Below are 67,488 nucleotides of genomic sequence, written 5' to 3' on the forward strand. Positions count from 1 at the left end.
TTTCACAAACAACAGTCTCAACAAGGGCCAATCCGTTTCAGGATTGTGTGCAAACTTCTGGTCCTGATTATTTAACTGACACAATCTCTAGCTTATCTGAGGTGTATGAGTACCAGCTGCAGACTGCAAGTGTAGCCAAATGATTTTACACTGCTCAAGTACAGGAGTTGTCAACAAATGGAAAAAAAAAACAAAGCAATTGGTCGGAACAAAAACAAGTACGCAGACTGGTATGATATGATATAAGGTATAGTATGAGTATGAGTAGTAGGATGAGTTGTGCACCCCTGCTCTAGTTTGCAGAGAATAGTGTGAAAAGCAAAAAACATCCAGTGAGCAGCAGTTCTGCAAGTAGAAACACGTTATTAATGAGAGGTCAGAGGAGAAGGGCTAGGCTGGTCGAACTTTTTTTTACGGTTCCAGAATTTGAATTGGCTAAATAAAAGATGACCTAGTCTAATTTTCCTGATCTAGTTTTCACCTTCATACAAATTAAGCATTTTTTCTTTGAATCTCGCAATAATATCCACGGCTGTGTAAATATTATGATCTATAAATAATACAAATGTCAGACACTGAAGACAATTGGCTCAAAGAAACGGGAGTAATTATTTTGCTGTGGTTCATATCCGTAATCTTAAAAAAAGACCTTCGGATATCTGCTTTTATAGAACGCATTAGCCTATATTTATTTTCGTTGTGGCTCTTTCTCTGTGTGATAAACGCAAATTCTGCATTAACGCAACATTGACACAACACAAACACACACCATTTATGACAAATTACATATTTATTGGTTTCCGTAGTGTGGAAAAGACACTATTGCATCTGTGTGTGAATGTTAGATTGAGAAAACCAGTTCATTAAACAAGCGGGATTTAAAAGGCGGTCTCCGCATTTTCATTGTTGTGCAGTATCAATTGAAAGGTACAAGACACAATAGCACAACATTTGAGAAACACTGGTCTAGAGTAGGGATACTCCGGTTGTGTGGAAATACTATTCGCATTTCGATGAAAATCAGCCTGAAATTTAGTATGAGTAGTAGGGTAGTATGTGGTTTCGAACACAGCCTATACCTTCCCCAGAAAGGGCTGGTGTGGTGTGTAGGTGTTTGTTCCAACCAAGCACTTACACACCTGATTAGTTGATGGAACAGCAAGTTCGGGAGCCAGAAATAGAGCTTCTCCAGCCTAACAGACATAAAGTTATTAATTTAACAAAGGAAACAGCTCTAAAGGCTCCCCAGAGCCAATCGCTGACTGCTCAATCAGGAATAGTAGGTAATAGGCAGGTATGTAGAAGAGTCAGGACTAGTTAAGGGTCTCCGTTGGATCCTGAAAAGTAGAACCAATGGCTCTGAACTCATGGCCAGGTCTGATCCTTGTCCTGGTCTACTTTCGCATGAAGGATGTGGGAGGAGTTTCAGCGCCTGAATGGGAGTTTTCCTGTATGCGGCCATGGCGCACTGAGAAGGCAATGAGACGCTGGTATGTAGCGGACAGAAGGATGAGGGCTGCAAGCACTGCACCACAAATCAGGCTGAAGGTCCAGCGCGGGCCCAGAAGGGTGTATACCTGAGAGACAAACACAGGACCTAGTGCCCTTGCCGCACTGCCTGATGCAGTCAGCCAGCCCATGTACATGCCCTGCAGGACCAGAGAACACACAAATATATACTCACACATATGCACAAATCCTACATGGAATATCACATGCATTACACAGAGAGAGAATAAGTCTACTTATTATACCTGAGGTTTGGGTCCCAGGATTTTGGAGTACAGAGTGTAAGACATGACATTGCAGGCTGGATATCCCACCCCTATCAGGACATCGGCAGTGATGTACTGGGCCAGCTGGACGGCAGGGGTGAACTGGCACCATGTCTGCACAGCAGGGCAGCCTGTGGGCTCCAGGGTGGAGTTGGCAGATGAGGAGATTCTCTGCAGCCCATGCGTGGAGCCGTTCTGGAGGTCTGTAAGCAGGGACAAAGTGGGAGTGTAAAATAGCCCAGGACTTTTCGGTCAGACTGGCCCACCAAAACCCACCCAGTAATAGGCATCACCACCACCCATATAGCCAAGGCCACACAATGACAAACTAATATAAGATTAGCATAGATGTTTCTTTTGATTAGCAATGGTTTCCACTTTGCTAATCTCCATGGATCCCATTTTTGCCCAGTTTTGTTATTATGTAGTCATGGACACGGATCTTAGCTGATGCTAGAGAGGCCTGCAGGACTTTTGATGTTCTTCAGGGATCTTTTGGGAGTTGTTGCTATGCCCTTGGAGAGGTTTAGCAGGATGGGAAGACTCACCACTGCTCCAAGTCTTCTCCATTTCAAGATAATGGCACTATAGTTCAGTGGAGCCCCAGAGACTTATACAGTGCCGTCCATAATATTTGGAACAAAGACCCATTATGTCTTGATTTGCCTTGATTAACATGTGGTTAAAGTGCACATTTTTTGATTTTATTGTATTTTTTATAGATTTTGGTTTCACCATTTAGAAATTACAGTGGTGATTATACAAAGATGTGCTGTCCATTTCAGGGCACCATAATGTTTGGGACACAAGGCTTCACGTGGTTGTAATTGTTTAGGTGTGTTTAATTGCCTCCTTAATGCAGGTAGAATTCTCAGCACCCAGTCTTTCAACCACCTTTGGAAATGCTTGCTGTGGTTTATCAGCACAAGCACCAACGTTGTGCCAATGAGTCGAAGGAGCCTTTCAGACTGTGAAACGAGAATAAACCGGTTAGAGACATCAGCCAATCTATAGGTTTCCCTATCAACTGTTTGGAACATAATTAAGAGAGCACTAATCGCAAAGGGACTGGCTGGCAAAGGAAGACCTCTGCTGCTGATGAGAGAAGACTTCATGAACAGAAATATAGAGGCTACACAGCAAGATGCAAACCACTGGTTAGCTGCAAAAACAGGACATCCAGGTTAGAATTTGCCATTAAGTACTTAAAAGTACTAAAAGAGCAACCACAGTTCAGGAAAAAGGTCTTATGGACAGATGAGACAAAGATTAAATTATACCAGAGTGATGGCAAGAGCAAAGTATGGAGGAGAGAAGGAACTGCCCAAGATCCAAAGGGGGGGGGGGTGTTATGGCCTGGTAATGTATGGCTGGCAAAGGTACTTATTTTCATTGAATTCTGAAGTATATAGACACATTCTATCTGCTCAAGTTCAAGGGGATGCCTCAAAACTCATTGGCCAGTACAGCAAGACAATGATCCCAAACATACTGGTAAAGCAACAAAGGAGTTTTTCAAAGCTAAAAAATGTGCAATTCAGCATGCCTTTCATATACTGAAGAGAAAACTTCAATAGGTAATAGGTACAATAGGTAATTTCAGACTCCTAGTGGTCAAGAGAGGAATTGCAAGAACAAACAACCTCAAACCACAGCCCACAGTCTATGAATATAACACATAATATTCAATTATAATTTAAAACAGAAACAGCTGTGTAGGAGGGTTAAAGCTGGGTGAGGAACAGCCAAACTCTGCTTCCAATGTGAGGTTGCTGAAGACAGTTTAATGTCAGAAGTCATACACCAAGGCAAGACTGAGCACAGCGACAAGACACAAGGTAGTTGTACTGCATCAGCAAGGTCTCACCCAGGCAGAAATTTCAAGGCAGACAGGGGTTTCCAGATGTGCTGTCCAAGCTCAGTTGAAGAAGCACAAAGAAATTGGCAACGTTGAGGACCGTAGACGCAGTGGTCAGCCAAGGAAACTTAGTGCAGCAGATGAAAGACACATCATGCTTGCCTCACTTCACAATTGGAAGAGCAGCAGTGCCATCAGCTCAGAATTGGCAGAAACCAGTGGGACCCAGGTACACCCATCTACTGTGCGGAGAAGTCTGGTCAGACGTGGCCTTCATCGAAGAATTGCAGCCAAAACCATACCTCCAAAGTGGAAACAAGGCCAAGCGACTCAACTATACACAAAAACACAGGAACTGGGGTGCAGAAAAATGGCAGCAGGTACTCTGGACTGATGAGTCAAAATTTTAATTGTAGCAGAAGGCAATTCGTTCGCCAAAAGGCTGGAGGGCAGTACAAGAATGAGTGTCTGCAAGCAACAGTAAAGCATAGTGGAGGTTCCTTGCATGTTTGGGGCTGCATTTCTGCAAATGGAGTAGGGGATTTGGTCAGAATTAATGGTCTCCTCAATGCTGAGAATGCTTATCCATCATGCAGTACCATCAGGGAGGCATCTGATTGGCCCCAACTGCATTCTGCAGCAGGTCAATGACCCCAAACATACATCCAATGTCATGAAGAACTATCTTCAGCGTAAAGGAGTAGTCCTGGAAGTGATGGCATGACCCCCACAGAGCCCTGATCTCAACATCATCGAGTCTGTCTGGGATTACATGAACAGACCAAAGCATTTGAGGCTGCCTAAATCCACAGAAGAACTGTGGCTAGTTCTCCAAGATGTTTGGAACAACCTACCTGCCGAGTTCCTTCAAAAACTGTGTGCAACTATACTATACAAGCTAGAAGAATTGATGCTGTTTTGAAGGCAAAGGTATTCTTATTTTACAGCATTTGTCCACACCTGCCTAAAACGTTTGTACAGTACTGTGTGTATGTATGTATGTATGTATGTTTATAAGTGTGTATGTGTTCGTGTGCATGTGTGCTTGTAGTCTTTATGAGTACAGTGGGGCAAAAAAGTATTTAGTCAGCCACCAATTGTGCAAGTTCTCCCACTTAAAAAGCTGAGAGAGGCCTGTAATTTTCATCATAGGTACACTTCAACTATGAGAGACAGAATGGGGGGAAAGAATCCAGGAAATCACATTGTAGGATTTTTAATGAATTAATTGGTAAATTCCTCGGTAAACTAAGTATTTGGTCACCTACAAACAAGCAAGATTTCTGGCTCTCACAGACCTGTAACTTCTTCTTGAAGAGGCTCCTCTGTCCTCCACTCGTTACCTGTATTAATGGCACCTGTTTGAACTCGGTATCAGTATAAAAGACACCTGTCCACAACCTCAAACAGTCACACTCCAAACTCCACTATGGCCAAGACCAAAGAGCTGTCAAAGGACACCAGAAACAAAATTGTAGACCTGCACCAGGCTGGGAAGCCTGAATCTGCAATAGGTAAGCAGCTTGGTGTGAAGAAATCAACTGTGGGAGCAATTATTAGAAAATGGAAGACATACAAGACCACTGATAATCTCCCTCGATCTGGGGCTCCACGCAAGATCTCACCCCGTGGGGTCAAAATGATCACAAGAACGGTGAGCAAAAATCCCAGAACCACACGGGGGGACCTAGTGAATGACCTGCAGAGAGCTGGGACCAAAGTAACAAAGGCTACCATCAGTAACACACTACGCCGCCAGGGACTCAAATCCTGCAGTGCCAGACGTGTCCCTCTGCTTAAGCCAGTACATGTCCAGGCCCGTCTGAAGTTTGCTAGAGAGCATTTGGATGATCCAGAAGAGGATTGGGAGAATGTCATATGGTCAGATGAAACCAAAATAGAACTTTTTGGTAAAAACTCAACTTGTCGTGTTTGGAGGAGAAAGAATGCTGAGTTGCATCCAAAGAACACCATACCTACTGTGAAGCATGGGGGTGGAAACATCATGCTTTGGGGCTGTTTTTCTGCAAAGGGACCAGGACGACTGATCCGTGTAAAGGAAAGAATGAATGGGGCCATGTATCGTGAGATTTTGAGTGAAAACCTCCTTCCATCAGCAAGGGCATTGAAGATGAAACGTGGCATGACAATGATCCCAAACACACTGCCCGGGCAACGAAGGAGTGGCTTCGTAAGAAGCATTTCAAGGTCCTGGAGTGGCCTAGCCAGTCTCCAGATCTCAACCGCATAGAAAATCTTTGGAGGGAGTTGAAAGTCCGTGTTGCCCAGCGACAGCCCCAAAACATCACTGCTCTAGAGGAGATGGAGGAATGGGCCAAAATACCAGCAACAGTGTGTGAAAACCTTGTGAAGACTTACAGAAAACGTTTGACCTCTGTCATTGCCAACAAAGGGTATATAACAAAGTATTGAGATGAACTTTTGTTATTGACCAAATACTTATTTTCCACCATAATTTGCAAATAAATTCTTTAAAAATCAGACAATGTGATTTTCTGGATTTTTTCTTTTTCTCATTTTGTCTCTCATAGTTGAGGTATACCTATGATGAAAATTACAGGCCTCTCATCTTTTTAAGTGGGAGAACTTGCACAATTGGTGGCTGACTAAATACTCTTTTGCCCCACTGTATGTTTATCAGTTTGTCTGTCTTTTCCTCTTTGATCGGTGATTGCATGTTTGGTTTTGTTTCAGCCAGTGTTTCACCTTTCCATTAAACATTTTCAGTTCAGTTTATGTTTTTATTTCAGTTGGTAGCGTGTTCTCTGTTTTGGAAAGCTGACAGTGACAAACACAACAGAGCCTGCCGTCTTTTCATAGTGTTCTCGTAAGAAAATGTTCGCGAACAGGTGATTTTATGAAATCTTGACTTTGGTGTGCCACACAACACTATTTATAGTTTTTGTCTTTTTTAAGTTTTCACTTTAGCTAACCAACTATATTGTGAGCAAGCAAGTTATTTGGCTACGTAACTAGCTGGCTATATAACTAGGATATGATAGTCTACCACAAACGATGCAACTGTAAGTTAGAGATAAAAGGAATTTGTAGCTGCCAGACAAGCGATCACTGAAATTCTATATACTATTGTTTATCTAGTAGGAAAACAATACCAGTTCGATATCAGTAACAAACAAATTAGCTATGACTACTTAGCTTCCCGAATTTACAAATATCCACCTGAAGCACAACACTTGTGCAATTGCTACTATGTTGGTATTGCCTAGATTGCATCGTAAGTGGATATTTGTAAATTCATCAAGCTAAATATAGCCAATTTGTTTGTTGCCACCGATAGCAAACTGGTATTGTTGTATAACTAGATATGTAGTCTTTGCTTGGATAATAAACAATAGTATACAGAGTTTCAGTGATCGCTTGTCTGGAGTGCAATTTCGGCACTCCAGACCACGCCATTGGCTGTGGCAGTTTGAACCAATTTTCAACCAATGAGCTTGAATTGTACAATGTTTTAATACAGAGTGACGGCCTGACAAATGTACACTTTGAAACCCGAATTTAAGGACTATAAACACAGGCAGAGGGTGAGTCAACGTGTCAGTGAGCCTTTTTCAATGATAGGAAGGGATTACAATGGTCTTGTAATAATGTTTTAACACAAAAAGCTTACCTATTGTGCCCTCAAGGGGACTAGCCCCCGAAATGAGCATGAGCTAAAGATGGCCACAATACAGGACTGGCAGAGCATCACCAGAGAAGACACACAGTAACTGGTGATGTCCATGAATCACAGACATGCAAAGGATCTGCAACAAAATACTAAACATGACTACTTTTGGGTGACTAGCTCAGGAGGCAAGAGCAGGCAAGATGGTTGCCTGTTAGATCCCGCCCTGGGTGTGTCAGTGTCCCTGAGCAAGACGCTTATCCCCCAATTTCTCCCGACGAGCTGGTTGATGGCTTGCCAATCGCCATTGGTATGTGAGTGTGTGTGTGAATGGGCGAATGAGAAGCATCAACTGTACAGCGCTGTGGATAAAGGCAGTATATAAATGCAGACATTTTCCATTTACTGTCATGTACATAACATTTCTGGGTCCCAAACATGATGGTGCCTTGAAATGGGGACTATGTATCAATTATAGCTAGAATTCCTCCACAGTGATGTGAAAGACGGATGTCAAATTATAGGTAGTGTTTGTTTGCAATTATTGCTGCTAAAGGAAATAATTTAAAAAAAGGTTCCATCCATCCATCCATCATCTTAACCCGCTTATCCTGAACAGGGTCGCAGGGGGGCTGGAGCCTATCCCAGCATACATTGGGCGAAAGGCAGGAATACACCCTGGACAGGTCGCCAGTCCATCGCAGGGCACACACACCATTCCATTAGTCTAATATTACATTTTGTCTAAAGATCTGAAACCATTCAGGGCCATATTTACTAAGGAAGTTACAGTATTCTGAGCCCTGTAAAAGAGCTGATGTTTTCAATAGATGTCTTGTGTCCTTACAAAGATCATTTCAATATTTTATCTGAAAATAGTAGAATTACTAGAAACGTGTGAAACAAAGTTTAAATCCTATCTCCTTTCCAGAATGTTATGCATCATAGGAAATAAAAATAAACTTTATTTGTTGATTAATAATCAGGTAATATACACACAAATACAACTAAGTGCTTTAGACCACAAATCCCTGAATGCCCATATTCCAGCTATGGTAAAGCTGGCTCATAATCATCTTGAAAAACTACTCATCACACCAATCAAAAGCACACACAATTAGAATATAAAAACTTACCTGGACTGAGACTTCAGTGAATAAAAATAATATAGTTCACTCATAAAGTAAATGCATGTCATGATCAACTTCCAATTCTAGGCTGTTTGGGATTAGTTTACCAATAAAACCAAAATTACCACTGGTAACCACAGTGACTGTATACTTAATGTAGCACAATACCTGACCACTGGATTTTGGGGTACTGGTTTCCCCAGGGAAAGAGGACAAAGAATCCACAGAAGATGATGGCAAAACCCCCCAGCAGGACTGGACGATCCCCCACCCTGAGAACAATGCAGACACTTAAACCTCATCACAGCGATCATGAACAATTTTTTTGACAATGTTTAATAATTTATAAGTAGGAGGTCTCCCAGGGGAATTTCTGACAACTGGTATTGGCAGGATACTGATATTTCCATCTTAAATCATCATTTATGACTGACTTTCTTTTAATTCACAAAATTATGCAGCTTTTTCATTATTTCTTCATTTGAATTCTGCAGGCTACTCATAATTCTCTTCACCTAAATCCATGAGCAGTATATTGACATTGTAAAGATCAAATATTTTTTCTGTGTTCCATGAAAATGTACTGTTTTTTTTTTGTGTTTTTTTGCAGAACATGATATGCAGAAATGAGAGGGATTTACTTCTAATTATCGCATATACTTCGAAATAAGGAAATTTAATTTACTGAAGTGAACATTTTGCTACATCCTGTAATTGGATAACAAAATTGTACTTTAAAATGAAAATAATTCGCAAATTAATTATTATTTTACTGGAATAACAAGTCAATGAACAAATTTTCAGTTGATGTTTCACACCCCTCATAGACCATACACTTGTCCACATGTGTAGGAGAATTGGTATGGAATGTGTGTGGAAATATTACCATGTGTCATTTGTAGCATTGAAATAAGCCTTTTGCATTTACTAGATCTTGTGAAAGGCAGACCTAAAAATCAGCTTTTTTTTCCAGCTGGAGAAATCAATGAATAGAACACCTCAGTCCCGATGCTTGTCTTCCCAGATCCCTTCATTCACAGTAGCAAAGCCTTCCCCATATCATTCAAATGGACCTGCTGTGACGTAGCCAAAACTTACATTTTTGATATGAGCTTCACCACTAGGAACACCAGGATGGACTCAAAACCGATGCAGGCCAGTATGATGCCATTGTAAAGCACCGCCTGCCTGCGGGTCCAGGCGAACATGTCCATAGAAAGGGGTGTGGATATCCTGAAAAAATTATACAGCTATAGGTGAAAATAGCAGTACAACATCAGTAACCTGATGAACCACTGTTATTAGTAGTAGTAATATTTCTGCATGGCAAATAATTTACTTGTAGATGTAGTAGTGTAATAGAAAAACAACAGACCCAACTGCCATGATGCATGCTGTTTGTTCTGAGTAATTGACTCATACATTGAAAGGAGCGTGTTCAAAATAAGTGTGGAGTTTAATTTGAGAATTAATTCATTCTGTGAAAAAACAGGTGTCATTAATTGTCCTTTATTAAGGAAGAAGGGAAGCAAATGTTTCACACATTGTTATAAAATATTTTTCCTTCTGAATTGCTAAGTAATTTGCTAATGCTTTGATTTGGAATTAAATGTGTAATGTTTCCTCTACATTCAAAATATTGAACTAAAAGCTATTAAAAAATATTTGCACGCAAATATTTTTAACGCACTGCTGTTTATTTTAACACAACTGTACATGTGTACTCCAGAATCCTATATGCCTCATACAGCCAGCTTTACATGGTGACGAACATAGCCCTGGCTGAAATATGAATCTCCAGACTGCCTATAAATTACTTGGGTGAGCAGTGCTTAAAGTATTATTACCAAATCATATTGAGAAAGACAAAAAGTATTTTTGGAGAAAAGGAAAACGGACTTACGTCTCAAAGACAGCAAAAATGAATAGGACAACAAAGAAAAGAATGTTGGATGTGACGACAGCGACTAGGTCGATGTTGCCCTCCATGCTTGGTGCCACGTCCACTTGTTCTACGTGACAGTACAGTTACAGTTTAGCTAGAAACTGGATGGAGAGAAGTTAACAAGCCAACCATATTTGTCTGCGTGAACAAACACACAAACATACAAGCCCGTGACAATATAACCCACAACAATGAACAATAGACAGTACTGAAAAAAATAAAACATTTCTCTCAATAAATGTTAAAAAAACAAAAAACAAAAACCGTGTGATCATGCTTTATGCATATTTGCAACTTTATTAGTTGACCTATTTATAGAAATAACACTGCTCTTTAATCAATTATCACCCTTGATTACCTTCTGAAGTGTAATTGATTGTGTTCATGTGTCTGCCATGGTCATCCACACGATGCTCCCTGGGAATTTAATTTTGAATTCAATTAAGGCACTAACTGAAGCAATGCACTGTATTTTAATGCAGAGATGGAGAGATTTGTCACAAGAATACTGGTATAAAGTAGTATAAATATGAAAAATTACACTATCTGCTTAATAATCACCATGAAAATATGCAAAACTCACATTGTGCCTCTATATATTCAGCACCTTATTCAAGCTTTCAGCACCTAAGATTTTACATTGTAACCTTCTTGTTACAGGTTCTGTTTACAGGCCCCATTCCTGGTTGCACGTGCCGTTTCTTGCTACACCAGGTGATGTGCTGGGAATGCCTCACCTCAACACTATGAGAACCAAGAGGATGTTAATGACCCCGAAGCAGGCAGCCAGCAATGCGGGGGCCGTGTACATGTTCAGCTTCAGGTCCAACACCTTAAGCCACAAGCCAGTCTCACCGATGAAGGACAAACCAGCTTGCAGAGCTGAGAAAAACAACACCAGCTAGATTTACATGCTTACTAAGTGCTTGATGTGTCTGATCTTCACTGTTCGCTCCCTTTACCTTACCAACTATTACTTCTGGCCAGGCATGCTCAATAAAAATACTACTACACAGGAAATGTATGCATATAAATATAACTTAGGTGTTGGTGGTTTGTTCTAAAAAAAAAAGTAGATTTTCTTTTCTGAAAATTGACAAATGCAATGGGGATTTTGCAGTATATAAATGCACAGGGAGTATGAGCACTGGGTATTTCGAGGCCTAAGAATGCATTTTCTGAACCTACGTTGTTTGATTAAGCGTTTTAGCAAGTTAGAAGTAGGCTACATATTCGAAGGTAAAGGAATGATTATTATCAGACAATCGGTAAGTCATTCTCAGGTACATTTTTGTAGCCATACAGGGAACAAGCATGTAAATCTCTGTTGAAACGTATATTTTCCAAACCATGTTCTGTTACCATAGAATCTGTGAGCATCATAACGTGAAACAGCAAGGGTAAAACCACAATCATATGACTAAATCACATGAATTAACTGAATGACCTGGAATGAATGAGAAGGTCTCATTCACACACTCAGTTCAGTTTTTCCTGTATGCCACAAATGTCTACTCACTGTCTGCACGCAAGTGATCCTAAAATTAACCGTTCACTTTAAGAATGATTCAGGGAACTAGGCATGTAAATCTAGTGCTGGCAGGCATGGGTAAATTACGCAACTGAGCTTGTAAATACAATACACTGAAAGTTATGCCTATACCGAGTTGGCAAGCCAACGCGCAGGCAAACTGCATTGCAGGCCTTTTGGAATGTTCTTTTCCTCAAACTACTGCTTGCACGGTTAGTTAGTTCTCACAGTAGAAGAAATAGTTTAAACGCAATTGAACTTTTCCTTTTTGAGCTGTTGATGTTCACAAGTAAGTGTTATATTTGGAAAGAGACATTGCTGTCAGCTTTTCGGAACGTACTTTTTCAAAGTCGTTTGTAATTTACGGTATGTTATTTGAGTGATTATTTTATGTCCTGGGCTACTGTCAGTTATATCAGACAATTAGTGTATTAGCTAATAGTTTTAGCTGATATACCACGGATCTGAAAATGCATATCCAGAACTCCTCTCATTGCTAAAAGTGCATCGAACTAAAGGAGAGGATTTCAGTCCTGGAGGGGAGGATTTCTGTTCTACACTCAATCAAGGAAGATTAGTTGTTTTTAGAATCACTTCTGGAGTCCCGAGGAGCCGATGCTGAATCGCTGCTCTGCACCGAGGCCGAGCTCCCTGTGTCGGGGGTGGTTTCGGAGGAATGGCCCCGGGTGAGGTTACCCGTCACAATCACCCGGCTCCTCTGTTAACTCTAATTATTGGTGACTCTATTATTAGAAACCTTTTGCTAGAGTGTTGGACCTTCTCGGACATACAGTACTGTGCAAAAGTCTTAGGCTACTGTATAACATTCTGTAAAAATAATTCAATGAAACGTCCTAAATAAACATATTCTACATTTTACATTATATTTCAGTAATTTGGCAGAATAGTTAAAAACGGAATCAAATCAATATTTTTTGTGACCACCCTTCGGCGTTAAAACATTGCATCACTGCAATCAGCAGGGAGGTTGTTCCAAGCATGTTGGAGAACTTGCCACAGTTCTTCTGCAGACTTGCTTCTGATCTCAGACAGCCTTGATCAAGTTTATGTAAAAAGTAGTCAATTGCTTACAGTAATATGTAACTTTTTAAAACTAAATACAAAAATTAAATATTTTGGAAAATGAATATTTGGAAAACTCAAATGTGTTCTTTTATACGAACACACACACACACAAAAAAAAACATATATATAATAAAGTCTAGGGTGCCTAAGACTTCTGCACAGTACTGAAATCAAATCCCCACCTGTAGGCAGTGAAGATTATTTCACATGTTGGAACAAATAACACTCTTAGCCAGCAGTCCAAAGTTCTAAAAAGGGATTTTGGTCAACTGTTCAACTTTCTGAACATCCTTAACATAAGGATTTTCTTGTCTGGCCCAATCCCCATGTTCGGTCATGGCATGGGTCGATTTAGCAGGTTGATTAGCCTGAACACTTGGCCCTCATCTGCCTGCGCTGCTCACTGTGTAACCCTCATTGATAATTTGAACCTTTTCTGGGAATGGGGTCACTTTTTCCATACAGATGGTGTTCACCCAAATAAAGCGGGTGCAGGGGGCTTTCTGCCAACTTATGCTATAGCATGCAGCATTCTTTACTTGCCACGGGTAAAGTATCCTGCAGCTCCTGCCCTAACAAATGCGCAGAACCGTCCATGAAACATTGACGTTCCCCTGGTCCTAGTCCTTATTACATTGGTTCCACCTTGCCCACTGTTACGTTGTCTACTGGGTTCGGACCATCTAATGGCATTTTAAACATCCCTGTCTGTAACAGTGCTATTTTTTGTGGTGCAGCTACATACCCAATCGAGGAAATCGCTTGGCAGAAATGTAGACCAATCAAAAGCAGATTTTATTTGGGCTTTGGTGCTACGAAACGCCGTCCTCTACAGGAGACATGTCTGACCTCAGCTCAAGGTCTTTCACAAATTCTCCAAAACCTAGAGTATTGTTTACAAATGGAATTTACAGTGAAAGAGGTCCTACTACAATTAAGATGCATAGATCCGCTAGAGAGGATCATTTAGTCCCAAATCTTTTGCATCTCGCCCCACTGATTGCACAATCGGTAACTAATATTTTTAATTTGTCATTATCGACTGTGACTATTCCCAGTGTATGGAAAGATGGAAAGCTGCTCATGTTCTCCCATTATCCAAGAGTGGTGATGCCAGTTCAGTAAACAGCTATCGGCCCATCTCAAAATTGTCTTGCCTGGCTAAGATCTTGGAATCACTTGTTAAGCAACAACTATGTAGTTTTTTAACTTTCAACAATATTTTCAATCCACAGCAGGCCTGGATTCAGGCCTGGTCATAGCACCATTACAGCAGCTTCATTGGTTATAAATGATATAGGAACAGCGTTCGATAATAAACAAAAATGTGCAACGCTTTTTATTGATCCAGCAAAAGCTTTTGAAACAGCAGACCATACAATCTTAATAAAAATGTTGTCCTCCATCGGACTTGATAGCTTAGCCTGTTCATGGTTCCAGGATTACCTTCCAAATACAACTGAAGCTATTATGGTTGGGGATGTGAAGGAAAAATACTTGGACCAATTTTATTCACAGTCTATATAAATGATATTGCTAGCAAGATAGCTAATTGTAAGGCTCATTTTTATGCTGATGACACAGTGCTTTACTCCTCAGCACCAACAGGCACCTAGGCCTTTTAATGTTATACAGCATGCTCTAGCTGGTCTTAAACTTGTTTTGAATACTGAAAAAACTAAGTACATGATCTTTTCTACACGGAATACAACTATGCCAAATATTTCCATATAAATGTTTTATTGTAATCAGGGTTCCGCTGAAAAAGAGACCTTGGTCTCAGTGGGACTTCCCTGCAATAAAGGTTTCTATCTATCTATCTAGACATTGTGAGAACAAAATCTGCTAGCTGAGTGAGCTAAACAGGAGCCAAAGTGCAAGTTGATACACCTGCAGAACAATGTAACATGAGAATGCCATTTGATAGCAGGGAGAGGGAGAGCCTACCTGGACCCATTATGAAGCCCAGGGCCTGACAGGCACTCATGTTGGCCATTGCTCCTGTCCTCTCACTTAGCGATGTTGCACCAGCAACATAGGATCTGACAACAGCCACATTTCCTGACAACACACAAACATACAGACATGAGAGCGCACAAGAGGCAAGCAGAGTGCAAGAATCAATTCGAAGCAGCAGCTGAAGCCACTGGGATAAGGAAAGAATCATTCAATAATAATGGAACTGTCGTACAAGGCTTTTGATAAATCTTTAAAAATAATTGATAAAATCTTATTTTACATGTTGGAACAAATAACATAGCTAGTGCTTCTCTTTTTTGAATGGTTGGCCATAAGAAGGCAATACAAGTATTTTAAGAGCATGAAATAATATTAATTACAAAAAACATTACACAATTTTATTTCTGAAATGGACAAAAATGATTTTGCTTTTATATTTACGTTATGTCACAATCAGTCCTCAGCAATTAATGACTCTATGCAACCAAATTCATAATTTCTTAAATTACAGAACCAAAGAAAACAAATATTATGATATAAAGTAAATTTAATGAATCAGTGAATCAATGAATTACATTTGATTTTTTATACTAAATGTGCTACAACCCCTTGATGGAATCAGCACACTTAGAGGATGTTCATCCAGCTTTTTTACTTCATAACAAATAACCAAATCACAGATCTGACGCAAAACTATTCTTGTTAAACAGCTGAACTTTCTGGCTTGGTGAAACATAACTCAAATAAACTAAATGCATTTTATTCTATTTATAAATAACCAATAGATTATTTTAATTTTTTTCAGATCAAGTAGAGGAAAAATTATGGAATCATCAACAAAAAAAGAAAAAAAATCACAATTAGTACATTGTTGCTCCTCCTCAGGCTTTTATGGTGGCCTGAATTCTTTGAGGCATGGACTGCACTAATGAAAAACAATATTCTCCATCAAGCTGGTTCCAACTTTCTCAAATAGCGGCTGACATTTTTTAAAATTTTCTCCATAAATTTTCAATCAGATTAAGATCAGGACTGTTTGCTGGCAATGTCATTGAGTTGAAAAGCATTTCCGGAGGAAAAGCTTTAACACTCTTTCAGCTGTGGCAAGATGCATTCCTCATCACCAAACCTATTTTCTATCGATGGAATGAGAAAAGTGTCCAAAATTTTAATGTACACCTGTGCAGTGACTGTTGAGGTAATGATTGCCATCTCCCCTGGTCCTTTACCTGACATGCAACCCCATATCATAAATGACCAGGGAAATTTGCTTGTTTTCTTCAGGCAGTTATCTTTGTATGTTTCATTTGAACAGCACCAGACAAAAGATCCAGCATCATCGCCTTGGCCAATGCAGATTTGTGATGCATCGCTGAATATCACTTTCATCCAATCATCCACACTCCATGATTTCTTCTCTCAAGGGCAACCTTGTTTTCTTCTGTTTTGGTGTTAGTGGTTTTCGTTTGGCTTTCCTGCATATAAATTCCATTTCATTCAGCCGATTTCTTACAGTTCTGTCACAAACATTGACTTCTGTTTCACTTGTTTTTAATTTGTTTTGTTGTATATTTTCTATTTTCAAGACATATTGCTTTGAATTTTCTATCCTGACACTTTGACTTTGTCTTCCGTGGTCTACCTGTACGTTTTTCTTTTATAACTCCCCATTTTGTTAATACTTGCACCAAATTTTAGAAACAGCTACCTGGTAACAACCAACATCTTTTGCCACACTTTGGATTTCCTTCTTGAAGGAGTTTCATAATCCTTTCCATTGTTTAAATTGACAGCTCTCTTCTTGGAGCCATGTTTTCCTTCAATTAGCAAAGTCCAACAAGTCGTTAAGGTCTGCAAACACTCCCTTTTAACTGCAGACCAATTTGCATATTCAGACTTGTGCATTACAAATTACAAAGTGATTCCAAAACATCACTTTTTCTCCTCAACATTGAGTGATTCCATAATCTACTTGACCTGGAAAAAAGGTAATTAATTAAAATATTTTAATCTAATTTCTTTGAAGCATGTTTCATGAATGTTGAGCTGTTAAACAAAATTCGTTTTGTCACATCTGTGATTTGTTTATTTGCTATGAAGTAAAAAAAATAAATAAAACAAAATAAATAAAAAAAGCTGGATGAACATCCTCCAAGTGTGCCGATTCCATAATTTTTGCCAGGGGTTGTATATAACCCGCTATAGGGATCGATAATTTAACTAGCTGGCAATCAGAACAGGAACTTGAAAAGAAAATCCAAGCACCAACTCTCCTGTCTAAAAAACATCATATACAGTGGTGTGAAAAAGTGTTTGCCCCCCCTTCCTGATTTCTCTTTTTATTTTATTATTATTATTATTTTTTTTTTGCATGTTTGTCACACTTAAATGTTTCCGATCATCAAACAAATTTAAATATTAGTCAAAGACAACACAAACACAAAATGCAGTTTTTAAATGAAGGTTTTTATTATAAAGGGAGGGAAAAAATCCAAACCTACATGGCCCTGTGTGAAAAAGTGATTGCCCCCCTGTTAAAACATAACTTAACTGTGGTTTATCAAACCTGAGTTCAATTTCTCTAGCCACACCCAGGCCTGATTACTGCCATACCTGTTCTCAATCAAGAAATCACTTAAATAGGACCTGCCTGACAAAGTGAAGTAGACCAAATGATCCTCAAAAGCTAGACATCATGCCAAGATCTAAAGAAATTCAGGAACAAATGAGAAAGAAAGTAATTGAGATCTATCAGTCTGGAAAAGGTTATAAAGCCATTTCTAAAGCTTTGGGACTCCAGTGGTGAACCTTCCCAGGAGTGGCCGGCCGACCAAAATTACCCCAAGAGCGCAGCGACGACTCATCCAAGAGGTCACAAAAGACCCCACAACAACATCCAAAGAACTGCAGGCCTCACTTGCCTCAGTTAAGGTCAGTGTTCATGACTCCACCATAAGAAAGAGACTGGGCAAAAATGGCCTGCATGGCAGAGTTCCAAGACGAAAACCACTGCTGAGCAAAAAGAACATTAAGGCTCGTCTCAATTTTGCCAGAAAACATCTTGATGATCCCCAAGACTTTTGGGAAAATACTCTGTGGTCTGACGAGACAAAAGTTGAACTTTTTGGAAGGTGTGTGTCCCATTACATCTGGCGTAAAAGTAATACCGCATTTCAGAAAAAGAACATCATACCAACAGTAAAATATGGTGGTGGTAGTGTGATGGTCTGGGGCTGTTTTGCTGCTTCAGGACCTGGAAGACTTGCTGTGATAAATGGAACCATGAATTCTGCTGTCTACCAAAAAATCCTGAAGGAGAACGTCCGGCCATCTGTTCGTGACCCCAAGCTGAAACGAACTTGGTTTCTGCAGCAGGACAATGAACACCAGCAAGTCCACCTCTGAATGGCTGAAGAAAAACAAAATGAAGACTTTGGAGTGGCCTAGTCAAAGTCCTGACCTGAATCCTATTGAGATGCTGTGGCATGACCTTAAAAAGGCGGTTCATGCTCGAAAACCCTCCAATGTGGCTGAATTACAACAATTCTGCAAAGACGAGTGGGCCAAAATTCCTCCACAGCGCTGTAAGAGACTCATTACAAGTTATCGCAAACGCTTGATTTCAGTTGTTGCTGCTAAGGGTGGCCCAACCAGTTTAGGTTTAGGGGGCAATCACTTTTTCACACAGAGCCATGTAGGTTTGGATTTTTTTTCTTCCTTAATAATAAAAACCTTCATTTAAAAAATGCATTTTGTGTTTACTTGTGTTGTCTTTGACTAATATTTCAATGTGTTTGATGATCTGAAACATGTAAAAAAATACATCCTTATCTAGTGGTACACTTAAAATTCAATTAAAAGAATTTAAAAATGATTGCATCTGAACATTTTTTAACAACTTAAAAATGGACAACGAATATCAAAAGCTTGCACAAAATTGACCACCTTCATGAAATCTAAATGACTATAATGAATTTTTTTCAGAAACAATTTAATCATACCTCATGCTTATAAAGCTTATTATGTGAAGCCATTAGTAATGACCTGGCACAGAGAAAACTACACACACGTTAAACAATTTAATATTTGCTATGAAAAATCTGATCCTGACAAGCCTACAGACATATTGGCAGACATATTAAAATGTGGAGAAAATTACCTGCACCAAATCCAACAAATGTTCGAGCCATTAGCATGTAGTACTTGTTGTGTGAGGGTGGCAGGGTCACGTAGGCATACAGAATGTTTGCTGCGACATTGATAAGGATGGAGCACATCAGCGGCTCCTTTCGAGGCCTGTGATTGGACCACAGACCGAAGAGTGGAGATGCCACCATCTGCCCGAGGCTGTAGGCAGCAACCACCCAACCCAGAAAGCTGGCGCTGGAACTTTTGTCTACCTGGACAATTAACAGAACTCAAAGGAGATGTAAGCCATGAAAACAATTCTCTTCACTTTGAAAGCATAATCAAAGTTCTATCTTGTCATGAGGCATTAAGTTGGAAGCATTCATTCTGAAAAATTAATGTACAGAGATGCACAGAGATAAAGACACAAGATTGCTCTTACAAAGAGGTCTGTTATCCATAAATAGGGGAAACAATTGACAGTTATTCATCCCATTGCAAACACAGAACAGTTTGAATTTGTTTAGAAACAAGGTTTTCCCTTATTATACACAAAGGGAGGGGACAGGAATAGACAGCAGAACATTGTGCTTACCTTTTGCAGAAAGGGCCATATTGATGTGATCACAATGGTGAAACCTGAGGGCAAAATAGCAATGCCTCAGAACTGGAGTTATTTACAGTGCTGCGATAGCCAGACATTAATGTGTACTAATCCATTGAAGTATACACAGCATTTAAATTGTGCATCACAGTGGAAAAAGCCTTAAATGGTAGAAAGATTTCTTCTCGGAGACCCTTTTGACCCGGAAGGAGAGACAGAATTACACCCTGTAACTACATAGTCTACATGTCTATACTGCCTGAGTGATTACCTGATGCACTTGACTCCTGTCGTGCAAATTCTGATTCTCTTAATAATCTCACAGACAACCTGAATAGTACCTTGCTTAAAATGCTTGATTCCGTTGCTCCTCTTACAACAAGAAAACGCACCCGGATGAAATTAGCACCATGGTTTTCAGACAACCCTCACGCGTATGGGAAAAAAATGTTTTCCCATACGCGCAGGTGGCGTATGGGAAAACAAGAGATTTCTCGTCTTGCCTGAGTCGACAATTTCAAGAAGTATAAACGTGCACTCTCAGCTGCTAGGACTGCATATTTCTCTAACTTGGTTAGCATTAATAAAAATAATCCAGTTTCTGTTTGATACTGTTATTAAACTCACACAGAATGCCCCTGCCAATAGCTCTTCATTCAAAGCTGATGATTTTCTGAATTATTCACAAATAAGGTTGATGCAATTCGAGATAAAAACCAATGGTCCACACTCGGCTCAGAATGATGGCTATGATCTATCGATTACTTTGATGGATGCAGGCACTGTGACACTGCACTCTGAAGCCTTTACCAGCTTGGTAAAGCCTTACCTGCTTCCAAACCTACAACCTGCATACTAGACCCTATACTGTCTAGTCTTTTTAAGGAATTGTTTCCTGTTTTAAATAGTCATATTCTTAATGTTGTCAATAAGTCGTTCTCCATGGGGTCTGTGCCCTCAGCTTTTAAAACTGCCATTATTAAACCGCTGCTTAAAAACCTAAAATGGATCCAAAAATTCTGAATAACTATGGACCAATTTCCAAAGTTCCTTTTATATCTAAATTACTTGAAAGGGCTGTTGCTGATCAACTTACGGCCTACCTATCCAACAGTAATGTTTTTGATAAATTTCAATCTGGCTTTCGGTCCCGTTATTCTACTGCAACCACCTTGACCAGAGTAATCAATGATCTGCTGCTTACTGTTGATTCTGACTTAACATCATTGTTGCTGCTTCTTGACCTAAGTGCAGCTTTTGACACCATGGACCATAGCATACTTCTCAGCCGTCTGGGGAAGCATACTGGCTTGCAGGGGACGGTGCTTTCTTGGTTTCATTCTTATGTATCAAATAGAACTGAATGTGTAATTTACAATAATAGAATCTCTGAATTTTCTGAAGTAAAGTTTGGTGTAAAAAATGGATCATCCTTGGCTTTGTTCTATTCATATGCTTCCCCTTGGTGACATCATTTGCAAATATGGTATTAAATTTAATTGCTACGTTGATGACACGTAGCTATATGTACCTGTAAAGCCAAATGACCTTTCCCAAATTTTGAATGACTTTGATAAATTTAGACGCATGTGTATCAGAAATAAAATAAATGGGTGGGTATGAACTTTCAGAGTTATTAGTTGTTAGACCAGCCAAACATGGATACTTGTTTGAGAATTTGAATGTTAACATTGATGGCTGTATTATCTCTGAAAGTCCGGCCATCAAAAACCTTGGAGTGATTTTTGATTCTTGTCTGACATTCCAGCCTCATATCAAGGCTATTACCAAAATTCTACCTATTCTTTCATTGCGTGATGCTGAAATACATGCATTTGTATCTTCTAGGCTTGATTATTGTAATGCCATTTTCTCTGGTCTTCCTTCAGCTTGTTCAGAATACTGCAGCTAGAATCCTGACAAAAACAAAAACAAATTGAACATATAGACCTAACACCCATTATGGCCTCTCTTCACTGGTTACCAGTACAAGCTAGAGCTGATTTTAAGGTCCTTCTTTTAGGCCTTGCATGATCTTGCACCACCTTCCATTACATGTTAAAGCATGTTCAGTTGAAACATTTAGGCTACATCAAGACTAAAAATATACTTTTACTCACTTCATTACAGCCTACCCTAGAACTGCATCCCTATAACACAGGTGGCAGGTAGGGCAAGTAGGGCTGTATTTTTCTGCATTATTTGTTTGATTGATTGATTGATGGCAAAGAGATTAATGAGTTCATGAAGTCATGTTCTGCCTGAAACGAGATGTTCAACTTTCATTTAATCAGAAGTGCTTATTTTTCGTGCATGTTCACACTGAGAATTGAATTGCTTGTAAAATCAATTTGTAAACTGAAATCAGTGTATACACCTGTTGCTGTTGTTGTGGTTAGCCAGAGATACTGTATTTTGTATTTAGTATTTATTAAGATACGCCAAGTTAATCTGGTTCACAGCCTTATACATTCAGAATATTACAAATATATGCAGCCTTTGTGAATCAATAGACATGGCAACTCAAAATTGAATACAATAGACCACATTTTCTAAATGCAGCACGTTTATATATTTTACACTATTTCTGCATGGAAAATGCTGAATATTGTGTTAATGTGACCGCTGATAATTACACATAGTCCCTGCCCTTTCGCACATATGACATATTGAAGGCTTAATAAGAGACATTTAAACAAGACCAGGCAAGCCTGGTGAAGTGGACCCTGAAATTATGGGGGCAATTGTGTGGCAGGAACTATATGGGCTGACGCATGTCTATCAACCCTCTCTCACTTTTTTATTACTAATAAAAATATATAACATTGCATCAGCGCTATCATTCCCCATAAGCTACATTCACTTCCTTCATTGAGATGTTTCCATCTCTGTAGGCTACTTGTATTACTACTGTAAAATGTGTTTTGTGGCTTTAAAGCATTTCTTCGTGGTCGGGCTCTGTCTAGTAGCTTTGAGAACCGATTGCCACAACATACTGTTTTGAATGTATTGATTTCATTAGCTAAATTGGCTATACTCTGGAAACAAGCCAGCAAATAAATACCATCTGCTTCAGAGAGTCAATGCCATTTGTCTCTTCACTCACTTAAAGTAGCGGAATGAATGGACATTTTATTAATTCAGTTTTTTTATTTAGTCATCTCATTTTGGCACCCCTAACAAATATTGTAAATAAAATCTAATTGGAAATAGAATTTTACTTAAAATAGTCAATCTAAGACACTATATTAGGTCATTCCATCACTTCCCGTTTAACTGGAGTATAAAAATAAGGTAACAAGCATTCAAAAACCCTTTGTCGTCCATCAGCATGGAAAAAGCCAACAAACTGTGAATTCAGAAGACACAGACGGTAATCGATCATCACAAGTCTGGGAATGGGTACAAAGAAGTGCATAAACGGTTAGATATACTACTAAGGCACCGTAAGGGAAATAATTAAAAGGTGTAAAACATATGGAATGGTAGCAAAGTGCATATTATTCCCACAAAAGTAAATGGCACTTCAATACCAACAAACTCTTTGGAAGGGTGGCACAAATACAGCACTTACTCTTACACTTACTGACAGCAGTACAATAAATAAAACCAAGCATCTGGAGTTTGCCAAGCCTCATTGGAATTATGACTGAAAGAGTGGTATGGTCAGATGAAACCAAAATTTTACACCATCAACATGTTTGGCGATAAAAGAGGAAGGCATACAAGGAGAAGCACCCATACCTGCACTCAAATATGGAAGTGGGTCATTGATGTTTTGGAGATGTTTTGCTGCCAGTGGTCCAGTGGCACCATTTAAGATTAATGGCACAATTAATTCAACAAAGTACCAGGAAATCTTAGCAGAAAATCTGGCTGCCTCGGCTAAGAAGCTGAGACTTGGTCTTGGTAGACAATGGCAGGACAATGACTCTGAGCACACATAAGTGGATGTGCAAGCTAGCTAGCTAGCTAAGGTTTGCAAGAAAACTCAATAACTTTTATTTGTTAACCGAGCTACCTGTGGGCTACCAGAAAAAAACTGCCAGCTTTTCATAAAGATAAGCATTGTATAGTGATTGTCATATTCAGATGAAAAGACCGCTATGTAATTTTAACTGAGACGTACTGCGTAAGCTATCTTGCACATGCACGTTTTAAGGAGATACTTCATGTCAGTCACACTTGCCCCAAAAATAGGGAAAACAATGACATTTTAATGCAACAGTCAGTAAACCTTAGACCCTGTTAACTCTGACTCACATTTCCAGAGAGGGATCATGCTTGACTGGACCAGAGAGCAAGCATTTATTCAGGGTAATTCAAGCCAGTCCATGTCAGGAAAATATCATTATAATATTATATGAGGATTTTGTCAATTAATTGCATTGAAATTAATTTCCTGAATTGGAACTTGGAAGTCATAGCCACTTGAAGCCAACTGAAGCTGCAACCAATTACACAAATGTTTTCTAAACATGCTCATTAAAACACTGCAGAATTTGAGGAAAAATATATGCGAATAGAATCCCGATACAAGTAGCTTCAAAAAAATATCGATCTGAAGAAAAGGCAAGGAGCTGTCATTTAGCACACTTAAAAAGAACAAGAGCACAACAGAGGCTGTCCTCCATGCCAGAGGATGAGGATTGTTTTTTATAGGATTGTCAGCTGGGCTAAAGCACACCTGGTGCTACCTTTTCTACCAGGAAATAAATTATATACATTATTATATAAATTATATGGAGACTGACAGGATAGGGTTGGATTCCAAGAGGGTGATCATGGACATTTCATTCAAATTTATCAGCCACCCTGCAATATGGTTTGTTCACTGTAGCGATAACAGTTACACAAGAAAACATTATTTTGAATTTACTTACCGACACTGCTGAGGAACATGGTGAAGTACATGACCCGAATGGACCTCCAGCGACTCCTACACTGGAGTGCTGTCTCAGGAGCTTCATCACTGAAGACAACAGAGACTGGAGTTGTACAGGTGTGCACCTATAAATACTTCTCATGACAAAGCCTGATTTTTTTTCAGTTGGTATTTTATGGTCACAAAATGTCTTCTTAACGTGAAGAATCCCGACTTGATTACATTCTGGACAGATATGCTTGAAAGCAAATGTTTATCCTCATTTGCGTTGCAGCACTTTCAACAGACATTGTCCTAAAGTTTCTTCTTACCAAAGAGTGCCTGACCCACAAGCGTAGACATGTACCATGGTGGCTAGGGATGTGTACCGAGAGCCAGTATTTTTTGGTACCGGTTCCTAATTGGTCGGTACCAGAGTACCGCTAAAGATTCTGGACAAATGATACTGTTTCCGGTATTTTTTAAGAGTCTACCTAACCGTCACGTAATTATGACAGGTCAACAGGTTATGACGCAGTGCCCCGTTGTTTTCTCTAGTAGTCAATATGTCGGCCATAAGAGCTAAGCGCTCCAAGGTATGGGCTCACTTCATCAAACTCAATGAATCCTCGGCTCAATGCAATATATGCAAGAAAGTAGTTGCGTCAAAGGGGGGTAACACCAGCAACATCATGAAACACTTGCAGTCTACCCATAGCATAAAGCTGAAGGAGTGCGGCGTGTTTGACTGCCTAAACAAAGCATCTAAAGTTAGCAACCCGGCAGACGCTGACAACACCGTGCCCTCGTCCGTGCAGGCAGACTCCGACAGTGCTTCTTCATCAAGTCACGGTGAGTGTATGAATCATTAAAGTGAAATACTAGATTAAGTTGTCATAATTTACAAGATTGATTCCCAATATATACATCCTTAAAGGTTTAAGAATGCCAGTAAAGCTGGATTAAAAATAATAAGTAATTAAATTACCCTTTTTTAAAACATGTGCAGCGCCATTTTATCCGAGTGTATAGCGTGACGTCACTCTGTCCAGAGCGATCTCGGCTGCTGCCAGAGAAAGTAAATATGTTGCTTTTCCTTAACAAAAACTGTTAGGGCTAAATGCGTCAGGAGAAGCGCCTCCCCTACACTGTTCCGTTTACATGTATGTGTCTGTTGGGTTGAACATGTAGGCAAGGGCTTTGGTCATCTCCCTAGGTTTTTTTAAAATTTCATCTATTCTGAGAAGCATTTGTAATTTTAAGTTAAGATTCTATTCTGTTGAAGCATTATCACATTGACAGCTACCTTTAAGGCTGTATGGAGCTGCCTGCTCGTTTTTTTTGGCATACCTCGCACTGCACATGCTGACTTGCTAAGGGCTTAAAAGGCATGTGCTGTAAGTTGTTTAATGATGTTGCTGGTGTTACCCCCCTTGTGGTAATAAAAAACGATTGAATCTTTTACCATCATGTAACGTCTTTATTTTATACACTAAATTACACGCCGTGGTATCGATAAGAGTATCAATAAATACCGGCACCGATAAGGAGTATCGGTATTGGTATCGGTATCAATAAAGTCCTAACGATACACATCCCTATTTGTGGTAATAAAAAACGATTGAATCTTTTACCATCTTGTAACCTCTTTATTTTATACACTAAATTACACGCCGTGGTATCGATAAGAGTATCGATAAATACCGGCACCGATAAGGAGTATCGGTATTGGTATCAGTATCAATAAAATCCAAACGATACACATCCCTAAAGGTGGCACAATTATATCAAGAAATTGGATTTTCCATCCTTGGAAAAACGACTACGCTGTCATGCATCAAACAAATAAGCACAAAAATACTGGTCAATCGCTGGCTCAGCCAGTTTATAATGCCATCCTAACATGGTGCATTAAAAAACATAATAGATCAAGAACCCCCCCAACAAAATGAAAAACTAGGCTGTAGTTTATCCCTAATCTGGGCCAATTTTCAGTTAGTAAAGGATGGCAGGGTAGCCCAGTGGTAGGGTGTGTGGCTGGCAAGTGTTGAATAATGGTTCAAGCCCCAGGTGGGTATATGCTGAACTGGTCTAATGAACTTCCATTTTCAATTATTTCTCAATAATAATATTGTTGCATGTGCACTAACAGATTCATTAACCCAAAAACATGGTTGAGGCTTGCTTCAGTTCTTATGTAGGCCTATAACATAATGTTATGATGGAGTGAGATGTCTGTTGTGATATCATATTTTATACAACAAAACCTAAAAAAAAAATTATAACCACATTAGTATAGCACACTCGCACAAAGTGTGGTCCACTTTAAGTATTATACACTTCAGCAAAGTATACGTAGGATTAATTTTTTTTAAAAAGGAAAGAAGATTAACATTGCCAACCATCACATCACATAAAAAATCACATAAAGGAGTGGATCCCAAACCTAAATACCTAGAGAGATTAATGGGATCCAGCACCTGCCAAAATCCATTTTTATGTATGATAGATGGACGCTTGATGAGGTAATTTAAATTCAGTCCTGTCACCCCTTGTGCTCTTTTGGGCTATTGGTAATTTATTAATGTATTATTTTAAGTCTCTGTGTGGGGAAGGGAAGATAATTGTGCTTTTTAAATGCGTTTTTAAATGCGTGCTTATGCAGCGTAGACTATTACGAGTTTAGAATATTTTCTTTATTATAATTTACAGCACCTTCCGCCGAACACCAAATACACAAACAAGTACTAAAATACAAATCTAATATTAGTTTTAAATAAAGCTTAAAACAAGCGAAAATGATGTTACAAAATGTGTGTAGTTAGTCTGTAAAGTAGTTAAGCCTACGGATCGTTCTTAATGCATGTCACAAACCATGCATGTCACAAACCATGGCTCAGGCAGTAAGAGCAGATTAGATTATTTTTTTCAGAAATAACATATGACCCTCAGCGGTCATAAACAGTATCGGTTACACGGTTAACGTAAACTTTCGAGCATAACACGAGGATGCGGCCGCTTCCACTAGAAGTCCGTTTAATGGTATTTTTTCTCCCGAGGACTGCGGTTTACGGTTATGGTTGCTTATTGACTATCTCAGCCACTAAAACACTTTGATTGATGTGAATTAGACCAATAATTATAGAGAAAATGACAAATAACTGCGCAACATCCCTGTGTTCAGAAGTCTTTGCTCATGATGGTCCAAACCAAGCCTGCCCGGTTCGTAGTCTCTCGTTAGTGGAGCACTATTACCATGTCACTGCATGCTGAAATGGATCCCGGTTATACATTTCTATGTTTGCAGGTCAGGCACGCGTCTCAGTAATTTTACAACACCGGCACTGCTTGTGTCGAAAGTGCCGCGGAGCATTTCGCTTCAGTTACCGCTGTCCAGACTAAACAAGTACGGGATTCTTCACAGTCTCGACTCGTTGAATCCGTGTTTATCAAATAAGAGCGCATTAAAGCTAGATTGATCGCCATATCATGCAACACTCGATTTACAGTAGAAATTTGTTTATAAGATAATTCAGCGTTATTCCAGTTAGCTAACTTCCATATCTTTGTCAATTTCACAAATAGCTAGCTAAGCGAGTAGAGGTACGGTAATTATCTAACATCATTACACTGGCGTAGGCTAGCTAGCTAGCTATAACGTTATAGAGGTCAGTAACAGCGAATTGCATTTCTGGCCAAGTTGTTTTGAAGCAGACAGGTTAGTTAATGTTATCCATCCACGAAACAGACAAGTTACCCAATTTTAGAGCAACTAATGTGGAGTTCCTTTTATCGAAACAGACATTCACTTGTTAATTACACCCACCTGCCAAGATCGCCTTTCAACAAAGGGGTACTTTCCTCTGACTCCTGTAGTTGCGGCATTCTTATCCAACGTATGCTTACTTACAGTGCTAACTAATTTAGGATTTTAACGAGTGGCTCTTGTTTGCAAGCTAATGTTAGCTTGCTGGTAACTTATGCCACTATGTTTGAGCTGCAAATGCATGCCTAACTTATGCTGACAAGCTATCAGGCGATTGGTAACCAGCTAACGGATTGCTGCGATGAGGAAACACTAAAAATTGACAATGGTCCCATCTATGCCAGTTGTTCCATCTGACAATGTCCTCTTTTAATGTTTGACGCTCAAAGGCTAAATCCGGCATGAGACCCAACATATAGTAAGTAGTACACATGCAATTGAGGGAATCGATGCTTGCGGAAGTTTTTTATTCGTCTACACACACTGGCTTGTTATTGGCTCGTGACCTCATGTGACGCATTTAGACAAATCATAACTAAGTGCGAAGAGACAATAAACTCAACGAAAACAACTCGTGACGTATTACATTGAACTATGGCACCGTCGACAATTGGCCCGTTGTTTTATTCAGCCGGGGTCAAACTGTCTTGGACGAATTACATGATAGGTAGTAGCCTTCCTTTAGAACGCGATATCCTAGTCAAAATTAAACATTCTGACGGCGAGTTCAGTGCGGTTATTTCAACAAATGTATGCAGAATAACTCGGTCGAACGAGGAGACTAGAACCGTTGTTGCCCTGAGTAAGTATTATATATATAGCTAGCTAATAATACTAGCAACCTTGCTAGTTTACCGACATGTCATTGATTGACTTTCAATTTAATTCTGCACGTAGTCGGTCTTCTACTTATAACGCGGTGTAGTAGTGGCTGAAGATGTGGTTCTCTGTTGTTTGATATCACCACTACCTCTGATTACTTAACGATAGAAAAGAAAATGAACTGTATTTACCAAAATGACAATCGGAATGTAGAGTAAGTCAACTTTGACGCCTGAGTCGATAACTATTGTACGTAAGGTCATGTCCGAAATGGCTTGCTTGCCGATTGTTGGACACGTAAATCGAGTAGGCTACACTGTATGAGAAAGTCGTTAATAGGCGAAACGTTTCTCTATCAAATGTCACGTGTGCGTGGCGTGCCTCAACGACTGTATCCTAACAACGGTTCTTACCCTCAGTGTACAGTAGGCATGAAGTAGCTTGGTTGTTTTGAGAGAGCGCGCTAGCTACACAATATAGAAAATAACTATGACGGTAAAATATTTTTTTACAGCTCTTTTACCGTTTCTACAGTTTATAATTTTGGCATCTGGTTTCCTTCCTTAACACTGCAGACAGACTCAAGTGGTTTTCTCAGTTGGGATCTGGGCTCCTCATAACTGCATTGAATAAAACCAGGAACGGAGTTTTTTATATTCCATGTTCCAGATTTTGTTCTGGGATGTTTACATTCCACGGTGAGCCAGCTACAGCCAAAAAAGGCCTGCACCAACAAAAATGGATAGATCTTTGAAAATTGTATTAATTCAACTGCAATTAAAACAAGCAGAAAGTGCTCAACATATAGAACCAAATAACATATTTATCTGAGATCATATTATCTCATATGACACTGGTTCATACAAAGAAGTACAAATAGGTAGCGAGGGGCTGGCTTGTTGGCTTTGAATCTGATCCTGGCTGCAACTGTCAGCCTGTAGACTGACTTCAGCAGGAGTGTGACATGTGAGAACTTGGGAAGGTTGAAGACAAGTCGTAGCTAGACTGGGGCTTGAACCACAATCCTAGTGATGTTGTACCTTACTACAGGCTGCCCCACATGAGATGTTTATCAATCAAACAGCTTTTTTTTGCAAGTGTTATTTTTCTTTGTTGAATATAGAAAATAAATATGAATATTTTTGTATTTTTGCGTCAATGTATTACCATGTTTAGCTACAGCTAGAGAACCATAAGCATCACTTGTTTAATGTTGTCCCTTTTTTATTATTCAAAGTTATTACAAATTTCCTTTGTCAGCTAATGTATGTTTGTGTTAAAGAAAACTCATAGGAATGTAACTGGAGCTTGTCTATTTGGTTACGGATAATCTCTCTCTTGTATCCATTTTAGGCAATAAATAAATCATCAGAACTCTAACTTATTCATTTGAATCTCTAGACTAAAGACTATAATAATTGCTTTAACCCAGATTTATCCTCAAATCATGACTCTAATTTGCTTTTGTTTCAACAGTTTTCATTCATTTAAATCTGAAGCTCGCACACAACCTATCTGTTTTCCACAATCAATGTTTGATCACACTCTATGCTCGACAGTTGTCTGATTATCAAAACTACAGCTGTGCCAAATGTAGTGTGAAGTGCAATCCAATAAATATGTCTGCTAAACAAGAACAGTCTCTCTAGTAGTGTCGCTAAGCATTACATCCACTTATTTTCACGACAGATGGGTGCAAAGTACATTTTGTTTATTATGAGTGCAAAAAAATATTTTGGACAAATTAAACTGGCACATTTGAATTAATTAATGGGAAACATTGGGATTTGTTTGTTAAGATTTATCTATTTAATTTGAAATTTTTAAAAAGGATTAAAAAAAACGCTGGCTTATTATATAGAATCTATCAAATAATAACAATAATTAGAATGTTTAAACCACCTTTTGACCCCATACCTGGATGCAGGAATGTATAGCAAATTGAATTGTTGTCAGAATTCCATCAGATACTAAAAACAGCACCGTGCCTTGTCTTTAGTAATTTGTGTTTCTCAAGAACTATCAAAACATACAAATCTCCACGCTGTTGCTTATTATAGGTGTTGCAATTATGGGTGCCCACAACAATTGTCGTGCCCACCACCATTTCGGAACCCCTTTTTCCAAGCCTGCTCCAGCACCTATGAGTGCTCTTTGAAGTTATCATGTGAAGTTTCAAAACAGAGCGTGATTCCGCGCTGGTGTAATGGTGTAATTGTCACAATATGTACGATTCATTCAAAAGCAGATCGTGGACAACATAAAAAAAAAAATCGATCACAAGTTAAGATCATCGCCCACCCATAGTCTAGCCTTCGCTAAAGTTAGTCCATGTTTCTAACTGCAACAGTTCGAAAACTAATTTTAATCTTTCTGAATGGCAGTTCCTATATGGCTGACGCAATGTGGATGTAAATGCTTTTCAGGCTGTATGATCTACATCTGTTTAATTACACTGTACATCTGTTTAATTATGATTGAGGTTATCTTAAGAACACCATGCTCCAGGTCAGACATGCTGTTGACAGGCCATATGTTATAAGAAAGGCTTCAAGAAATCTATAATGTAATGGGTTAAGAAATAAACAAATACAATGTAGAAACTGTTGAAGGCAGAGTACCAAAACTGTATTTTAATGTTTGAATATGACTTATTGACTCATCACTAATTTGGAGAGACAGTGGTTTGTAAAAATGTAAGGGCAAATCATGTTTCAGTTTTCATATCAGCAGAAAAGTTATTTGCCTAAAAACAATGCCTAAGTTACCCAAAGCCGAAGAGCTGTGCAATGATATGTAGCCTTTGTGGTCATCTTCAAAGCAGCTGGTATGTCAGACTGAAGATGGTAGTGTCTCTCCTTGATGAAAGCATGAGAGTGGGTTATTTCAACAACATCCATTTATTTTCTAAGAGTTTTTCATTTCCAAAAGTTTTTGATGCTTGTATCATTATTCCTTACGGAGGAGTTCTGCCTGCTGGTGTGAGGGTCACCTGTGCTTGGCACTTGGATGGAAGGCGCTAAGCAGTACTGTTGAGCTAAATGTTTATCTCTGCAGGTGGAGCGCTCTCTGATGGGTGTGAGTCGGCTGGATGTTCTCTACAGACGGTTTCTCCTCACCAAACTCTTCATTCAGGGATGGGGAAAGCCAGAAGACCTCAAACGGTACCTTTTTGGGACAGAGCAGTCATGCTATTGCACTAGTTGCATGTACATGTCAATTAAGAAATCTTTTATCATGTGTGCACATGGTTTCAAAACTTTATGTGGTAAAGACTAGATTATTATTATTGTTATTTATTATTATTATTGTTATTATTATTATTATTGTTATAGTTTGTTAAGCAGGTGTCCTCTATCACTACAAATACTTTAATATTTTTTATTGTCCTGTGCACAAATGTGTCACTCAATCTGTGAGGTGCTGGAAGCAGCTAGAAAAGTGTTTATCCAGAAAAAAGGGTTCCCCACTGACTCCAGAACGAACCTGATAAAGGTGCTCATTGTCCTTTCTTGTTTCTATGATGCAATAATAAAAAACATATTGCACCTACAGTAAGGTTAGTCCCTTGTTGTTCTTTAGTGTGCAATTTTTTTAGTGTTATGGAGTCACCACTCCTAGCCCTTTTCTGTACTTTAATATATTTGTATTGTAGAAGACATTATTGTCCCAAACTTTCAGGATTGACTATTTCAGGTTTTTTGTCATGCCAGAGTTGACAACTGCTGTATGTTGTGCAGTCTGTTGACTGTTTTAATGATGTCACTTCCTTGTCAGTAACCTCATTGTTTTTAATTTTGTCAACTCAGAATATTTGAATTCCGGAAGATTATCGGGAACAGAGAGAAGTGTAAGGACCTGGTTCCGAAGGACTATCCAGTTTTCATAGAAAAGGTACAATACCCTCTAGAGCCCTATTTGGACGGGACTAGTTTCTCCAGGGCAGGTTAGGTAAATTTGTATATCCGAATGGACCATGTCTCTGTTTTTTCATGCACTCGGGTAATTTAATCCCATCCGAATTGAAACCTAAATTTGACTGGACCATCAGAATCGGTACCTAAAATGTCCCTATGTAGTACTTATCTCTCAGACGTTATTCAGAAAACCCGTCCAAATTATTATTATACCCGCCCATCTCACATTTTGAGTGAAACTTTGTGGAATTGTTTACTCAGGATTGTGCATTTGATGATGTCATTGAGGAGTTCCCCAATGTTGCTGTGACCATGTATGTCTTACCTGTACAGAAAAATGGTAACATAAAGACATATGATCTATACACTCATTGAGCACTTTATTAGGAACATCTATTTACACCTATTTATTCATGAGATTATCTATTCAGCCAATTGTGTGGCAGCAATGCATAAAATCATTCAAATACAGCTCAGGAGCTTCAGTTAACCCCTTAAATATCGCCAGTTTTGTTGACACAAGCTTAAAAATGACATACCCAAAATAAAATAGTTAGTATTCTTGACCCCTTTTGACTACAGGTATAGTCCTGGTGTCTATAACTGTGTTCACACTACCAACATCAGGTGTCAAGTAGGCTTATTTTCATCCCTCCAATGGAATCAGAGGTGGTGCAGTGCATGGGGTTAGGGGACAACATGTTTAGCGTTTTCTTAATCACGTCACTGTAGTTAAAGGCCCACACACATCCATGTTCTCTTCCTAGTTTTAGTATCTAAAACACTCACAAAACTTTCACAAAATTTTATTAATTTAATATCATATTTTCACATTAAATAAGTATTTGATCCATAGAACAATAGGACTTAATACTTGGTGGAGAAACCTCTGTTGGCAAGCACAGAGGTCAGATGTTTGTTGTAGTTTTTTCAGCAGGTTTGCACAGATCTTGGGAGGGATTTTGGTCCACTTCTCTTTGCACATCCTCTCCAAATCCTTAAGGTTCCGAGGCTGTCGCTTGGCAACTTGAAGCTTCAGCTCCCTCCACAGATTTTCGATGGGATTTAGGTCTGGAGACTGGCTAGGCCACTCCAGGACCTTAATATGCTTCTTTTTGAGCCACTCCTTTGTTGCCTTGGCCATATGTTTTGGGTCATTGTCATGTTGGAAGACCCATCCACGACCCATTTTCAGTGCTCTCACTCTCATTTTTGTCGCCCAAAATTACATGACCCCATTCATCCTCCCCTCGATACGGTGAAGTCATCCTGTCCCCTTAGCTGAGAAACACCCCCAAAGCATAAGGTTTCCACCTCCATGCTTCACAGTGGGGATAGTGTTCTTGGGGTTGTACTCAGAATTTCTCTTCCTCCAAACACGGCGAGTCGAGTTGATGCCAGATAGCTCTATTTTGGTCTCATCTGACCGCATCACCTTCTCCCAAGCCTCCTCTGGATCATCCAGGTGTTCTTTGGCAAACTTCAGACGGGCCTGTACATGTGCCTTCTTCAGCAGAGGAACCTTGTGCTCACAGCAGGATTTTAATCCTTCACGGTGTAGTGTGTTACTGATGGTTCTCTTCGTGACTGTGGTCCCAACTGCCTTCAGGTCATTAACAAGCTCCTCCTGTGTAGTACTGGGCTGATCCCTGACCTTTCTCATGATCATTGATATTACATTACATTACATTATTGGCATTTGGCAGACGCTCTTATCCAGAGCGACGTACAGTTGATTAGACTAAGCAGGAGACAATCCTCCGCTGGAGCAATGCGGGGTTAAGGGCCTTGCTCAAGGGCCCAACGGCTGTGCGGATCTTATTGTGGCTACACCGGGATTAGAACCACCGACCTTGCGTGTCCCAGTTGTTTACCTTAACCACTATGCTACAGGCCGCCCACGAGGCGAGATCTTGCGTGGAGCCCCAGACCAAGGGAGATTGGCGGTGACTTTGTGTTTCTTCCATTTTCTAATAATTGCTCAAACAGTTGTTAACTTCTCACCAAGCTGCTTGCTTATTTTCTTGTAGCCCATCCCAGCCTTGTGCAGGTCTACAATTTTGTCCCTGATGTCCTTAGAAAGCTCCTTTGTCTTGGCCATGGTAGAAATTTTGGAATCTGATTGATTGTGTAGACAGGTGTCTTTTATCCAGCTACATAACGATGTAACGAGTTGACACAGGTGTTTTGGGTAATGAGTTGAGATTAGGAGTGCTTCTTAATGGAAAACTAACTGGTCTGTGGGAGCCAGAATTATTGCTGATTGGTAGGGGATCAAATACTCATTTCATGCAAAAATATGATAATAAATTTATAAAATTTATATGATGTTGTTATTGTGGATTATTTTGTGATATTCTGTCTCTCAATGTTAAAATGTACCTATGATTAAAATTCTACACAGTTCCATTCTTTGTAAGTGGGCAAACCTACAAAATCAGCAAGGGATCAAATAATTATTGCTCCCACTGTATATTTAAAATGTTTTAAAAATGAAAGGCTCTCTATTGGCAGTGTTAGTAAATCAAAGTTTTACCAGGAACCAGTAAGATGACCGTTGTCACAGGAAGAAGCAGATCTGATGTTCGTAGTTTAGAAAACAGGAAAGTTTATTCGTAGCCGGCCGCAGGAACAACAACAACAAAGATGTTCAAGAATATTCGTACAGGTAATACTGAGTGAATCAGCTTTATACCTTTTTCCAGTACAGTACATATTTGCATATGATGGGACTCTATTGACAAAAGTGAACGCTACCTCTGATTGGTAGTTAGGGGCCAGCTTCCTTTCGATTGGACCATTTGAAGCCTAACGGTCATGGGGGACTCCCCTCGAAACCCCAGTGAATATTCAGAGGTGTGGAAGCCTTTGAAGCCGACAGGAAGGGAGGCCCATATGCTCATGGGGACGGGGGGTCCTCTCTCTATAGGGACTCACAATACACAAAACAGTCTGTCTCCCAACAGCAGTGTTCATTTCTCCTTTTGTCTTTTCACATATGTGTGTGTTTGGAGTGCTCAAGTAAGCATGACAACACTTAGAAGCATTTGGACAGTGCAGTAGGCTTTACCTATGCTATGTTCATCAGAATTTACTGTACTTACCCATCCAGCACGATGCTCCATTACAGCGGTCCGTTTGCTGACTTTGGGTGATTGTGAATCTAGATCAGAGACTTGACAGCGATAGTAAAAAAAATAAAAATAAACGTTTGTATTTTCCTATTTCAATGTTCTAGGACGATCTCAGGTGCGTGTAAATCAACAAGGGGAAAAACAGCTGAATATTTGTTTCAGAATTAATTCCATAGGTAGAGCGTGTCCTTCGATCAACAAATGTAGATTTGCCAGTTCGCAAGCCAAGCTTTTGATTTGTAAATGTGAACATTGGAAATATATCTGAAAATGTTATTTGCAATCGGGAGTGTAATTTTTGTATTCATTCAAATGATGATTTATGAAACACTAGATCAGAGGTTTTGTGTGTGGATGGCAAACACATACTTGTGGATTCTTTTTTCAAAACACAAATTGAGAAGTGTGTGTGGATGGCAAAAACACATTTGTGGATTATATCTACAAACACAATTGAGAGGTGTTTGCATGTGGATGGTAAAAATAATTGGAGATTATACTTTTTGTGTTTATTTTTCATAGCAATTTACCTCCATACTCATGTGACACATTCTGCCCAGGGAACATGCATTGTATATATCAAACTGGTGTACGGGGCTAGAACCGCAGAATACATGAGATCTACTCGAGTCATCGCAAGATGCACTTCTGTCCTTAATGCATATGCATTTAAGGGTGGATCACGTAAATAAAGGGTGGAGATATTATAACTGTGGCTGATTATGTATTCCGTTGTATTTCCTAAAGTTCACGCAATTTACAAAATCGAATTGTGCATTAAATTTCTCCGCCCTTATAGAGCAGGCGTAAACCAAGGCGCAAGACAGAGACAGATCTAGGCTTCGAAGCTGCACTGAAATAATCTTTGCAACAAGAATCACACTTCATTATTTCAAGGAATAGTCAAACAGATGATTAATAATAAATATTAATTAATGATTGCAGCCAAGCAATAATTAAGGCTGGGTGTTTGCCACAGAAAATATTCACAAAATAATGTATTCAATTAACCAATATCTCATGCGAAGCAGTGGGAAGTGATTGAAATAACATGCTCAACTCTAGTGACAGTAACTGAAGTATTTAATTGATTTTGTCTATTGCAGAAAGAGCATGTGTTTGTTTTGATTTGATATCCTCCAAAACAATCACAGAAAGGAGACAGGGGATTAAAGGGACTGCCACAAAAAAAATAAAAAATCTGTGGCAAACACCCAGCCCTACAAATAATTTCTACCTTTGGTAGAAATAAAAGCTGTACTGGTACCTCCCACTTCACATTCCCATTGTACCTTGGCAATAGTGAAGCTTGTTGCAACATTACGCATTAATTAAAAAGAAAATAGCTGCCACAGGTGGAATATGTAAACCTTTTGTTCTGCACTGGATACACTTTTACGTGGCAGCCGGTACATGGATATTGCCATATGTAGTCCCATTCAGTTATTGCGTAATGCGCTGTTGCCTTTGTAATTAACACGTTAATTTCAGGCAAACTGTAACGGCACCAACACAGTCTTGTCAGGCCACATTTTGTGCTGCAAATCTGGCCCATAGTCCCCCTATTTCAGGGCACCATAATGTTTGGGACACTGCAGTGTTATGTAAATGAAAGTAGTCATGTTTAGTCTTTTGTTGCATATCCTTTGCATGCAATGACTGCTTGAAGTCTGCAATTCATGGACATAACCTGTTGCTGGGTGTCTTCTCTGTTTTGCTCTGCCAGGCATCTTTAGGTCATGCTTGTTTATGGGCCTAGTTCCCTTGAATTTTCTTTTCAGCATATGAAAGACATATTCAATTGGGTTCAGCTCAGCTGATTGATTGACCACTCAAGAATTTACTATTTTTTTTAAAACTTACATTTTGCTATGACCATCCGCAATTATAGCATCAATGAAGATAAGGGAGCCGGTAACTTCGGCAGCCATACATGCCCAGGCCATAACACCCTCACCACCATGTTTCACAGATGAGGTGGTATGCATTGGATCTTGGGCAGTTCCTTCTCTCCTCCATTCTTTGCTCTTGCCATCACTCTGATATACGCAAGTTATATTCGTCTCATCTGTCCACAAGACCTTTTTCCAGAACTGTGGTTGCTCGTTTAAGTACTTCTTGGCAAGCCGTAACCTGCCCATCCTGTTTCTGCGGCTAACCAGTGGTTTGCATATTGCGGTGTAGCCTCTGTATTTTGGTTCAGGAAGTCCTCTACAGACAGTGGTCATTGTCAAATCCTCACCTGACTCCTGTAGACTGTTTCTGATCTGCCTTTTATTTTAAAATGTTCCTTTATTATAGAGAAGACTCTCTTGTCATCAGCTGTGAAGTTCTTCCTTGGCCTGCCAGCCCCTTTGCCTTTGCTAAGCGCACCAGTGCTCTTTCTTCTTAATTATATTCCAAACAGTTGATATTGGTCAGCCTTTTGGTCTCATGTTGATAAACAGCAATGATAGTGTCCAAAGGTAATCGAAAGGCTAGAGGAAAGACTTTATGCTCTCTGCACTTTAATGTTAATTGTATGATTCCAAATCTAAAATTGTGGAAAATCAAGACATAAAGGGTCGAGCAACAGTTAATACTAAGTCAATGTACTGCTGTAGTTGGGATCATGGCATTGCTATGATCTTCCCTGGTTTATTTATTTATTAAAACTTCACACTATACTGTTATCAGTATTTCTTAGTTCAAGAATAGTGTGTTTAAACTACTGGTAATAAAAACGTAAAGTGGAGCCCTATGTGTTCTGATATTAGAAGGATTCATTTAAGACCAGTTACTACATAATACACATCTCTGTCCACAGTGTCATTTCTGGATACTTTTGAGGTTTGAAAAGTTGCCTGTATTACACATGTATTTTTTTCCCCTTTTTTTTCATCCTTAGGTAGAGGAGCAAACTGACTGTAAAATTCTAAATGGCCATTTTATCTCTCCCCTGGAACATATTGTTCCTGGCATTTTGCCTTCAGAGTCAGTGAAAGCAAGGTAAGGAGCAGCATTATCTGCACTGGCCTTGATCGGCTCACATTTGCCTTCAAGGCCTAGTCACCTGGTTGGTTCCTATAAGTGTCCTTTGATTTAGCTGGCTCATTAGCCAGGCTCATATTTCTGGGAGATTTTCAGTGACTTAATTCAATGCGACTCCGACAGCAACACATTGAAATGTAATACACATTTGGGTTTGCATTTACGTAATGATGGAAAATTCTTTTTGCATTTTGCATTGCATTTCATTGCCTGTTCTGCACAGAAATGCAATATGAGATGTATTTATTTTCAATGTCAGTGTGCTGTTTCAGTGATAAAATGATCATGCAATACACACCATTGCATATTACAATTCAAAACAATCCATGTCATTGCATTTATTAAACACCAGAATGGCCTGTGTTTGCTTTTATTGTTATTAAGTACTGCAGTGTCTCTGTGCCTGAAATTAAATTAAATTAAATTAAATTAATTGTCCAATCATACTAGCTGGGCATGTTTGGGTGTGGCTGGAATGATGGAACAGAGGGGAAATGAAGTCAGTCACCCTCCAGTGCCTCCAGTAACTATGTTCAGTTAAGCCTATTGCAGTTGGCAAAGTATGTTTATTCATTTATTTAAAAAAAATGTTTTGGGACGGCTCAGGTTTACTCCGGGTTCGGTCGAGTTTTGGTCAGTCAACTGAAAGTAAAATGAGGTCGGGTTGGGCAGGTTCAGTTCAAATTATGCAGCAAAATACTTATTGAACTAGCCTGAATCCAAAAAACGGTAAAGCCTCCCATCTTGCTCATATTGATTCTCGAATTCAGCCTAACCAACTATCTGCCAAATTTGCTGTGAGTCAAATACCAGCTCTATCCATAAGGATAGCGAAAATTACTAGGCATTGGCATAAATCTGTAGTTCTATAGCAGTTAACTGAATTCCCAGGGGGCCACAGTGTCTGCAGATTTTTGGGGTTTCCTTCCAATCAGCTATCAATGAAGGCCTTGAGAACAAGGTGTGTGGATTATTTAGCCAATCAATGACTTGAATGAACCACAGGTGCTGAGAACATCCCAAAAACCAGCATACACTGTGGCCCTCCAGGACTGGAGTTTGACACCTGTGTCCTATAGACAGGTCTATTGCGCGCTGCTTTGGGCTTGTATTGACTATTTATGGGGTTAAATTGAATTTAATGGCTGGGTTTTTGTATTTCAATGTTTTTATAGCTTACAGTGATTCCCACAAAATGTTAAAGTACCAATAATAAACACAAACACAAGAACTTTGCGGAACAAACTATATGTATAAAATAATCTCGCAAAGACAACTTGGCAAAACCAATTCTTGAGCCTACATTAAGCCTCTGTTCTCAAGATGGTAAAGCTAAGCATATGCTAATACAAAGATGTCTTGAGGCCACCCGGGCCAGTTAGCTAGCTAGATGCTAGCTAATAATTAAATGTCTATTTATTATTAGCTTCACATAGGTCCTACTACCAGGGGAGCCAGCATAAAATTCTGAATGGGGTGGCCAAAGAGGAGCAAGGGATTTTTAGAGGGTAGCGCGTACCAGCGCGTTCCTGTTACCCGGTAGAATACCAAATGGGTAACAGGAACTCATAACATTCAATGTTTTTTTTTTTTCTTCGCACCGCCTAAACCAACTTGACAACATAGTTAGAGGCTAGCTAATACCTTAAAATTAAGTTTAAAACTAATACCATAGCACAATTGGCTCAATATGAACATGGGCATGCATCGCTACCTGACAAAATGTTGCTTAAGAGGGTAAGTAATCCCTCGAAACATGAAAAGCACCTAATTCAGGAAAAATGTACATCTTGTTAAAATGATTGGATTGCAATTGTTGCTGGAAGTTGGAAAGAAAACACTCCGAGTTTAGGAACCACTACTAATTCTCACCTATGTACCTAAAAGGAAATAAGTATTGCTACTCAAAGCCTCATAATGAACCATTACATTTCATTAATAGCATTTGGCAGATACTCTTATCCAGAGTGACATACAGTTGGTAAGACTAAGCTGGAGACAATCCTCCCCTGGAGCAATGCAGGGTTAAGGGCCTTGCTCAAGGGCCCAGCAGCTATGCGGATCTTAGTGTGGCTAGGTTTTGAAACATTAGTATTTTACATGAAAACAGCGTGAAACTTAAACAGTCCATTAGTGTTGGGAACGTTTGTTCATTTAGGTGAGCCGGATCTTTTGGCTCCGTTCATTCAAAAGAACTGCCGGAAAGTACGCGCATGAGTCTCATATGTTACTCAGTCCGTTCGCAGCATTGAACTGTACTGGTTCACAGCGTAAACAAGAAACTATTGACTTTGTGCTAGTGCAAAATACAAGCTCGCTCAAGTCAAATAGGCTACATGGCTTTAACTACTGACTGCTGGACGTCTGTGAGCACGTAAATGTCCATGAGTCAATGTAAATGTTTCTTTTCATTTGCCAATTGGGCAATTACCTGTCTTAAGATGTTTCAATTTAAATTGTACTATTTAAGATGGGCCACACTAAAGTTTGAAAATGCAATTACATTTTTTTAAAGCTAGAAATAGCGATCATAAGCCACATACGGTTAAACATTTACAATATGGGATGTTGAATGTAAAAAAAAAAACTGATGCTTTGTCACATCCCTATCCTCTATTCTTTGTTTTATTATGCCTAATTAATTAATTAATTTAGTATGTGATGTCACTCCAAATTTGTATCCTCTTCCATGGTGTTGCATTCCTATAATACTACGTTGTCAAGCTGTAAGTTGTTGATTATTATGTATATTTCTTGATCTGTAAATGTATGTTTCTTGTTCCCTCACTACTTGTGCTTAGTTACTTTGTATCATTTTGTCGTGCCTTGTATTCTGGACATGTAAACATCCCATCTTGTTTCTGAGCCTTTTTACAGGTGTCTCCTTCAAATTGTGCAGGCTTTGAATTTATTTGCCACATTAATTTAAGTCCATTATTTTCCTCACTAGCAAACTGTTTCAGGTTTTTCAACTCTCCTGTCTGTGTGGTTTGGTCTTTTAAATTTGCAGTGTGTGTATAATAAACATCAGCTAACACATCTTTTCTTGTGTTTGGTATCAAGGTTCCAGTTTTTAGTGCCTAAAAGATGGAAGAAGTACAAGCCAGTGTGCATTCATCTAGCTGGCACTGGGGATCATGTGAGTTTGTATCACAATGTCATCAACCTGCTCCTATAGTTCCTATAGTCTGTATGCTGTGGTAACCCGCTGGTAGAGAGAGAGAAAGAGAGTAGAATTGGTGGAAAAAAAATTAATTTATTATAATTTTTTTTTTTTTTGTTTTTTTTTTTTTTTTTTTCTTTTTTTTTCCAGTGCTCGTGCCTTCGGGGCACTTCTTTAGTGTCGAAAAACATGACGAAAAACATTCCCTTCTCACACACAGGAATAGGGTTACAAAAAAAAAAAAAAAAAGGCAAACTAGAAAATAAGTCCGTGCTTAGGGATTTCAAAAAACGGTGAACGGTAAATTAAGGCGGACTTCATGCGGCGGGGTTCACTCGTCTGTGTCCGCTGTGGGGCCGTTATCTCTCTGTGGTGTCCCGGCCTCGGGAGTCCGCTTCCCCCGCCTAGGCGTCTAGGAATTAAATGCACAGGTTAGTTGGCTTCTAGCCGGATTGATGTGCTCATGTGACGTTCACTTGCACTGGCTCCGCGGGTCCCCTCTCGTTCGCCCCGGAGCCCCGCTCTGCTCCCGAGTTCGCCCTTTTGTAGGGTGTTGCTCTCCCCTCCAACTCGGTGCAGCTGTGCCTGGTTAATTCGGAGAGGTTAGTGGCGTGCATTCCGCACGCGTTTCGGTGGTGCTAACCTTGGTGCTGATTCTTTTCCGGTGCGGCTCTCTCCAAGGTGCCGGTCCCTTAAATACGTCCACGGGAAATATTCCCCGCGAATTACTTTCCCCAGCTCCTGGCGCCGTTGCACAGCCCGCTCCCCTTCAGTGGTGTACTGATCCTTGATCGGGCCACCACAATGCCAATAATTCTGAGCTATCAGCTAAAAGTTAGATAGGTAAGATTTGGTTGAGCCTCACAATTTGTGCTTTCCAGGTATTTCATAATCTATTGATATTACAGTCCCCTCCAAAAGTTTTGGAACAGCAAGGTCAATTATTTTGTTTTTGATATGCACAATTGATAGACAATTGAATTTGTGAGCAAAATATATACGAGATGATGGATCTGAATTTCAGCTTTTATTTCCTGCTATTTGTATCTAGATTTGTTAAACAACTTGGAACATATCACCTTTTGAATCAGACCACTCAATTTTTAGGTGAGTAAAAGTGTTGGAACATGTGACTGGCAGGTGTTTCTTGTTGCTCAGATGTGTTCTGTTAGATTGATTGGTTAAACAATAAATAGTTCTTAATGTCGACTGTTGGTTTTAGCCTTGGGTTTGCCTGTGTATTTGTGTTAGAAAAGATAAACTAACATGAAGACCAGAGAGCTGTCTTTGGTAGAAAAGAGCCAAATTGGTGAGAGCCATTGCAAAAGCATTGGGGATAGTTTGGATAACAACTTGGAATGTCCTGACAAAGAAAGTAATCGCTGGCATGCTGAGCAACTGACATTGAACAGGTCGACCAAGGAAAACAATAGCAGTTGATGACAGAAACATTAAAGAGAGCTGTGAAGAAAAAATCTCTATCAACCGAAGACAATATAGAGCAGCAATATAGAGCCTACACCACAAGATGCAAACCACTCATCAGTAGTAAGAATTGGAAGGCAAGATTACAAGTTGCAAAGAAGTACAGACATGAGCCACAGAAGTGTTGTGAAAGAAGGGACCTGCTCATGATCCAAAACATACAAGCTCATCTGTGAAGTTCGGTGAAGGAAGTGTTGATGTAACTCATGCTGGTAGCAGCAGGATGAATTCAAGTCTACTAAAACATTATGTTTGCTAAGTTAAGGAGAAATGCATCCAAACTTATTGGGAGGAACTTCCTCATGCAGCAAGACAATGACTGAAAACACACTGCCAACACAACAAAAGACTTCATTAGGGAAAAAAGTAGGTTCTCTGAGTGGGTTTTATACTGCCCAAGTCAATCACCCGACCTTAACCTAATTGAGCATGCATTTCACCTCCTGAAGAGGAGATTGAAGGGGCGGCATGTGTAGTGGTTAAGGTACATGACTGGAACCCTCAAGGTTGGTGGTTCGATCCCTGGTGTAACCATAATAAGATATGCACAGCCGTTGGGCACTTGAGCAAGGCCCTTAACCCTTCATTGCTCCAGGGGAGGATTGTCTCCAGCTTAGTCTAGTCAATTGTACGTCGCTCTGGATAAGAGTGTCTGCCAAATGCCATTAATGTAATCTAATGTTATGAAGGAAAAACTCCCTGAAACAAACAACTGAAAGAGGCTGCAGTAAAAGCCTGGAAAAGCATTACAAAAGAAGAATGCAACAGCTTGGTGATGTCAATGGGTTGCAGGCTTGATGCAGTTATTGCAAGCAAGGGATATGCTACCAAATATTAAGTGTTATTTACTTAAATACTCTGATCCAATACATTTGCTCACCTAAAAATGGGGTGGTCTGATACCAAAGGTGCTATGTTCTAAGTAGTTTAACACATCTCGGTGTAAATACCAGGAACTAAAAGCTGAAATTCTCAACTCTTGTCTTGTGTTTTTATTTCAATGTATTTAGTGTATTTGGGAATACAATTTGCCTTGCTGTTCCAATACGTATTTCTACACTGAGAAGTGATGTTTCGCTCAGTTTAACAAATTACTCAGTGCCTCAGTGGCCCATCCTGAGCAGTAGCTCCGTTTGTCAGAACACTGGATTAAGCATGATTCAGGCCAATGGTGGTGTTCTCTCGATGGTCATCAAGCCCATCTCTGCCCAGTCACATCTCTTACAAATGCAGAGGTCATGCAACACTAATTTCAGTGCATTTATCAGTTCTGAATTGTTGTTGGAGTAAATTATTGCCATAAACAAGGCTGCTGCTTAGCTCATCCTCTGATTATATGGGGTGTCTGTGTGTTTTGCGCTCCATGGTCTAGAAGCTAATCCTGATGGTGCCTCACTGGGTGACTGACTCTGCTGCTCAGCTGGTGGATAGCACAATGGAGGGATGTATTAGCTGGTGCACCACATTTTTGAGGAGAATGTGTGCATGCTGGGGCCTTCCTGTTGGGGGTTGCAGCAATCAGATTGTGCTAAGAAAGTGATTTAGCGAGACTAAGAATTTGACTGGGAAATCTTGGGGAAAAAAGATAATAACAAAAGAACGCTCATTCCAGCTTACTGTGAAATGTATCAGTTGTATCAAATGTATCAGCTATTGCGGGGTATGTTTCCGTAAGTGTTGTGGTTAAGCAGCTTTTGCTCTCTATTTGTTCTGGTTTGACAGTTTTTAATTGTTTCCAATATAGTTTTTCTGGAGGAGGCGGACGCTTATGGCCCGGCCAATGCTAAAGGAGACTGGGATGGCCTCCCTTTTGCTGGAGAATCCTTACTATATCCTTTCAGTATTCTGTATCTACAGAATACGCATGTTTCAGCCATACTATATTGTTCAGCATGAGAGCACCACACAAAGAGAATACTCGCAATCCTATCACACCTTTCTGTGTGAAAATGTCACCCTTCGTAAAGCTGTTGCGTTGATACGGGCATACAAGCGAGTTTAGATTCAGTTGAGCACAAACAATTCTGTCTGGAAATTAAATGGATCTTATTCCCTGTTCTTTTATTCATTTTTCTTAACTTGCATGTGCTGAAACAAGGGGCTGGTTATTTACTTAATTTTCTAGATCTGTAACATGGTTGGCCATGGTGATGTCTGAACATGTTTCCACTACATTTGAAATATGGAACTAAAAGCTATTAAAAAAATATTTGCACTTTATTCACTTTTTTTAACGCACTGCTGTTTATTTGAACACAACTGTACACTCCTTAACTTTCAATTCCACATGGATACAGAAAACCTAAAGACCAAATGTAAGTTATATTTAGCTTTGTATTCCTGTATTCCTCAGGTAACCTCTTTGGACTGTTTGAAAATAATATCAAGTTTTTTGTACAGTACTTTGCAAAAGTAGATTTTTTTATATATAAATTTGGTCTTAGAGATGTTTTTTTTATGTTGCAGATCATTTTTTGTATTTCACTAATTAAAGTAACATTCAGCAATTAAGATCACTTTGATTGCAGCTGTCTGGGATTACCTGGAGAGCTAAAAGAACTGTGGCAAGTTCTATTTTATCTATGTTTCATTTTATTATTTTTTGAAAGCATCTTCTCTTTACAGAATGAAATGGAATTAAAAGTTTCTAAATATCACAAAATCTACTATTTACTGACTACCCACCATCTTTCAGACTGCATCAATTAAGTTGCATCAATCCTTTTTTTTTTTTTGAGAAAATCAGCTGGTAGATTGTTTCACATATCAGCAAACAAAAGAGTTTCTTTGAACTCGCTGCAATCAGGTTTCTATCAGAAAAGTGGTCTGTTGCTTAATATGTTGCTTAATTTTTATTTATTTTTTAAAATCAAGGGTGCCTAAGACTTTTGCACAGTACTGTACATTTAATGTAAATTCTAAATTGTATTTTTATTTTTTATTTGCATTTGTACATGGCTGTGGTATGGTGAATATTTTCCTGTGCTTGAAGGCGCTCCTGTCTGAAAAATGTCTCGGACCTGTTTGTGATGGGCGGAGCTCTGATCCTGGAGTCTGCTGTCCTACTGCACTGGCTGGAGAGAGAGGGCTACTGGCCCCTTGGCATGACTGGCATTTCTATGGGAGGGCATGTGAGTCAGTGCAGCCCCCCCCAGTGTAAAGAGCTTTAGAACAGACTGCTTGTTTTTTGTTCCTGTGCGAGTAGGTTCTCTGATCTTCAAGGTATCTGCATTGATTGATATAGTTGACTCGGTGAGCAGGATGAGCCACCCAAGTGACAAGAATATCAGTCAATCCGCATAGTATTATGATTACTACGAATTTCCAGTATTTAACTTTGCTGCATGGTTAATGATTGGTTGTTTGTGTGGTTGATTGGTTGATTTGTTAATGGAGGAAATATCCTAGTTGACTGAATGGGATTGGCTCAATGATTGAATGAACTTGTGATTTCAGAGCTTGAGAGGATTGCAGTGTTTTTTAATTTTTTTAATGATCTGTCCAGATGGCGTCTTTAGCAGTCACAAACTGGCCAAAGCCAATCCCACTGGTGCCTTGTCTCTCCTGGTCCACAGCATCCAGCGTGTTTACCACCGTAAGATTTTTTTCTGAATTTGTCTATTATTACATCTTTTTTTGTGAGCATGTCACAAAAATCATTTGGATAAACCCCCCATATTACTTCTCATTAATAATCTTTATTAGCCTTCCTGAAAATTGAGACTCTTGTTGGTAGTTCCTCTATTAGTGTGCACACCAGTGGTGATGCTTTTTCATTGGATATGCAGGAGCACCATCAGTACATCATTTGTCAAATAAAGGCAATATGCCATGCATTTGAATCTTTCGGACCCATCTTAACTAAAAACGATGAGGGCAGAGTGTTTTATGAGTGTGTTTGTTGCAGCATAACTGGAAATGGGTAACCAATGAGGCTATTCGATTTTAACTTCTGATACTGATGTGTTTCAGGGAGTGTTAAGTAAAGCTGTAAACTGGAGGGAACTGGAGAAGCAGTACGCCACATACACAGTTTATGAAGAGGAAATCACCAGGATGCTGGAGTACTGTGGGGTAGGTCTTCAGTCAGGAATACAAGTTGCAATTAGTTATCAATTTTCTGTGAGTGTAGCAGGCTATTTAAGAATGTACTGTGATGAGGACTTCCGGTATGGTTAGGCAGTGAGCAGATGTGTGAGTGGGGGGCACCAGTCAAACTTTTCATATTCTTTTAAATCTAACGATTCATCAAAAACTTTTCTGACCAATTCAATTCAATTTGCACTTATAGTAAAGGTGCTGCACTGAATTGCGGCTCGAAGCACTGCAGACAACAGCAAACTTTGATAACTTGTGCTTCGTCTAGTTCAGCTAAATTGGCTAGCATGATGGCGGCTGCTGCTTCTGAGTGGAGAAAACACCAAGTCAATCACGAAAAGTGACATGGAGGCTTTACTCAGCAAGCAACTTGCCAGCTTGAGAGACGACATGGCTATTTCGATACAACAATCTACTGAATCCTTGAAAATGTTGGTTGCGTCACTGGGACAGCAAATCTCTGTTCAACAATTGGCTTCGTACAGCTGAATCACCATGATGGAAGCCGCTGTTAAGTCTTTACAGTCTCAAACTACGACGCTCCTTGAGCGGGTAGATGACCTCGAAATTAGATCCAGACATTCTAACTTGAGAATAATCAACATACCTGAGGGAAGTGAGAAGGGCCAGGCTCCGGAGAAGTTTATATCCGGCTTGCTAATGGAGATGACCGGCTCCAAAATATTCAACTCACCGCCGGAGTTAGAGCGGGCGGATCGTTCCCTTGGCCGGGAGGCGGCGGCTTGGCTAAATCTCGAGTTTTCATAGTCAAATTCCTCCGTTTCCAAGAGAAAGAGACGGTCTTGAGATGGGCCAGGCAAAACGAACTGAAATATGGCTGCTCCGTGCTGAGAGTGTACCTGGACATTAGCGCTGCTCTGGCCAAAAAACAAGCTGCGTTCAACACTGGAAAGAACTCCCTCTATCAGAAAGGAATAACATTTCACCTGCTGCATCCTGCCTGTCTCCATGTAACATTTCAAAATGACAGTTACCACTTTGACTCTCCTGATAAAGCCCAAATCTTTTACGACCAGTGTTGCCGCTAGTGTTGCCCTAGAGGCTAATATGTTGCCTTCAGCAGCTTTTCTCTATGTCTAGGCAAGGCCCTTGAAAGGGGAAAGGTATTTTCTCACCTGAAGTCTCTGTCATCAGATGTTGTTTTCCTACAGGAGACTCACATCCGACCAATAGAACAGAGGCATTTGAGGTCGTTGTGGGTGTCACAGGTGTATCAGTCTGCCTTCACTTCCAAGGCCATTCTCATACGCAAATCTATCCCATTTGTATTGGAATCTGTGTCTACGGACCCAGGTGGGAGATATGTCCTTGTCACCAGTACGATTAATTGACTTCCAGTAGCCCTTTTGAATATTTATGCCCCCAATTTGGATTGGCCCTGATTTTTTTAGTAAGGTCTTCAATCTTGTTGCTGCACATAGTAACTATAATATAATTATTGGTGGAGACCTTAACTGTTGTCTTGATCCTATCCTATTGGACAGATCTTCAACTAAAGTAGCTCCAACACTAAAATCTGACCTGGTTTTCAATAATCTTGTGAAATCGCTAGATTCAGTAGACATCTGGAGGCTTCAGCACCCTCTCGAGAGGCAATATTCTTTTTTTTTTCCTCCGGTACATCATAGCTTCTCCAGAATTGACTACTTCCTAGTAGACTCAAAGCTGAACCCGCTTATCCTGAACAGGGTCGCTGGAGCCTATCCCAGCATACATTGGGCGAAAGGCAGGAATACACCCTGGACAGGTCGCCAGTCCATCGCAGGGCACACACACCATTCACTCACACACTCATACCTACAGGCAATTTAGACACTCCAATCAGCCTAACATGCATGTCTCTGGACTGTGGGAGGAAACCGGAGTACCCGGAGGGTACCCACGCAGACACAGGGAGAACATGCAAACTCCGCACAGAGAGGCCCCGGCCGACGGGGATTCGAACCCAGGACCTCCTTGCTGTGAGGCGGCAGTGCTACCCACTGCACCATCCGTGCCACCTTAATTCGACATATAGCATTTTAGTGTCTGATCATGTCCTGCTTTCAATGAAAATCAATTTCAATCTCCATAAATGTCAATAAAACTGGAAATTGAATCCGTCCTTAAATGCAGAAAATATATATGCAGAGTATATATCAGCCAAAATTTTCCTACTTATTAATGATAATTGTGCTGTCTCAGATTTAATTCTCTGTGAGGCCATCAAAGCCATTATGCGGGGTCACATCATCTCGTACCAATCATCGAGTAAAAAAAGCCAGGCTGAAGCGTTTACTGGACATTGAGGTGCAGCTATGTGTCCTAGAGGAAAGTTATCGGAACTCAAATTCGGAAGATACCTTAATGCTATTTTGAAAATAAAATATCCTTGGGGAGCAAGTCGGCAATTACATCCGCAAGCTTAAACAAAAATATTTAGAACTAGGTGATAAACCGGATAGATTGCTTGCCAGACAGTTAAAAGGTGTGCATGCGGACGGGGCAATACGTAGAATCTCCTCACTGTATTTTTGATTGTTATCAAACCAATCCTAAATTGATAAATGATCGATTTAAGTTTTACAGTCAATTATATTCCTCTAAATCTAATGCCACTGCATTGGATATTGATAGTTTTCTCAATTCACTTGACATCCTGGCCCATGGGACTCACAGACCTATGCAGCCTCCTTGACCTCGCCTGATGCTGGCCTTCTGGACTCGCGCTCTGGCCTTTCAGCCTCCGGACATTCTGAACACAAGTCGACTTTTCAATTTTTATATTCCTTGTTGGTTTTTTTTTCTCTGTGAACTGGCAGTATGTTTTGTTGTTTTTTGTACTGTTTGATATATCTGTCTTTGTTGTTGTTTGTGTTGTTGTTTTTTTGTGTGCTTTAAATAACTTATGCATAAATTAAATGTGTTAAAAAAAGAATGTGCTGTAATGATGCACGCCATCTAGCCTCCACTTGCAGGCCTTTACCTCTTTGCTGTCAGGCTGCTTCAGAAAAAACACCTCTATGGGGTAGGAACACCTGCATAGGAGAAGGAATTTGCTGATAGAAGACATAGTTGAGAGATTAACAAATCGATCGCAAGGTTATCTTAACTTTTAAGAAACTTTAAAATATTTCTATTGATATCTTAATATCTGCCCATCAATATAACATTTAAAAATCACCTTTACATAATTCATGTTTCTGAACGTTTATTTCAGATACAGTAGGATTGTGTATTTTTACACATCTGAAGAACTTCCTGTCATAAACGCATACTGCCTTCACTGTTGTCTACTTCCACTACTTACATTACATTACATTACATTATTGGCATTTGGCAGACAAGGATAGGGATATCAGAAAGGAGGGGAAGGGGAAATCAGGAGGGAGGACTAAGGTAGAGTTTGAAAAGGTGGGTTTTGAGTCTGCGTCGAAATAGGGGGAGGGATTCTGCTGTTCTGACAGTGGTAGGCAAGTCATTCCACCACTGAGGAACCAGAACGGAAAACAGGCGTGAACGTGCAGCTCGACCGCCAGGTGCACGTAGAGAGGGAACCGTTAGGCGACCAGAGCTGGCAGACCGGAGTGGTCTAGCTGGGGAGTAGGGAGTGATCAGGGATTGTATGTAAGGTGGGGCAGTCCCCTTAGCAGCCTGAAATGCCAACACTAGGGCCTTGAAACGGATGCGTGCGGCAATAGGAAGCCAGTGGAGGCCAATGAGAAGCGGGGTGACATGAGCCGACCTGGGCTGACTGGTGATCAGGCGGGCTGCAGCATTCTGGACCAGCTGGAGGGGCTTGATGGCACATGCTGAGAGACCGGCTAGGAGGGAGTTGCAGTAATCCAGGCGGGAAATGACGAGCGCCTGGACTAGGAGCTGGGTGGCTTTCTCAGTCAGGAGATGACGGATACGGCGTATATTATACAGAAAGAACCTGCAGGTTCTGGCAGTGGAGGATACGGCTGTGCGGATCTTATTGTGGCTACACTGGGATTAGAACCACCGACCTTGCGTGTTCCAGTCCCATTTAGGTCTCAAGTCTCAAGTCTCCGGAATGGTGCAGCCTAAACAACAGTATATAGAAATGGCTATAGAAATTCATCACAATTCCGATGCTAATTGAAGAAATAGAAACCAGAAGTGTAGAAGACATATTTTGTATATGACAAGTGTGTGACAACTGAAGAAGCAGTTTTATCAGGGGCACACAAAAAGATATATCAATAAAAAATATAAAATTAATAACCATTCTATTTTTTAAGAGCTCTGTGACTAATAATGTAAGCATTACCATGGGCTGTAATATAAGATGATGGTCAATAACAAACTAGGGGCCGGTTAATCCTGTTAAGCATTTACTTTAATCATTCAAAAAGGCTAGATACGCAATAAATCGGGAGCTATGATCACTATGATCTGGTCATTGTGGCTGAAGCTCTAGTTTTGTCACAGTGAGGTGTCACTGACTTATGACTATAACGTGAAGGGGAACCAAGTGAAATTAGTGTTCTGATTAAAGTACAAATTCCTTTGATTTAATTTTTCTGAATAATTGGCTGGATAGATTTACTTTGACTTGTATTTTTTTCAGACCGATTCATTCAGGATGGGTCAGGATTTTGTGAAGAATGCACCCAGAAGCTTTGACTCCCTCTCGGACCTTGATTTCACCTCTGACTTCCTGAGGCTGCACCAATCAGAACAGGAGAAACTGCGCATGGGGGCATCGGCCATGCACTCGCAGGTGGGTGGAGCATCTGCTGGCCGCAGTCTGCAAATTGGTAGAAACCATAATGGGCTGGACCAGATGCTTTCGGCGGTGAGCAGCAGTGCCCCGCATATGGAAATGCTGAATGCCAAGAACATCACCCAGGAGGACGGGAGCCGGAGAACCCTGCAGCGCGAGTCCTTGGGCTTCATGAAGGGAGTCATGGATGAGTGCACACACATCGCCAATTTTTCAGGTATCTACCATGTAACCCACTTCTTGAGCTTATTCGATGAAATTATAGCCAGGATGTAGTGATTTAGAGAGAACTGTAAATCATTAGATCTTCTTCATTTTAATATGCATTAACTATTAAGCACTGTTTCAAAATATTAAATATCATTAAATATTTATAGAATGCACACTGTTAATAGTACATTATTAAAGCGCTTATACAATACAATTATTGTTTAATTCAATACATAAAAGTAAAAATCATAAGTGGGGGCTGCGTGGTGGATTTTCGTTCAATGCAGTTGCACACCGAGGACTGGGGTTCGTGCCCCTGGTCCTGCCAAATCAGAGTATGGCTGGTGCCTGATGGGAGGCAGATTTGCTGCATACGAGACGATGCGGCTTCAAGAAGGCATATCGATATTCTTCCGGCTGCTGGGGGGCAGGGTTGTAGCAGGATTTCCTAAATATAGGCACCCTAGTCTTAGGCACCCTAGACTTTATTATATATATGTTTATAAATGTTTATGTTTATTAAATATATGTGTTAGTACAAAAGAACACATTTGCGATTTCCAAATATACATTTTTGTATTTAATTTTAAAAGGTAACATTATTGCAAGTAATTGACTACTTTTTACATAAAAATTTGATCAAGGCTGTCTGAGATCAGAAGAGCCAACCAAAGTCTGCAGAAGAACTGTGGCAAGTTCTCCAACATGCTTGCAACGACCTCCCTGCTGATTGTCTTATAGAACTGCAAGACAGCATTGGAGAAGTGATGCAGTTTTAACGATGGGGGTGGTCACCCAATATATTGATTTCATTCAGTTTTTAACTATTCTGCCAAGTTACTAAAATGTAATGTAAAATGTATAGTACGTTTATTTACGGACCTTTCATTGAATTATTTTGGAAGTAATTGTTGATGTATTCATCCTGACTATCTCTATTGGTGTGATATATTCAAATGTATTATCAAATTAATGGTGTTTTGAAGTAAACATAACAAATTATCTTTCATTTTATTGCAAAAAATGTGATTAAAAGAATACACCAACATTTTGGGAAATATACCTTTTTTCCGACTTACCCAGACTTAGTCGAGATGTTCGATTTCATTTTTATTTTTGTGCATTCCATGTTTTTAGCTGTCTTATTTACACAAGGTATCGTGTATTTGAAACCTTTTGGGACTTTTGAAGAAAAAAAAAAAAACAAGAGACTTTAGAAGAAGTTAGATGGTTGGAACTATAACCGCTGAACTCACATGTATCCTTCCATCTTCCGCTGGTTGAGCACAGAGCTAGATACCTGCGTAAGTCGAAAAAAGGATATATTTCCCCAAATGTTGGTGCACTCCTTTAAAGTCAATGTATACGAAAAAGTACGTTTAGTAAGGAATAGAAATTATATAATTATTGCAAAGAGTAAATAATTGGTAAGTGAAATAAGTGAAAAATTCTTCCTCCCTCTGTGTGGCAGTGCCTGTGGACCCCAGTCTTATAATCGTGGTACAGGCGAAGGAAGATGCCTATATTCCTCGCACTGGCGTGCGTAGTCTGCAGGAGATTTGGCCAGGCTGTGAGGTGCGCTACCTGAATGGGGGTCACATCAGTGCCTATCTCTTCAAACAGGGCCTGTTCAGGTGAGAGAAAGACCCACGGCTTCAAGGCTTCAATGCATTGTATTGTTGTCCTGGAACAGCTAGACCTGTGTTTGCTACTCTTTTTTTCAGCTCTTTTTCAGTGATGTGTGGGTTCTTCTGAGCATTTCTCACCAGGTCTCAGGCCATTCTACCTGTAATCCCTCTTGGTCTTCCAGACCTTACCTTGACTTCAACTGTGCCATCTTATATTTGGATACTTTCGAAGGCATGAAGTTACTTTAGAATAAAAAGTTCAGCCCTGCAATTATACTCATCTGACTCATTGAAGCCTAAACGGGTAAATCACCATGGCCTGGGCCTTAGTAATCATCTTTAAAAAAAAAACTAATAAAAGTTACAATAAATAACCCAAACAGGTTTCCAAATGTTTGCACAGGGCCCTTTTCCTTTTTTATCATTTCTAAACACAAAAAAAAATCAAACACTAAAAAGAAGCAATCTTCCTTAAGGTCTCATGTTTAATTTAGAGGTTTTTTTTTTCCGATCACATACAGATTCATTGTAACTGACCAGGGTTGTTAGGGATGTTGCCAGGAGGAATTATTGGTACACATTGTTTCTTGTCCAAAGCTCCAACTGTTTGAACTTATGTTCTAACCCTAAAGTGGAATCTATACACCACTAATGTGCCCCATGGACAGAACGCAGTAAACAACATGTACCTCCCCGGTGACTAAGGTATAACTAACCCCACTGGCACTGTTAAGGTCTCTTCAGTGCCACCAGTCCCGTGTTTATTTCTAAGTAACCACAGCCTTACCTGGCAACCATTTCCAGACTGTACACACTGATTAAAAGATGCCACCCCCCACAATACTCTACAGGCTTGTATATAGGCTTCTGCGGCAGACTATAAATGATTATAAGTCGAATCATAAAGCTGCGTTTTTGGTCTAGATTTAAATATTGAGACTGTTTCAAAGTGTACATTTGTCGGGCTGTCACTCTGTATCAGAACATTGTACAGCTGTACCACAATTCAAGCTCATTGGTTGAAAATTGGTTCTAATTTTGGTCACAGCCAATTGTGTGGACACTTATTCAGATTTTTCATGTAGCTGCCCAAATTACACTCTAGACAAGCGATCACTGAAACTATAACTCTGGAGTGCAATTTCAGCAGCTACACATTCCTTTTATCTCTTTACGTGTTCAATCATCCGTGTTTAGCTAAACCTTTATTTCTCTCAAACTGTAAGTTACATTTGCATCGTTTGTGGTTGACTATCATATCTTGGTTATATAGCCAGCTAGTTACGTAGCCAAATAACTTGCTTGCTCACAATATAGTTGGTTCGTTAAAGTGAAAACTTCAAAAAGACAAAAACTATTAATAGTGTTACCAAAGTCAAGATTTCATAAAGTCACCTGTTCGGCAAACATTTTCTTACTCGAACACTACGAAAAGACGGCAGGCTCTGTTGCGTTCGTCACTGTCAGCTTTCCAAAACAGTGCACGAGAACACTGAACTGTATAATAACGCTTTATATTACGTGTGGTTTCAGGTTGTTTGTTTCAATTCCTCTCTTGACCGTTAGTGCCTTTAAGTTCCCTGAGAGGGGGGGGGGAAATTCTCCCTTGTCTTTTTCTGACCAAGTCTACAAGCTGAACACCTAGGATGGCAAGACCACTGACAGCTGCATCTTAGGTTAAATAAGCCTAAATTAAAGCTGCTTTAGTACTCCATCAATGGCGTAAAAGCTCTCCCACCCTTGCTTGAAGTTAAACATGCACTTATCCCTCTCATGTTGTTATAAAATTGAGACATAACTACTTCTTGGCAAATAAAGAAAGGCAGCTGAAACTAGGGCCCTGCAAGAGGATAGGGATCCTCCGGGACCCATCACAATTGATGCGGTCGTGGGACATTTACTCTGATGTGGGCAAGCTGGATGGAATCAGGTTTCCGGGATATGTGCAGGATAATAAATGTAATTTTATATATTACAAAGCACACTATTAATTGCTATAAATGATTATTACTGTATTGCTTAATGTTTAATGGAAATCTAGTTTACGGCATTAAAAAAAAAAATACTAGAAGTTAGCCTGTAGGGGTGTAACGATATACAAAACTCTTTGTTCAGCATACCTCTATTTTGTCCATTAGAGCAGAAAAAATGCAAAACATATAACCGCTTTTTACAAATTATGAAAATGTAAAGAATGGTAATGAAGCATATAAAATTGGCTCATTAACACTAAATCATTAGGATGAAGTTCAAATGTTATGCTTTAATACACGTGCATTAAAGCAAGACTGTAATTGTTTTGTTTCAGTATATACCAAGCCAAAATCTGGTACTGAAGGAAAGCGCCCTGACAGAATGCTTTTGATTAGGCACGCGCTACTGCTTCTGCTGTTTCACTCCCTTAAAACCCAAACTTACAATGGCTTCCTTGACTGTCACTGTCACAAATATGGTCCTCATGTTCACAAATGCCAAAAACAGACTCCAAAGGCAGTCAGAAGCCTAGAATCAAGACTAAATACTGAAGGCTTTCTTATACCTGCCCAAAGGAAGTGATTGAGTACACCGACTTCAGAAACGACTGAGAGGTCAACTGTCTGATTACTTTTGGTGATGTAATTCCTACACAGATCAGCAGTAAGGTCATCATCTGCATTTTAACCTTACATTCATTATTTAATTTCAAATATAATGTGCTGTGAAAAGAACGGAAACTGTACCACTGTCCAAACCAATTACTCACTGCACTGTACCGATGATTTTTCTTTTTTTCCCAAAAAATTTTAGAAACTTATTTCAACATAAAATAATTACACATGAGCTATTAGACAAAATGGTAAAACCTACGGGATTCACTAGTGAACTCTACTGGGCTATAAACCATCCCAGTGAGTTACAGTCAGAATCTAGGTGAGGAATGGAAATCAAGGTTGAGAGAAATTTTGATATACAGTAAATGGGCTAGGTTAACCCCAGTATAGCTCCAGTTTCCCCTGGATATAGCCTGGCTCCATCCTAGTCAGCTAGGAACTTTTCAACCAAAATGTAGCCGGGTTTTCACCTAGATACTGTTTCATCAACTTTTCACTGCAAACGTTCACTGGCACATGAAATGACATAGCATTGAAATGTTTGGGAGCTTGCTAACTGAAGACTGAAACCGTTGAGCTATAATAAACTGCTGCATATATACAATGAATGCGCTAAATTAAGTTAATCTCTTACACTTGATAGTGGTTGAACAAATGAAACAAAAAAAACTAGGATGAATTAATGATGAGACGATTGGTTTATCATTGGAGTCAGAGAATGTGATTTGCATTTATATTTTTAGCATTACAGTGGGAGCAATAATTATTTGATCCCTTGCTGATTTTGTAGGTTTGCCCACTTACAAAGAATGGAACTGTGTAGAATTTTAATCATAGGTACATTTTAACATTGAGAGACAGAATATCACAAAATAATCCACAACATCATATAAATTTGATAAATTTAATATCATATTTTCACATGAAATAAGTATTTGATCCATAGGACTTAATACTTGGTGGAGAAACCTTTGTTGGCAAGCACAGAGGTCAGACGTTTGTTGTAGTTTTTCACCAGGTTTGCACAGATCTTGGGAGGGATTTTGGTCCACTCCTCTTTGCAGATCCTCTCCAAATCCTTAAGGTTCCGAGGCTGTCGCTTGGCAACTCGAAGCTTCAGCTCCCTCCACAGATTTTCGATGGGATTTAGGTCTGGAGACTGGCTAGGCCACTCCAGGACCTTAATATGCTTCTTTTTGAGCCACTCCTTTGTTGCCTTGGCCATACAGTCAGGTCCATAAATATTGGGACATCGACACAATTCTCATCTTTTTGGCTCTATACACCACCACAATGGATTTGAAATGAAACTAACAAGATGTGCTTTAACTGCAGACTTTCCGCTTTAATTTGAGGGTATTTACATCCAAATCAGGTGAACGGTGTAGGAATTACAACAGTTTGTATATGTGCCAATAATTCTGGAGCACACGAAGTAGGCCTATTATACATTTTTGAAGAACATAGTTTAATTCTTTCTGCCTTATCTACTTGGTTGAATATGGAACACTTTTTGGTCATCATTTTTTAAATGTTTGACATTTTGCTTGTGGCTGTTTTTACCCAAAACACCTACTAGTTCTAAAATTCATACACTAAGTGGTGCTCATGTTGTAAGCCAAAGAACATTTACAAAATCGGAGTGATCCCCCCCCTACCTGCTAATGGCTGCTCAGTGTTTTTCATAATGGGAGTTGGGAATATTCTCCCATGGTGGAATTCAAATTGGAACCGGTGAACTGATGACCACTTATCAATTGAAAAGCTTTATTAACAGTGCGCGAAGGGAGATTCACAATGGATGCATCCGTCAAGCCTTCCGTCTGAATCTCAGCGTGTTACCCTAAAGTGAGGGTTTAAGTAGCCCAGTTTAGGGGAGTGTGACACATGACAAATGGCAGGAATAAACATTCCCATGAAGGAATCACTGTGCACCCAGACATCCCGGGCATCCCCACTGCTAGTGTGAACCCCTTTGATCTGTGGTTCCTGTAATATCCTGCATCATTATTAACACCACTTGAACCCTTTATGTGACTAACTGTCCCTACTGGGGAGGGCTATTGTAGAGTGAGTGCACTTGTATCTATATGCCTGCATGTCTGCGCGTCTGTGTGAGGTGTGTGTGTGGATGTGTATCCAAAGTGAAGGTAAACCAAGAACCACTTAAAGTGAAACAGTTAATGTGATATGATGAATCTAACTAAAAGCCTCAAACCCAACAGGTCGTATGTGTGTTTGTTGACATTAAGTAATTAAAGCTCATTCCCTAATATCTGAAATTGTTGTGTAATTTACCTAACGTCTGAAATAAAGAATTCAAATGTCTGTTGCAGGCAGGCCATTTACGACGCCTTTGACCGGTTCATTCGAAACTACAGCATCCCGTGATTGATTTGAAGAAAGCATGCCGTTTAAAGGACCAGATGGAACCGTTCTCACCTGACCCAAGATCTGTCCCCAGTGCACTGGAAATGGGAAGGATCAGACTTTAGTCACAGCAGCTTGACCAGCTGTATGTCACCTTAACCTTTGCTCCTGCCCTTAAATAAGAATTTGGTGCTATTTGAAGCTGTCAGAGTAGTGGTATTTTTGAGAAGAAAAAAAGAAAAAGAAAATATAAAAGTATTTGAATCAAATATTTGACATTGCATGTCATTTAATGCTAATTCACTCAGCTCATTGCCAAGTCTACAGTCTTTGTCCTACCTGTCATTCCTGTTGCCTTTCAGTCAATGTACCTGACAGCAGCTTCTTTCAGGGCAGCGGAGGAGGGTTGTATGATTCGGCTGGGTTGTATGATTCTCCTGGTGGCCAACCCTGTATGCAAATACTGTTCAGAATCAATAGTTCATCGTTTGGCCTGGCTTTGTGCATTGTTTTATGTCACTTTCTCCCTCTCTGCCTTCCTGGCTGAAGTTAGGGTACTGAATTACACTCACAATTATAACATGTCAGACTGGGCTGCAGAAACCCAAGGAAGTAAATCTGCCAAAAGAACGTTTGAATTTGTGGTGTCCATTTTGAATCCAAGTCCAGTTGTTTCATTAAACCGATGTAAATGGTAAATGGTTGGCATTTATATAGCGCCTTTATCCAAAGCGCTGTACAATTAATGCTTCTCATTCACCCATTCATACACACACTCACACACCAACGGCGATTGGCTGCAAGGCGCCAACCAGCTCGTCAGGAGCATTTAGGGGTTAGGTGTCTTGCTCAGGGACACTTTGACACAGCCTGGGTGGGGGATCGAACCGGCAATCCTCCAACTGCCAGACGACTGCTCTTACTGCCTGAGCCATTTCGCCCCATGTGCAGCAGGTGCAGCTCTGTGGCTGTCTGGTAGTACATGCACCTGATCCTGATACTCTGCATGGACTCTGAAATTAAGGGGCCTACCAATGTGTGCCAATGTGCTTTAATTTATGTAAAAAAAAACCTCAGTTGTCAAGGATGTGCGACCTAGGATTTAGTTTTCATTAAGAACTTCATTATGTATCTTTGTATTTGTATGAAATTGGATGAAAGAACAAGTGAAGGCAGATCTCTTAACCCCTAAATGGCGTGATTTTAATCCAGTCTGTGTATTTCTCAGGGCATAATTGGTTCACACTTACAATGATTGACAGCATATGGGCTTAAATGGCTCAATCAGGAAAGCAACTTGCTACAAGCACATGTATGGTTAAGGTCTATGCCATGGCTATGTCATTACCAGACACTGACTGAGGCTCTGTCCAAAATCACATACTAAACACAAAACACTATAAATGTGTACTACCATTCCACGTACATACTTTAGTAAAAAGTAAGATGGATTTTTGAACATACTACTTCATCTTCATAGAACACTGCCACTTTAAGCACAGTGCACGTTGATGACAGTACATTACATTACATTATTGGCATTTTGGCAGCCGCTCTTATCCAGGCCGACGTACAGTTGATTAGACTAAGCAGGAGAAAATCCTCCCCAGGAGCAATGCAGGGTTAAGGGCCTTGCTCAAGGGCCCAACGGCTGTGTGGATCTTATTGTGGCTTGACCAGGGATCAAACAATTTCGTAGGTAGACCTGTACACCAGCTTGTTCATGAACATATTTAATTTGCCAATCATGTAGCAGCAACTAAATGGATAAAAGCATGCAGATGTGGTCAAGAGGTTCAGGTGTTGTTCAGACCAAATGTCAGAATGGGGACAAAATGTTATCGAACTGACTTTGACTATGGAATGATCTGGGATTTCCAGAGAGAAATGGTGCAAAAAACATCCATTGAGCAGCAGTTCTGTGAGCAAAACGTGTTGTTAATAAGAGAGGTCAGAGGAGAAGGGCCAGATTGGTTGAAACTGTCAGAAAGGTATGTAATGCAGAAGAGCATCTCTGGACACACAAACCTCTAAGTGGATAGACTATAGCAGCAGAAGACTAATAAGTAATAAATACCACTCAGTGAGCACTTTATTAGGTATTTAATGTTTTTTGTTTTTCAAACCATTCTCTGGAAAGACTGGTGTGTGTGAAAAACACAGGAGATCAGCAGTTTCTGAGATACTGAAACCACCCTGTTTGGCACCAACAATCATTCCACAGTCAAAGACACTTAGATCACATCTGTTCCCCATTTGGTCTCAAAAACAGCTAAACCTCTTGACATCTTGCATGCTTTTATGTTGCCACAATTAGTTGCTGCCACATGATTGGCTGATTAAAGGTACAATAGGTAAGATTTATGTGTTTAAACATCGTTACAAGACCATTGTAAATCCTTCCTATCATTGAAAAAGGCTCACTGACCTGTTGACTCACCCTCTGTGTTTATAGTCCTTAAATTTGGGTTTCAAAATATGCAGTTGACGGGCCGGCACTCTGTACCAAAACATCATAGCTGTTCAATAATTCAAGCTCATTGGTTGAAAATTTGCACAGCCAATGGCGTCTCAACATCAGCATGTTCACAGAGAAGAGGTGGGATAAACAGTGTTGTGGTTTGAGCGTGTTTGTTGCTGCATTCCTCTCTTGACCGTTAGAAGTCAGAAATTACCTATTGTACCTTTAAATATTTGCATTAAGCTGGTGCACAGGTCTACCTAATACACTGAGTGTGTGTGTGTGTGTGTGTGTGTGTGTGTGTATACAGTCAGGTCCATAAATATTCGGACATCGACACAATTCTCATCTTTTTGGCTCTATACACCACCACAATGGATTTGAAATGAAACAAACAAGATATGCTTTAATTTGAGGGTATTTACATCCAAATCAGGTGAACAGTGTGGGAATTACAACAGTTTCTATATGTGCCTCCCACTTTTTAAGGGACCCAAAAGTAATGGGACAATTGGCTGCTCAGCTGTTCCATGGCCAGGTGTGTGTTATTCCCTCATTATTGCATTTACAAGGAGCAGATAAAAGGTCTAGAGTTCATTTCAAGTGTGCTATTTGCACACTGTTGCTGTCAGCTCTCAATATGAGATCAAAAGAGCTGTCGCTATCAGTGAAGCAAGCCATCATTAGGCTGAAAAATCAAAACAAACCTATCAGAGAGATAGCAAAAACATTAGGTGTAGCCAAATCAACTGTTTGGAACATTCTTAAAAAGAAAGAACGCACCGGTGAGCTCAGCAACACCAAAAGACCCAGAAGACCACGGAAAACAACTGTGCTGGATGACAGAAGAATTATTTCCCTGGTGAAGAAAAACCCCTTCACAACAGTTGGCCAGATCAAGAACACTCTCCAGGAGGTAGGTGTATGTGTGTCAAAGTCAACAATCAAGAGAAGACTTCACCAGAGTGAATACAGAGGGTTCACCACAAGATGTAAACCATTGGTGAGCCTCAAAAACTGGAAGACCAGATTAGAGTTTGCCAAACAACATCGAAAAAAGCCTTTACAGTTCTGGAACAACATCCTATGGACAGATGAGACAAGGATCAACTTGTACCAGAATGATGGAGAAGAGTATGGAGAAAAGTATGGAGAAGGAAAGGAACTGCTCATGATCCAAAACATACCACCTCATCAGTGAAGCATGGTGGTGGTAGTGTCATGGCGTGGGCATGTATGGCTGCCAATGGAACTGGTTCCCTTGTATTTATTGATGATGTGACTGCTTGACAAAAGCAGCAGGATGAAAGTGTTTCGGGCAATATTATGTGCTCATATTCAGCCAAATGCTTCAGAACTCATTGGACGGCGCTTCACAGTGCAGATGGACAATGACCCGAAGCATACTGCGAAAGAAACCAAAGAGTTTTTTAAGGCAAAGAAGTGGAATGTTATGCAATGGCCAAGTCAATCACCTGACCTGAATCCGATTGAACATGCATTTCACTTGCTGAAGACAAAACTGAAGGGAGAATGCCCCAAGAACAAGCAGGAACTGAAGACAGTTGCAGTAGAGGCCTGGCAGAGCATCACCAGGGATGACACATCTTGTTTGTTTCATTTAAAATCCATTGTGGTGGTGTATAGAGCCAAAAAGATGAGAATTGTGTCGATGTCCCAATATTTATGGACCTGACTATATATATATATATATATATATATATATATATATATATATATATATTATTATTATTATTATTATTTATTTATTTTTATTTTTTTGCTATATCCCACCAATTACATTTCCCAAAGGAAGACATTTTGGCAGCAGAAAAGGCAGCAATGGTAGAATATAATCACCCTTTTGATTGAGATGTTTTAATGGTTTTGGCTAATTGTTTTGGAACTGAATTGTCTTTTTTTTCTTCATTCTCATGTCATGCAGTATTTTAATTTCTAATTATTCATGGAACCGTGTTTAAGCCGTGTTTGTTAATTCAGTCAGTTCGATTTTTGTTGCAAGGAATCATATTGTAAGATACTCAATGGCTGCTGTCACCTGTGAGAGGTAAACCGTGAAATGTATCTCCTTGTCTTTAAAAGGCTGAAAAGCATAAATGCCTTTTCAAATTAAGAGCCAATTTTAATCACTTGTGAATAATTTGTCTGATGTATGCAAATCTTTGGAATTGTCATCTGCTTTATTTAGTACCACAAAAATAAAATTTATGATTTAATGTGTCCATTTTAATATTTTTCAATTAAATATATTGTCCATTGCCTGTGTGTACTGACTTTTGTGTAAATTGTTTTTACAAAGGGTTTCTTAACCCATTCAATCTGGGCCGGTGAAGTTTTTTTTGCTTTCATTCCTTTTTTCAGGGCAAATTTTCAATCGCTATGGTAACACGATACACCGTTTGAAACAACTCACAGTTCTATCTGTATAACGTATTTAAAGATTCCATTGCTTTAGCGACAACAGTTCCTTATTTTGTAACATGCAGGTGGTAAAACAAGTGTGGGGGACCTCACCTTCTCTGCATTTTGGAATTCCACATGCTACAAGAAAAATACGGTAATGTCACAACAAGGGTCCAGCGGACCAAATGCATAATATTTCCTAATTCTAAAAATGTGCTAATTCTGAGAAATGCTGATAGAATGTCTATTGTTTACTTATAATTTATCTGGAGAAATTTAAATTGTTGTCGTTACACTTCCACAGAAGTAGAAATTATACTATCAACGTCTTGCATAGGCTCTCTGACCACAATGAGCCGAAGGACAACCGTCTTTGGCCAATATTTGTAACATAGTTGCAGAGAAAATGCGTTACCCTGTATGTAAGAAAATTCTGTATAACTTCAGGTCATCAAAGAACCGACTACAGCCATGTTATTGAAGTGACGATTAAAAAACATTTACAACGGAGTATAATTTGTTAGGCTTGCATAATACAACACTGCACTTTTTTGCCTGCGTAACGAAACTAGCATTTTGTTGCTCTTCGACAAAAACAGTTCTTGAGATTTTATGCCAAAAAAGGTTGAGGTTTTACAACAAATTGTATTTTGTCATGCCTACATCTAAATACAGAACTTCCTTTGGATGAGTTGCAATGAATCTCGTCTGAGTGATTATTTCTGAGGTAGAGAGTAAAAACACTGTTGACAACACAATAGAGGACATTTTTAGTGATGTGACCACATTTTATATCGGTGAGCATCTAAATACATTCTCAAAATATTTTATTATTATTGAGTATGCTTATAAATAAGGAGCCAGCCTGCTTTTGAATAATAAATAGCATGTGAAATTATGGAATATGTTTGACTTGTTGGGGGTTGGGTATTTCACCAAAACACTCAATGAATATATTACTAATATTATTAATATTAGTATTAGATGTAGTATTAGATTAGGTTAGATATATTAGTATACAAGATGGTATTATTGTAATGTTTCTGTATTTGTTCTGTATGTTTTCATGTTTAGTCTTGTTTATTATTCATTTTTCTTAGTTACCTGGTTTATGTTTCCCATTACAGTTCTCCATTGTCCTCCCCTGTTGTCTGCGTCTGAATGTCTAGTCACTCCCCTGTCTGCGTGTCCCACTATTCGGGTGGTTACGGTAGTTTCGGTTTTTCAACATTTTTTCTAAAACTCGCGATTCTTACTTCCTGCTTTTTCTTGGTAGTTAAATGTTGTAAAGCACGATTCTTACTAACTACTACTAATCTAGGTTTTGTACAGTACTAATCCGATTAATACACTTACTGTCTGTCTAACTAACTAACTAACAATCACTTGTATTGGGTAGTTTAGAAATATTCACGTAACTAACTTACTAACGCTATCTCTTAGTATTTCTGCACTGTTCTGTAACTCCGCCTCCCTATGCTATCCCTGATTACTCGTTTAGTTTCAGCGAAGTGTTCGCACCTGTCTCTAACTATCACTACGTCTTCAAACTGTGCAAATGTCTACTCCCTAATCCGGAGCCGTATGTTTTACATGTTTTGTTTCGTGCATCCAGTCCGCGTTTTCGTCTCCCTCCCGTTATTATGTTATTACCCTATTATGTTTTCCCACCTGTTGTCTATTTGTTTAGCCCACCTTTTTCTCTGCCCCGCCTAGATTGTCACCTTCCCTCTTGTATTTAAACCCCATTCTCAGTATGCTTCTTTGTCAGAACGTTGATCTTAATAAGTGCCGATTGTGTGTAAGCCTTGTTATAGAGATTCTTGATAGACACCCCTTTGCCTTGACTTCCGTACCTGCCTTGCCCTCTTGTTTTGTTTGCTCATCTGATCTTCTGGTTTTTTCGACCTGTTATTTTGTATTTTTTGACTACGAGTTTGTTTTTGCCCTTTTGTACCTTCGCCCTGTGATTTCCTGGATTTTGACCTCTCGCTTGTTTTTTCGACTATTCTTTTGCTTTTCGTTCTTGGCTTTGTACTGGATCTCTTGGCTTTTGACCACTGAACATTAGAACTTCGATTTTTGGATTATCCTGTGGTCTGCGTCTGGGTTCTCTGCACCGTACATAACAATTATCTTGTCTAACCCTAACCTTTAATAAGGTTTTCGAGCATTCCTCTTACGTGATATATGTGAATGGTAATAAAGCATATCAAACAGTAGAAAATGTATATATATAATTATACTGATTGTAATTAAGCAAATTCCATAGCAGATTTCATCATACAAACCAGGAGCTGTAGTGCACCTTGGGCAGTGCCTTTTACTCCATGTTATATTGTCCACCAGACATCACTTTAGCCTCTGCATTACATGTACAATGAGAGGACTTTTGATGATCTAAAGGTTGTATCTAATAATACACTGACCTTTAAGAAGAAAATGGTTAACTTATGTGTCAACATACCATATAGATATCTAGTGACACTGGCTATGTGAAGTGGTTCCTGAAGAAATACTGAAAATAACATTTTTGCTGAACCTTCCATTTAATCAGGTGATCATCCTTGCAAGATATAAAAAACACATCATGAGCAGTCACATGCAGCAGGGCAGAACTCATTGAAAATGTCAGGTTATTGCCCCCTACATGAACTCTTGTCAACACTTGACAACAAGAAAATCCTGTAAAGATGCCTGCTTCTCTGGTTCCAGCACACTAGCTCCCCATGCAGTCAGTGACTGAAAATAAACTAATACTTGATCTTATTTGATGTGTGTATTTAATTACTAGATTATTATTTTGTTCTTGTGGTATAATTTGTGGAAGTAATATTTATTTGTTGTATTGCAATAATAAAACAAATACATTTATATTGTACAAGTCTTATACAAGTCTTTACTTATCTTTTTAAGTATAAAAGTAAAAGCTGTTAAGTAGGGGGTAACCGGGTTGTCTGAATTTGCCTGCCGCCATTGCTGGCGAAGCACAGGTGACATGAACACACAACTGATACTGAATTGCACCCTCTTCACTCTTCTACATCGCAAAGGTTGCTCATCCTACTGGCCGTGTTTTGGGTGTTATGTCTGGTCTATGGTTTCATTTT

At 39.6% G+C, this 67,488-nt stretch overlaps 2 protein-coding genes across 6 annotated transcripts; one reads left to right on the plus strand and one right to left on the minus strand.

Annotated features, from left to right (window-relative positions):
- Nucleotides 1-771: 771 nt before the first annotated feature.
- mfsd8 (major facilitator superfamily domain containing 8) lies at nucleotides 772-28,769 on the minus strand. Of its 2 annotated transcripts, none has more exons than XM_061253277.1 (12): nucleotides 28,356-28,769; nucleotides 24,549-24,637; nucleotides 19,657-19,700; nucleotides 19,093-19,333; nucleotides 14,922-15,035; nucleotides 11,095-11,239; nucleotides 10,716-10,774; nucleotides 10,316-10,424; nucleotides 9,511-9,645; nucleotides 8,581-8,684; nucleotides 1,755-1,978; nucleotides 772-1,649 (listed from the first exon to the last, which is right to left on the minus strand). In XM_061253277.1, the coding sequence occupies exons 1-12, from the start codon at nucleotides 28,412-28,414 to the stop codon at nucleotides 1,395-1,397; spliced, it is 1,578 nt and encodes a 525-aa protein (XP_061109261.1). In that variant the 5' UTR covers nucleotides 28,415-28,769; the 3' UTR covers nucleotides 772-1,394. The 2 variants fall into 2 exon arrangements, with proteins under 2 accessions (XP_061109261.1, XP_061109262.1); XM_061253278.1 differs by having other exon boundaries at nucleotides 19,093-19,350; nucleotides 28,356-28,404.
- A 149-nt stretch (nucleotides 28,770-28,918) lies between these two features.
- Nucleotides 28,919-60,127, plus strand: abhd18 (abhydrolase domain containing 18). Of its 4 annotated transcripts, XM_061253281.1 has the most exons (13): nucleotides 28,921-29,097; nucleotides 32,175-32,281; nucleotides 32,927-33,011; nucleotides 39,056-39,156; nucleotides 42,262-42,337; nucleotides 45,591-45,675; nucleotides 46,134-46,161; nucleotides 46,839-46,977; nucleotides 47,352-47,441; nucleotides 47,819-47,920; nucleotides 52,539-52,911; nucleotides 54,376-54,538; nucleotides 59,460-60,127. In XM_061253281.1, the coding sequence occupies exons 2-13, from the start codon at nucleotides 32,190-32,192 to the stop codon at nucleotides 59,512-59,514; spliced, it is 1,389 nt and encodes a 462-aa protein (XP_061109265.1). In that variant the 5' UTR covers nucleotides 28,921-29,097; nucleotides 32,175-32,189; the 3' UTR covers nucleotides 59,515-60,127. The 4 variants fall into 4 exon arrangements, with proteins under 4 accessions (XP_061109264.1, XP_061109265.1, XP_061109263.1 ...); XM_061253279.1 differs by lacking the exon at nucleotides 32,927-33,011 and having other exon boundaries at nucleotides 28,926-29,097; XM_061253280.1 differs by lacking the exons at nucleotides 32,927-33,011; nucleotides 59,460-60,127 and having other exon boundaries at nucleotides 28,919-29,097; nucleotides 54,376-54,542.
- Nucleotides 60,128-67,488: the final 7,361 nt, after the last annotated feature.

Source organism: Conger conger, chromosome 8 (assembly GCF_963514075.1).
Source record: "Conger conger chromosome 8, fConCon1.1, whole genome shotgun sequence".
In the NCBI taxonomy this organism is placed as follows: domain Eukaryota; kingdom Metazoa; phylum Chordata; class Actinopteri; order Anguilliformes; family Congridae; genus Conger; species Conger conger.

Excerpts from the sequence above, each read along its gene's own strand:
- mfsd8 (XM_061253277.1), bottom strand. The coding sequence starts at position 28,414 with ATGCCGCAACTACAGGAGTCAGAGGAAAGTACCCCTTTGTTGAAAGGC. Across the intron at positions 9,646-10,315 it reads ATTTTTGCTGTCTTTGAGAC|GATATCCACACCCCTTTCTA; the intron begins GTAAGTCCGTTT and ends TAATTTTTTCAG. Across the intron at positions 8,685-9,510 it reads GTGAAGCTCATATCAAAAAT|GGTGGGGGATCGTCCAGTCC; the intron begins GTAAGTTTTGGC and ends CATTGTTCTCAG.
- abhd18 (XM_061253279.1), top strand. The coding sequence starts at position 28,956 with ATGATAGGTAGTAGCCTTCCTTTAGAACGCGATATCCTAGTCAAAATT. Across the intron at positions 29,098-32,174 it reads TAGAACCGTTGTTGCCCTGA|GTGGAGCGCTCTCTGATGGG; the intron begins GTAAGTATTATA and ends TTATCTCTGCAG. Across the intron at positions 45,676-46,133 it reads TTTGCTGGAGAATCCTTACT|ATGGATACAGAAAACCTAAA; the intron begins ATATCCTTTCAG and ends TTTCAATTCCAC.